The 72089-nt window shown below is 39.0% G+C and overlaps 4 protein-coding genes and 1 pseudogene across 5 annotated transcripts; 2 read left to right on the forward strand and 3 right to left on the reverse strand.

The window, feature by feature from the left end:
• The first annotated feature begins 4074 nt into the window (after nucleotides 1–4074).
• On the forward strand, nucleotides 4075–5099 carry LOC142175792 (uncharacterized). The gene is made up of 3 exons (XM_075242788.1): nucleotides 4075–4372; nucleotides 4477–4589; nucleotides 4677–5099. The coding sequence occupies exons 1-3, from the start codon at nucleotides 4075–4077 to the stop codon at nucleotides 5097–5099; spliced, it is 834 nt and encodes a 277-aa protein (XP_075098889.1).
• A 155-nt stretch (nucleotides 5100–5254) lies between these two features.
• Nucleotides 5255–5617, forward strand: LOC142175793 (uncharacterized). The gene has a single exon (XM_075242789.1). It carries the CDS (start codon nucleotides 5255–5257, stop codon nucleotides 5615–5617), a length of 363 nt encoding a protein of 120 aa, XP_075098890.1.
• A 27719-nt stretch (nucleotides 5618–33336) lies between these two features.
• Nucleotides 33337–37109, reverse strand: LOC107797486 (protein MANNAN SYNTHESIS-RELATED 1-like). Of its 2 annotated transcripts, XM_075244501.1 has the most exons (7): nucleotides 36509–37109; nucleotides 36039–36147; nucleotides 35767–35837; nucleotides 34805–34890; nucleotides 33949–34528; nucleotides 33771–33808; nucleotides 33337–33718 (listed from the first exon to the last, which is right to left on the reverse strand). In XM_075244501.1, the coding sequence occupies exons 1-7, from the start codon at nucleotides 36608–36610 to the stop codon at nucleotides 33592–33594; spliced, it is 1113 nt and encodes a 370-aa protein (XP_075100602.1). In that variant the 5' UTR covers nucleotides 36611–37109; the 3' UTR covers nucleotides 33337–33591. The 2 variants fall into 2 exon arrangements, with proteins under 2 accessions (XP_075100602.1, XP_016475872.1); XM_016620386.2 differs by having other exon boundaries at nucleotides 33337–33808.
• Nucleotides 37110–40541: 3432 nt separating this feature from the next.
• On the reverse strand, nucleotides 40542–44369 carry LOC107797487 (uncharacterized). Its single transcript, XM_016620387.2, has 7 exons — nucleotides 43894–44369; nucleotides 43667–43729; nucleotides 42789–42925; nucleotides 42302–42339; nucleotides 42146–42191; nucleotides 41620–41784; nucleotides 40542–40935 (listed from the first exon to the last, which is right to left on the reverse strand). Exons 1-7 carry the CDS (start codon nucleotides 44337–44339, stop codon nucleotides 40757–40759), a joined length of 1074 nt encoding a protein of 357 aa, XP_016475873.1. The 5' UTR covers nucleotides 44340–44369; the 3' UTR covers nucleotides 40542–40756.
• A 3884-nt stretch (nucleotides 44370–48253) lies between these two features.
• On the reverse strand, nucleotides 48254–52550 carry LOC107797483 (glutamate receptor 2.9-like; annotated as a pseudogene).
• Nucleotides 52551–72089: the final 19539 nt, after the last annotated feature.

Genomic DNA, 72089 nt, shown 5'->3' on the forward strand with positions numbered 1-72089 from the left:
AATAAGGGTGTAATTGTGATAGATAAAGGATGACGTTTGGGCCTTCGATTGAGTAATTATCTGACGAAGAAAAGAAAGGGATCCCATGAATTGGACAGGATTAAAATACCCATGTAAGGTGAATCACATTGGGATGCTATGAGATACCGTTATGAAAGAATGGTATCGCCCTAGGTGGATCAGTTTAATCATTTCAGATGTTCCCCGATGAAACGTGAACTCTAGCGGCAGTGTTACATAAAAGGTTAAGTTATCAGAGGTAGATTATAGATCAATATTGAGGTGAATCAATAATGGATGGATAAAAGTTATAAAGTATGAGATGAGATTAGGCAGTCATTCTTAAGATGAACAGTAATGTGGAAGCAGTAAAGGACATAGATTTATACAAACTGGATAAGCAATAAAAGTAACCTGGAATTTGGTAGCAGATCTCAGTAACGAGAGATCGAGGTAAGAGTTATGGTATAGTATGACCTACTTAGATACAGTAAAGTCATACGGATGGATAACCAGGTCTATGAAATAAGATATAGTAATATTCATAAGTTCGACAAAATACCAAGCGAAGAACTTCAGTAATGGCTAAAAATCAAAGGAAAAAGGAAAGAAGAGACGCGTAAGCGCACTTACAAGGTTAGAGTCGTACAGGCTGCGTGATAGAAGGTAGCAACAATTACGAGATTGGAAGGATTAAAGGAGGGAAATGCCCTGGCCTTTGAAATTATTCACAGAACAGTTGCCTAGATGGCAAGGAGAGTACTAAAGTATTCGGAAGACATAAAAATGATAAGTGCACCAGTCAACATTCGAGGATGAATGTTCCAAAGGGGGAAATAATGTTACACCCCATATTTTCGTACGTGAAAGTAAGCCATAAGTAAATTGATGAAAGCTCGAAAATGAGATATTACATCTCGCATTTTTCGTACGTTAAAGTTTCATCGTAAATTAATCGACGTAAGTTCGGGAATGAGAATGTTTTAAGATTATAAGCATTTTATGCTATTTCAAATAAGTATTGAGTAAATTCGTGAAGGTGAGAGGGTAAGCAAATCGAAAAAAATAAATTACGTCGAAGTTCGATATTTGGGGATAAGTTCTTACCAATTTCCCACAAGGAAACGTAAATTCTTGCAACCAAAAAGAATCCAACGAGAATTATTAGCAACGTAAAATTTTGCGATTTTAAGGGAGTACGGTGTAATCCTTCTCAAGAATATCACACGGATTTTTCCCTACTCCAGGTATGTTAAGGCTATCTTCTTCCTTCATTTTGGCATGATCTCGTAATTATACGAGTTTGATAATGAGGCATAAAGAGAAATTCATATTCCGGAATTTATGTATATTTTCTTAGTCTTGTAAGTTACAATATTCTCCTTATCGGGACTTCATATTCAATTGAGTATTTCCTTTTTCCAGTCAAGAGAGCAGAAAGTCTATATATACAGTATTACAGTATTTTCATTACCATCGAGCTATAATCGATGAGCAGGCCCCTATTGGGCAACCTCTGATCAGATGGTAAGTTATATACCGAGCCTACTGTGGTCGAGCGCCTATGAGCGAGCCCAGTTGGTTGAGATACAGAGCCTAGTATGGCCGAGCGCCTATGAGCGAGCCTACTACGGTAGAGCAGTTATATATATATACCGAGCCTTATAGGGCCGGACAAATATTTTACTTACTATATTGAGAGGGTTGAGTCACTATCAGCAGGTAAGCATATCTTCAGATTATCTTTGACTTCCAATTGCTTTCACTTATTATATTATTAGTTCAGTTTCAGCTTTCAGTATATTGCCTTACATACTCGGTACATTATTTCATACTGACGTCCCTTTTTCTGGGGGCGCTACATTTCATGCGTTCAGGTTGAGATAGACAGACGGGTAGACCTCCTCATTAAGTGTTGCCCGAGTTCAGCTTGATCGGTAAGATCCATGCCTTTCGGAGTTGCCGGGTCTAGAGCTTTATGTACACCTTGTGTATATTTGTATATATGTTATGAGTAGGTCGGGGAGCTGTTCCGATCACAGTATACCCACCAGTAGAGGCTTGTATATATATCCTGTCAGTTAGTGCAGTATGTTGGGCTGGTAGGCCTTTTATTTATATTTTGTTGGTTTGCCAGTTGTAGTAGTTATGACGGCCTTGTCGGCCCAGCTTTATATTGATATTTAGTCAGCATTCGCAGTTGTCTTGCAATGCGGCCCATGGCTAAAGTATGACATCACATGTTCAGAGTTCCTTAGTCACAAGTTGGTACGCAAGGTTAGGTGAGGCATCGGGTGCCGGTCCCTCCCCCCCTCCCTCCCAGGTTCGGGGCGTGACAGCTATACTTGTGCTATAGAGATTAGCTTTGCTCATTTAATTCTTGTATTTCGCATTTTGACTTGAGACTAGACATGCGTAGAGTGACAGACTCGTTATTGTAGAGACTTCACAAGTTTCATGATTAGTTACGAAACAATTGTACTCCTCTTATGAAATTGTGTCCGCGATTTATATATGTATGTTTCATTGAAAGATTTTTCGCTAAAGAAATTATAACTCACACGTTTATTCGTGAGTGGGGTCAAGTACCCGTTAAAGCTTCTTACTCTAATGGGATCGGGTTGTTCGCCTTGACAGGATTTATGTACCACACTCTCATGGGAGCGGGCCATTCGCCTCGGCAGGTTAATAGATGCATCTATGGTTTGTGCCGTTCGACCCTCGGTAGTGCACATATTATGTTGGGATCGGGTCGTACGCCTCGGCATTTCTATAAAAATATGCTCATGAAATCGTGCGTAACATTTGGCAAGAAGCCAGTGTACCTGTGAGTTCTTCCTAATTTGAAGTATAACGACCCATTTTGGTGAGGTCCACTATATATTTATATGTATGCTCCAGTTGAGGAGGAAATTTTCTAATTGAGAGCTTGAGCCTATTGTAAAGATAAGAATTGTACCACGTATTTATACTCATTTATTTTATTTATCTACTCTGCCTCATATTTGTTTACCTCTTTACTGTACCTGATATTATTGGACCACTAGTGAGTGTCGATGTCGACCCCTTATCACTACTCCTCCGGGGTTAGGCTAGATACTTACTTGGTACACGTTGATTTACGTACTCATACTACACTTGCTGCACATTTTTGTGTAGGTAATTTTATGTCCGGTGGTCCTTTGGGCGCAGAGGCGCGGATGATGCGGGGACTTACCGTGAGCTACATTTCATGTTACGATCCGCAGCCAGCAGAGTCTCCTTCAGAGTTATCTATTTTCTCCTGTCCAATTTTCATTCTGGACAGATGTTGTATTTTATTTTACTTCCTAGTAAATACTCATGCACTTGTGACACCTGATTTTGGGGATGATTATTGGTTGTTCCGTATTATTGTTGTGAAGATATTATCATTTACTCTATAAAATTTTATCTCTTACTATTTAAGTGAAGGAAATTTACGATTTCAAATATACTAAAATGAGTAATTAAGTTAAACTTTTATTGTTGGCTTGCCTGACAGTGGTGTTAGGCGCCATCACGACCTTTAATGGATTTTGGGTCGTGACAAAGATACACTCATTAGTGTAATAAAGCACTACGCAATACGAGAAAAATGTCAATTTATAGTGGATAGATCATCTACAACAAGGTATGATCTCTACGTATCAGATTGCACTTCTCTGTAATTTTATGTATACTGCTTGTATAAACAATATATAATATTTGTATAATGAGATTGCATATGTATACTGCTTGTTCATTTGAGACACAAGTGTAAAAATCTGAAGAAGTGCATTATCATAACACTATATTTTACATAGGTATTGTCTTACATGCGTGGATAAAAGTTACAAATGGAGTCTTAGATCTTCAAGTCTACATAAATCAAATGTCTTCAAGGTTAGACGGTTCAATGTTCACACTTGCCCAGAGACGAGTAGACTTTTTTCACAACGCCATGCTACTTCATCAGCCATTGCAAAAATGATTTGCAACAAATATGTCAATCCAAAAATAACATACACTCCGGCAGACATCATGAACGACATGAAACAATAATATGGGATTAATATGAGTTATGTAAAAGCTTATAGAACAAAAGAAAAGGAGTTTGAACTGCTAAGAGGGATACCACGCGAATCATATAGTAAACTGCCGGGTCACTTGTATATGATAAATATGATAAATCCTGGTTCTGTCACAATGTTACATAAATCAGAGGATGGGCGCTTCATGTATATTTTTGTCGCACTAAATGCATCAATCATAGGATGGAAATACTGCTACCCTATTGTAGTGGTTGACGGGACATTCCTTAAATCATCACACAGGGGGAGAATGTTAACAGCTAGCACACAAGATGCGGCAGGTGAATATGTCGTAGTCTCGTATAATAATTATATACGGTATAGATAATTGTTATTCGTGTATAACAAAAATAACATGTGGATGCTTTCTTATTTGCTTAACCAGGTAAAAGTTTTTCACTAGCATATGTTGTTGTCGATTCTGAAAATGATGCTTCCTGGGAATGGTTTTTTGAAATGTTTAGACAGGCTTTTGGAGAAAGGGAAAGGATATGCATCGTATCCGATCATCATGCAAGCATATTGAGGGGTGCTTTGATTGTGTATCCGGAGGTATCTCACTATGTATACATCTTCCATCTTTAGAATAACATAAAGAAGCAGTTCAAGAAGAGCCATGACCGGCTGAGGAAAATATTTTTTGCAATGGCCTGGGCATACAAAATTGAAGATTTTAATCGCCTCATGCAAGATATGGACAACATTGATAAGAGGGTAAGGGGTTACCTGTTCCAAGTTGGTTATGAAAAGCGGTCCATAGTGAATTCCACTGTTAATAGATCCATGGTAATGACTTCAAATATTGTCGAGTCACTCAATGCAAAAAATAGAGAGGCAAGAGAGCTACCAATCATGAATTTGGTAGATTACATGATGAATTTGGTAGATTACATGATGAATTTGGTTATGGAATGGAATAATACAAATAGAATTACTGCAATGAGTACATTTACTGGCCTAGAAAAAAAATATAACGAAGTACTGAAGGAAAATAGCAGTTTATCGTAGAAGATGACGGTAAATATTCCTTTATCATGTCTTACTTCATACGCCTAAATAATATACTTTGACAAAAGTGTATTAATACTTGTCGTATCCCTGTTTTACGAATGATATCTATTTAAATTTAGGTGAGGCCTTCAACCGATTATGTATATATAGTAATGGATGTTGAACAAAGGCGAAACATAGTCTGCATGCAAAAAAGGGAATGCTCGTGCAAACGATTTCAAGTGGATGAGATTCTTTGTCCACGTGCTATGGCAGTATTGGACTATACACACATAGAAGCACCCAAATATTATTCTTCCTATTATACCAAGGAATACTTCAAGAAGACATATGAAGTGTCAGTTAATCCACTTCCAGATGAAACTACATGGGACCTTCCAACAGAGGTGTTAGATAATGTGGTCCTACCACTGATAGTGAAGGGCAAATCAGGAAGACCGATGAAGTCGCGACGCAAGGAACTTTATGAATATTTATATACTGAAACAGTTACATGTGCACTGTGTGGAAAATAAGGACACAACAAAAGAACATGTAGGAATGCTCGAGACAACTAGTAGATGTTGCTACAATGATTTAGTATTTTGTAACTCTTTTCCTTGTGAATGTTACAATTAGAATATTGGAAAAATAATGAGATTGCAATCAGATTCTCTCTGATGTATGAATAAAAATACTACTTTTTGTCGTAATGAAAGTATTGGTAGAAGTTTTATTCCAAATACTATTATGGATGTCACTATATAGATGTTAATATACAAAATATATACAAAAAAAGACTGTCACTATAAACTATACAAAATAGACTGTCACTATACAATTTATATACCAGACTGTCACTATACAAAAAATATACAAAATAGAATTTGTATATTTATACAAAAAAAAAAAGACTGTCACTATTATATATACAATTTACATACAATAGACTATTATGGATGCCACTAAATAGATGTCAATATACAAAATATATATAAAAAGACTGTCACTATACAAAACCTATACAAAATAGACTGTCACTATATAATTTATATACAATAGACTGTCACTATACAAAATATATACAAAATAAACTGTGACTATACAAAATATATATAAAGTAGATATCACTATACAAAAAATATACAAAATAGAATTTGTATATTTATACAAAAAAAATAAAAAATAGATCGTCACTATTGTATATACAATTTACATACAATAGACTGTGCTATATAAAAAATATACAAAATAGATGTCACTATACACAATATATACAAAAACGATTGTGACTATACAAACAGATGTCACTATACAAAATATATACAAAAACAAACTGTTACTATACAAAATATATATAAAAGACTGTTACTATACAAAAATTATACAAAAAAGACTATTACTATACAAAAATTATATAAAATAGACTCTCGCTATACAATTTATATACAGTTTAGTTGCCCCCAAAACTTCCTATAACAACTTAGAAACACCAGCTAAATTTGCAAAACCTGTAGAAACAGATTAAAACTGTATAAATTACAAAACTAAAATTGTAGAAAAGTCAAAACTACAAAAAATATGAAACTTTCAAAATTTCACTATTAACCGAAAACAAACAAGTTGCAATTAAAAGTAATATTCAACATTAGCATATCAAACATATTGTTCAAAAATATCCCAAAAAAAAACATAAAACGTGATATAGGTATGCAACTGTATCTAATTATAAGACAATATCAGAACCAAACTACTTCATCTTAAAACTACATGTCAATTTTCCGCTAAACTATCCCAAACTGCTTCATCTTGCCCTTCAACTTGCCATTTTTTCTTGATATCCTTCAAAGTCTCGTCATCGCCAACGGCATGTGTCTTGCCCTTTTTCTTGTTATCCTTCAAAGCCTTGTCATCATCAATGGCATGCGACTTGCCCTTTTACTTGTTATCCTTTTCTGTCATATCCTTCAATTTACCAGTAGACTCGTCATCACTAATAGCATGTGCTCTTTGTTTCTTCAATCCATAATCTCATAGCAATATATTATATAGGTTCCGTATCCCATCAATATCAATAGTTTTAGGAATATTGTTTCCTTGAATGATGTACTAAGCAAATGCAGCAGCATAAATAACGCAGTCACTACATACAAGGTCGCACATAAACATTGAATAAGTTAGTATAATATCCAAATAGGAACTCATATATAAAAATGAATTAAGAATCAGAAATATAATTTACGTGTTATCTTGCGTTGGCAACTCATCAACGACATGAATCTCAAAAGGATCAATGGCGGGAATTCCCATATGATTCTCCTTTGTGTCCCAAAAACCAATACGATAAAGGAAATATGGGAACAACACTGAATATGGCTCAACTAATCTCTGCACTGCACTATTTTGTCGCACGCCACTCATGGAATCGTATATATAAATGCGCAGATCTTTGAATGACAGTCTCGCCAATATCCTGTGCCACTTATCAGATAGATTTATAGGGAAAAGGACTTCATCAACAGTACACCAAGGAACACTACATCTTAAAAAATATCCAAGTATATAATCAGCAATTGGATTTGTGTCAGTAATCAAATTCATGTCTCTGTTTTTCTCCAAAATCTCCTTGTACAAATTCGAAATCAAGCAGTTAAATCAACAGTCGGTAGTTGTGAATCTTACTGGAACATCAACACCGTACTTCTCTTTCTTTCTCAAATAGTAAAAAATAACATCAATATGCTGAAATATGAAGAATAAACACACATAGTCAGAAAATTACATTATGAGAAAACTACAATGTATATTTTATGTATAAACCGATTATATATTTTATAGAAGATACTGCAAATATACATAAAATATACTCTCCAAGTTGATACTATATTTTCTATTGCCATTATTGTTCTAGTCCTTTCTTCTGCCTACTATCCAAGGGTTGCCGAGTCCCATTTTTCATTTTATTACAGATATAATCTATATGTAATTATAACATGGATAAAAGAAAAGAAATGGCATTTATGCTAACGAATTAACATCAATATGCTGAAAATATGAAGAACCATGATAATGTTGACTTACTGAATCACACAGGGGTAGGTCGGGATATGCAAATGTGAAGAACCATTTTTTTTCTCCAATATCATCAACTCCAAATTCAAAGATTTTATTTAGCTTATTTCTAATCTCTCTATAAACACCGACCGCCCCTGATGAATCACGATAAAGAGATATGGTTCATAACACGAAAAATAAACAAGGAAAAAAAAAGAAAAAGAAAAAACTGAAACATAAAACTTACGGTGCATTAGTCCTTAAGCATCTATTAATGAAAGTGTTCCACTTACACAATATTCTGAAATCAACAGGATTGTCAACATTTTCCCAAAAAAGGATATTTTATAGTGAAGATGGACTTATTTGGCTTATTTTTCAAGATGGGCTTCTTTGACTTAGTTGGCTTATTTTGAACAACTTGGATGGTGCCACCAGAGTCAAATGAGTTCCTGAATGGTGACTTCATGACCCCTGCTGGTTTGCTTTCTCTAGGGATCAATTCAGGTGTGTCATGATCAACAACAACTATACGATCTTCCTGCATATTAGCAACATTTTTCTCCACTCCTAAACAATCACCATGTACAATATTTTGATCGAAATACTTTTGGGTGATTGTAGTTATTTGAGCCTCAGCATCACTAGTCCACCCATTGTCCTCACCAAGTTCCTCACAACTATTTTTACCAACAATTTGCACAGAATCCTCCACCAAACCCCCTATATTAGCAGTATTTTTCTTAACTTCTGCAATATTAACTATATTATCACCATCAACATCATTTTTGTCACAAAACTTCTAGGTGATTGCAGTGATTTCAGGCTCGGCATCCTCAATCCTGGCTTCGTCATCACCAACTCCTTCACTACTTTTACTAGCTTCTATAGAATCCTTCACCACACCCTACATAACATCAACAGTTTGCTCTAGACTTACCTCAGTGGCAACTTTTTTCTTTAAAACTTCCTCGCTGCCAATATGTTTCTCTATAACTTTCTCACTACAAAAATTATTCTATGCAACTTCCTTATCGCCAAAATAATCATTATGAATATCACCAGTATCATGATGGCCATGACTATCATGATGGTCATCATCTTTTCTATCACCCTGTTTAGGAAAAATATACAAAAAGTTATAAAGCTTATAATAACAGGGAAAAATAACAAATAAACATATCCATGAGAATACCTTTGAAGCACCACGTTCACCTAAAGCTTTAAATATCTTTTCAAATGAAGAAATCATTAACTGCTCCAAAGACGAAACTGTAATGATACAACCGGTTGTTTTGAGTATTACAATCCTGTTTCCGCATTTACTGCTCAATTTGTGCTTTACAGTTCTTATGTGACTCGCCGGGATGATTGGTTCGGGTCCGGTGAAGTTTTGGAATGAATTGGAACACGTAGTTCTAAGGTTTAAAGCGTAAGTTAAAATATTGACCGGATGTCGACTTATGTATAAACGACCACAGAATAGAGTTTTAATGATTTCAATAGCTCCATATAGTGATTTTGGACTTAAGAGCGTGTCCGAAAAATTATTTGGAAGCCCGTAGCTAAATTAGGCTTGAAATGGCTAAAATAAAAATTTAAGTTTGGAAATTTGACCGGGGAGTTGACTTTTTTGATATCGGGGCCGGAATCCGATTCTGAAAATTGGAATACCTCCATTATGTCATTTATGAGTTGTGTGCATAATTTGAGTACAATCGGACTTGATTTGATAGGTTTCGGCATTGAATGTAGAATTTGAAATTTGTTAGTTTTGAATAGGCTTGAATTGGGGTGCAATTCGTATTTTAGTGTTGTTCAATATAATTTGAGGCATCGACTAAGTTTGTGTCATATTATGGGACTTGTTAGTATACTTGGTTGGGGTCCCATGGGCTCAGATGAGTTTTGGAAGAGTTTTTGGAAGAGTTTGGTGTTTTGAGCTAAGCATGTAATGACCCAAAGGTCCATTTTTAGTTCTAGATATCAAAATTTAATTTCAAGACTTCCGGGATTTTGATAATGAATTATAGGAGTGATCTGGAAAGTCGGTCTAATTTCATCAAGTCGCGATTAGATTTTTAGCGCGAAACATGAGTTAATTGTTTAACAAACGAAATTGGTATCGCATTGAGCAAATAAGATTCGAATTGAGTTTCGATTGAACGACTAGGTTCATATTATTATTTGTGAGTCATAGGAACAAGAATCGTCGAATTTCGAGTTCGTATGATGGAGTTAGAGCCTTTTTAGTGAAACGAATAACTGCTGGTGCAAGCAAGTTCTGGTGTGGACTTTTAGTGACGGGAAATGGACTTTTAGTGACGAAAAATGGACTTTTAATGACGGATGGGCAGAAACTTAAGGACCAAAAATGGTCATTTCCTTCATTTCGTTTTGGATTTTTGGAGCACGGTTCTTGGGCGATTTTGAGGATTTCTTCATGACTTCGACTTGAGTAAGTGTCCTATATCCAAAAGTGATTATATTTCATAAATCCATGGTTATATTTAATATTTATTTCGGATTTAAATGGAAGAAATCAAGATTTTTGCAAAATGTTTCAAGAACAAAAATTTTAGATTTGGAGGTCGAGTTGTTATCGGAATTTGATAAAATTAGTATGGTTGGACTCGTAATTGAATGAGTTGTCGTATTTTGTGAGTTTTGTCAAATTCTGAGATGTGGTCCCCATGGGCGATTTTTGAGTTAAATTTCGGATTTTGTTTGAAAATTAGTATTTTCATATAGAATTAATTCCTATAATTAGTACTGACTGAATTGAATTAATTATGGCTAGATTTGAGGCGTTCGGAGGCCGATTCGCGAGGCAAAGGCATAGCAGAATAAAGAATTACAAAGTTCGAGGTAAGTAACAGTTCTAAATTTGGTTCTGAGTGTATAAAACCCCGGATTATGTGTTATATGATCGGTTTTGGAGGTGACGGACGTGTGGGCGTGCACCGTAGGAATTGTGACTTGGTCAAATTCCATGAAACTGTGTATTTGAATAATCTGTGGTTATCTGTACATTCTCCATCTAGTAGAGAAATTAAAACACAAATCATGTTTAGATTATGTGTTGGCACTGTAGGGACCCACAAAGGTCGTGCACATGTTGAATTATATGCTAAATTGTTGTTTTGTACTCAGTCATAGTTTACTTGTTGATTTTATCTCAGTCTCTATTGTTCATTATTGATGCATCATATTGTTGTTGTTTGGGCTGATTTGCATGATCATTGAGAGCCCGAGAGACTGGAGAGATTTATGATTGAGTGAGGCCGAGGGCCTGATTGTGAGATATTATATTATAGCACTTGAGTTGTCTGTGCATCACGTGAATTGTCTGTGCAGATCCATATATTATACTATAGCACGTGAGTTATCCGTGCGGATAGTTGTCCGTGCGAATCCATATATTATACAATAGCACGTGAGTTGTCCGTGCAGCACGTGAGTTGCCCGTGCGGATCCAGATATTTTATATAGCACGTGAGTTGTCCATGCAGATCCAGATATTGATACTATAGCACGTAAGTTTTTCGTGCAGCACGTGATTTTTTCGTGCGAATTATAGCGCTTGGATTGTAGGAGCCCCTCCAGAGTCTGTACACACCCCCAGTGAGCGCAGGTACCTACTGGAGTACGAGTGTTGAGTGCTGAGTGCTGAGTGAATAGAATTGTTAAGTGACTGTGGTCCTGAGAGGATGCGTTTGATTTCATTACTGTTGCACTTCAGCTATCATATATCACTGTTTTGGAAATTTCTGAGAGATATTATATTATGTTTTTGTTGAGCTTGACATGAAATTACAGTTTTGACCTTAAATGTTGAACTTGAAAGCATGCCTATCTTATTATGTTGAAAATTACTATAATTGGACTCAGCTGTGAAGCTCGTCACTACTTTCAGTTCTTTATTTAGTATTGTTACTTGCTGAGTTGGTTATACTCATACTACACCCTGCACTTCGTATGCAGATCCAGGTGTTCCCGGACACAGTGGGTGCTGATTCTTTCGCACAGTTGATTTTCTAGAGATTTAAGGTAGTTGTTGTGTTTTGCAGACCTTGTCTCTCCTTCCCTATCTCCTTGTTTACTGTATTTGGTCTCAGACTATTATAGGCCGTATTTTCCAGGCTCGTATTCATATTAGATGCTCATGTACTCAGTGACACCGAATTTTGGGAGTGTTTATATTTGTACTTGTGAGATTTCTTCCATTGAATTTAATTATTGTGTTTTCAAATTTAAAAGATATGTGGTTTATTGAGATTTCCAGCTTGCCTAATTTTGAGATAGGCACCATCACGACGGGTGCAATTTTGGGTCGTGACAAGTTGGTATCAGAGCTCTAGGTTACATAGGCCTCACGAGTCATGAGCAGGTTTAGTAGAGTTCTGTACTTATCTTCGAAAGGTTGTCAAACCCTTAGGGAATATTTCACTTTCTTGTATTCTATCATGCGGAATTGATTCAGCTTGAAATATAACTCTTTGAATTCCTTCCACGCATTTGTGTGTGCATGTGAGCGCTCGGTATTAGTTGTGCATCACCAGCTTGTGATTCCATGAACGAGATTCATGATATGTATTCTGTGTTTTGGTGATGGGCCAGTCTGGAGGACTTGAGGCCAGGGTTAGACCGCAGCTTAGGCTCAGTAGTTTCAGTTGTGTAAACTTATACATTTGGACTCATATGTCCGGAAGTGTCCCTATGAGTGGAATTTATGGCTCGATGAGCGGTTGAATAGCTATATGATGAGTATGATGTGACTACATAATGTGTTCAGATGGTTTGATGGTGCCAAGAATAGTTTGATTGAGATGTAAAAAGGGGCATTGGGTGCTTGATTTCCGTTTTGATGTGACGTACGGTCTTGAGTTATGAGTGTGTTGAAGGATCTGTCATGCAGTTTAATTGTGGAGCGAAGTAGATTTTTCATGTCGTGTTGATGAGTTCAAACCCAGAAAGATTAAGTGATTGCGTAGTAATTATGGCTGCAAAAGGGTATAACAAGATACCAATTTGAGGCTAAGCATGTGGGTTATCTCTAGCGGAGTAACCTACGTAGGTGTGTTCCTTATAATGTTGAGTGAAGAGTTTCTTTTCTACCAGTAGAGTGTATGTGTTGATATTTGAATTTGAATCTGGTTGAGAAAGTTGACTTGACTGTCACGAGAATGAAGGCGAGCTTAGCAGATAAATTGAGGTATTTTATGGTTTGTGTTACCCGAGCTTGTGAAGAATTTTCGTTGAACTGACTGCAGTATTATGGCAGTAATAGAGTATGGATACTGTTGAGTTATGGAATGTTTTGTTCTATGGCTTTGAGCCAAGTGGGGGAGCCTGCTATTGACGATTTAATTTCATGGTTATGTGTTGTACTGGTTTCGGTTTGAGGCATACATGTGAATCAGTTATGACTTGCAGAGATTGAGATCGAGGATGACTCGAGTAAAGAAATTCCTGGATACGGGTTATATTGCACTTTATGAGCATATGAAAATCATGGGATGATTGTTGTTATTGTTGGATATAGTACGCATGGAGTATGAATTGATTGGTGATGTTAAGGCAATGTTACCTCTTTGAGTGTTGTTAAGCTAAGGGAGCATGTGTCTTTCGGCCCATTTGGGCAGTGCAATTTAGATTTGAGCAGAGTGGATGACTGTCTAGAAGGTTCTAATGAGTTCGAGATTTATATATAGAAATCGAGAATTTTTTCGGATTTGTGTATGGATAGAATATGAGATTTACATTTGATGGTGCTGGGACTTGCAGTAATTCTGTATGACTATGGATTCTACATTCCAGTATAAGAAAGGTAAAAGAACAATTTTAAATTCACATAAGGTATTTTCAGAGTGCGCGTTTCAGTTGTGGTACTTATGGGGGTGCTTAAGAAGAATCCAATGGCTCGTGGGCCTTAGGGCGGTGTGGTTTTATGTTAGGATGTCTTGTAGTGAGCTTTGGGTAAGGATAGTAGTGTTCTGACAAGGAGAAATGTTAACTTGAGAGTAATTCAGAAGAAACTCGGGGAAAATAGGACAAATGGGTAACATGCTGGATCAGTATGGTAATGGTATGCTCGGTTCTTTTGGTTCTTATGATGAGGTGGGGATTTACGAGTGTTTTGTGGCAATACTCTCGGATTTGTTAACCTGCGTGGCTTGGTCGAGTTAGAGGAATCCAGTTCTGATAGCTTGGTTATGTGCAAATGGATTTCAAAGTATTCTTGATGGTTTCTACCATGGTTTGAGCCGGATATCTTTTACCGGTTTGGAGGACATGTTGTGTATTGTGATTTCCTCTTGGAAGGAAGCAAGAGAAAGGTTTCTAACTAACCGGGTATGTAATTTGCTGGTGACTCAGAGTTCATAATGAGATTCTTGTTCTTGTCACATGATGACATGATAGATGTGGTATGTTATGTGGGATTAAGATTTACATGTACAAGGTGGCAGTTCGGTCACTAAGGGAAGGTCATGAAGTTTGGACAGAATGGTCAGTTTCAGATATTTGAATGAATGTTGTAACTATTCGGTAATCCTGAGAAAGGTGTGCATTTCAGAAGGGGCATAGTGTTTTGACTTACAGATGTTCATCGGTATTGCGGTACTCACCTGGTTGATAGATTGTTGATATTCTAATTATTGCTGTGTGGCACAGAAATATTTTTTTTGGAAGAATTCCTCGTGGGATGATCGTGCATGAAAGATGTGTTAGTCATTCGAATGCTGGAGTTAGGATCAGTTACGGTGATTCATGTGTTCTATGAATTTGGAGACTGGGAGTTCTCAGAAGCATATTGTTTTAGGGTTACGGCCTGTTTGATGTGAGTGTTTTATTTAAACTCAATGGAGGCACTAGTTGCGTTAATTATTTGTGATATCTACGCGTTATGAGTGCGCATATATGTATGGTTTGAGCCCATGTGCGGGCGTCGGAGCAAGTATTCATACTTGGAAGAACTCCTAGGTTGTGATAAACCTAGAGTTGACTGTTAAGCATAAAGTTATAGCGTTTCTCGTATTTGTACCTTTGTTGAGAACTATATGGACTACACTTGAGGTTACAAAGAGGCTAATTCCCTGAATAAATTGGGTAGTTACTATTTCTGCGTTAACTTGCTGATTTGAGTGGTGATAGCACACTTTGCAGCTGCCTACTCAATAACGTGTTATTTATACTAGTTCAGGAGCATGAGAATCAAAATTCATTTATCATATACATGTGTACTTATTTGATTGCTCCGGTATCATATGCTTGGACTGGAGGCATGTGACCATGCCCGGCGGATTATATTATTGGCACGTGAGTTATCCGTGCGAGTGATGTTAATGTGAGCTCTAGAAGAGCTGGTTACTGTTATTAAATTCGTGTGTCTTGGTTCTACAATATATAATGATCTTATAGCATTGCAGTTGTGGTGGTTCTCGTTGGACTCACAATACGGCTCTCTACTTTGAGATATCTTCCATTTTGGGTACAAGGTTGCGTGGTTGTGTGTAACGACCCGGCCGATCGTTTCGAGTGTTATAGCCCCATTTTCCCCATTTTTACTTATTTTTGTGTTATTCATCTATATTATGTTATATCGGGTTAGTTGGTTCGGGACCAGAGTGGTTTCAGAGTGATTTGAGACACTTAGTCTCTTAAGTAGAAACTTAAGTTGAAAAAGTCAATCGGATGTTGACCTATGTGTAAACAATCTTGGATTGAATTCTGATGGTTCTGTTAGCTCCGTTAGGTGATTTTGGACTTAGGAGTGCGTCCGGAATGTGATTTGGAGGTCCGTGGTAGAATTAGGCTTGAATTAGCGAAATTGGAAATTTGGCGATTTTGGTCGGTAGTGGAAAATTCGATATCGGGATCGGAATGGATTTTTGGAAGTTGGAATAGGTTCATAGTGTCATTTTGTGACATGTGTGCAAACTTTGAGGTCATTCGGATGTGGTTTGGTTGGTTTCGGCATCGGTTGCCGAATTTGGAAATTTAGAAGTTCTTAGGCTTGAATCCGAGGGTAATTTGGTATTTGGATGTTGTTTTGAGTGATTCAAAGGTTCAACTAAGTTTGTATGTTGATATATGACTTGTTGGTATTTTTGGTTGAGGTCCCGAGGGCCTTGGGGTGATTCCGGGTGGTTAACGGATTTGTCAAAGTTGGAATTTGTAGCTGGAGCTGCTGCTGCTGTTATTTCCGCACCTGTGGAAGGAAGAGTCTCAGGTGCGAGGCCGCTGGTGTGCGTGGGGAGTGCGCAGGTGCGGGAAATGCTGGGCTAGGCAGTTTGCTCATGTGCGAGTTGGAGGTCGCATCTGCAAGCCCGCAGGTGCGAAACCTGGGGCGCAGATGCGGAAAGGGAAATGTTGGGCAGGCTTCGCAGAAGCGGAGGAAACGCGCGTATGCGCCTTCTCAGGTGCAACGAGTTTGCCGCAGATGCGGAGTCTGGGCGAATAAGTGAGTTGCGCAGGTGCGGATCCTTGGACCGCAGGTGCGGTCGCGCGGGTGCGAGAAAAGGGTCCGTAGGTGCGAGATGCCTGGACAGAAGGTATATAGGAACACTTCGCGAATGTTTGGGGATTCTTCACAATTTCTATTCGGATTTGGAGCTTTTTGGAGTGTTTTGAAGGGGGAATCAAGGGGGTTTTCATTGAGGTAAGTTACTTGAGCCTAATACTCGTATATATGGTTATTTTTCTATTGTTTAATCATTGTAATTATTGAAAATGAGGGGTTAGGGCTTGAAATTTTTGGAGAGTAATTTAAGGATTTGAAGGACCAAACGATGTCGGATTTTGATGAATTTGGTATGGTTAGACTCGTGAGTGAATGAGCTTTCTAATTTTGTGAATTTTTTCGGATTTAGAGACGTGGACTCGGGGGCCGGGTTTGAGCCAATTTCGGATTTTGGTCTAATTTTATAGCTTTTCTTATGGAATTCATTCCATTAATGTATATTGATGGTATTGTACTAATTGTGAATAGATTTGGAGCATTTGGAGGCTGAGTCCAGAGGCAAGAGCATTGCGGGGTAGAGATTTGATTGGTTTGAGGTGAGTAGCGATTGTAAATCTAGTCCTGAGGGTACGAAACCCCGGATTTTGTATCATTCTACTATTTGTAGTGACGCACATGCTAGGTGACGGGCGTGTGGGCGTGCACTATTGGAGATTGTGACTTGGTCCATCCTATAGCAACTGTAAAGTTGCATACTTTGTTGAAACCATATGATACTTATATGTTTTAGAAAGAATTTCTGTAAATTGGGCTGAATGCCATGTTTGGGCCTTGCGCCAGTACTGTTTGGACCCTTAGGGGATTTCTCTTACTATCATCTTATTATTTTCAATTGAAAATTTATACTCAGTCATGTTTATACTTGTTTACCGCATAACTCAGTTTTATGACTCTATTTTGATACATATAAATGTTTTGGGCCGAATGCCTTGTTTTACTGAAATGCCCGAGTGGCTTGAGAGGTTTATGACTGAGTGAGGCCGAGGGCCTGATTTGTGAGGATATTTATGGGATCGGGCTGCATGCTGTAGCATATTGATATCGGTCGAGGGCCTGATTGTAAGGATGAGTGTGGATCGGGGCTGCCCGCCTGCAGCATACTTTATTATTATAGCACGTGAGTTGTCCATGCAACACGTGAGTTGTCCATGCAGATTATAGCGCTTGGGCTGAAGGAGCCCCTTCGGAGTCTGTACACACCCCCAGTGAGCGCAGGTACCTACTGAGTGCTAGTACCGAGTGCTGAGTGACTGGGAGGCATGAGTGATTATGAGGTATGACCGAGTGGCAAGAGTGATTGTGAGGTATGCCTGAGTGGCACGAGTGACTATGAGGTTTGCCCGAGGGGCTGTATATGAGTGATATTTTTCCTAAGGGGCTGTTTATGATTTCATCATTTTTTCTCACCTTTGCATTGAGCCTTTGTTTGAAAAACTGTTGGAAAAATATCTTTAAATGATTTTTACTGGAACCGGGTTTAAACGAGATGATTTGATTCAAACACTGATTTTTAAAGCATGTTGTACTTTACTGAGATTTCATGATATGAACGTTATATGCTTTATTGCTCGTCACTACTGCTCAGTCTTTATTTATTGTTGTTACTTACTGAGTTGGCGTACTCACGTTACTCCCTGCACCTTGTGTGCAGATTCAGGTGTAGCTGGACACAGTAGCGGTTATTGAGTGTTCTGGTTGCAGCTTTTCTTGGAGAGAGCAAGGTAGTTGTTTGGCGATCGCAGCCCCTACTCTTCTCCCTCTTATCTTCCTCTAGTTGTATTTAGCTATTTTTCAGGCTGAGTTAGCCTTGATATTGTTAGACAGATTGTAGTAGATGCTCATGACTAGTGACACCCCGATGTCGGGCTTTTCCTTCCGCACTTTTATTTTAATTTGAACTCCTTTACGAAGGTTTTTATGGTAAATAACATTGAAATTATCTTTTAAACGAAAATATCAGTTTATTTTGGAAATGAGTCGGCTTGCCTAGTTCCACGATAGGCGCCATCACGATAAGGGTTAGTTTTGGGTCATGACAGATTGGTATCAGAGCCTAGGTTACATAGGTCTCACGAGTCATGAGCGAGTTTAGTAGAGTCTTGCGGAGCGGTACGGAGACGTCTGTACTTATCTTCGAGAAGCTGCAGAACCATTAGGAAAATCCACATTCTTGAATTCTTGTCATGCGAATCTGTTGATTCTAGTAACTAAACATCTGTTGTTTCATTCTCTCACAGATGGTGAGGACTCGTGCTACCGATCAGGAGGACCAGCCATCAGTACCACCAGTCAGGGCTGCGAGAGGCAGAGGCTGCAGTAGAGGTCGTGGTAAGGGCAGAGGTGCAGCCTATACAACCGATGGGGCAGTACCTGCAGATCCACCTGTTGTCCCAGATGAGGACCAGGTTCCAGTTGTTGATGCACCAGCTCAGGCACTACCTGTGCCTATTGTGATTCCAGGCCTTCAGGAGGTCCTAGCTCGAATTCTGACAGCGTGTACTAGCCTTGCTCAGGCGGTCTCTATTTTGACGGCCGCAACCACTTCTCAGGCCAGGGGAGGCACTCAGACTCCCGTCGCTCGTACACCCGAGCAGGTTATTCAGGGACTTCAGACACCGGAGGCACCACCAGCCCAGCCGGTTGTAGTTGCTCAGGATTATGTGGTTCCTGCTATGCCTGAGGATAATCATCGTAAGTTGAAGAGGTTTGGGAAACTCCAACCACCACCTTTCAGTGGTACAGAGAGAGAGAGGATGCTCGGGACTTTTTGGACAGGTGTCAAAGGATACTCTGTACTGCTGGTATTCTGGAGACTTGTGGGGTCTCATTCACTACCTTTCAGTTTTCTGGGGCTGCACTCAGATGGTGGGAGACTTACGAGAGGCGTAGGCCTGTTGGCGCAGCACCCCTTACTTGGCAGCAGTTCTCTGTGATCTTTTTGGAGACGTTCGTGCCTCGATCCTGCAGAGAGGAGCTGTGTAGACAGTTTGAGCGGCTTCGCCAGGGTGATATGTCTGTGACACAGTATGACATGTGGTTCTCCGAGTTGGCCCGTCATGCTATCTGGTTGGTTCCCACAGACAGGGAGAGGATCATGTGATTTATTGATGGTCTCATTTATCAGCTACAGTTGCTCATGACCAGAGAGAGGGTTTCGGGTGCTACTTTAGATGAGGTGGTCGACATTGCTTGACAGATTGAGATGGTTCGCGGTCAGGAGAGGGTTGAGAGGGAGGCCAAGAGGCCTCGTGGTCAGGGTGGATTCAGCGGTGCTCCTTTTGGGGGTCAGTTCCAGCACAGTAGAGGTTGTCATTTCAGGCAGGCTTAGTCAGTTCCGCCATTTCAACGGGGAGCATCATCTGGCCATGGTTCTCACAGTTCTCATCAGAGCAACTCATCACTTAGTGCCCTTCCAGTTCAGAGTTTGTCCCGTGCTCCACCTGTTCAGGGCTCTTCTATGCCAGGTTCTTCTACCAGTCGTCCCGGTGCTAGGGTTCCTTTCAGTTTCTGCCGCCAGCACTAGGGAGTTATTTTGAGTGTGGGGAACTTGGGAATATGTGGAGGCAGTGTCCTCGTTGTCATGGAGGTTTATCTCAGCAGAGGAGTCAGCCTCCGACTACAGCACTAGTTACCTCACCCCCGCCCAGTCAGCTCGGGGTGGAGGTCAGTCAGCTAGGGGTTGCCCTAGAGGGGGAGGCAGATCAAGGGGTGGTCAGGCCAGTTTTTATGCTCTCCCGGCCAGACCAAATGTTATTGCTTCAGATGCTATGATTATAGGTATTGTCTCAGTTTGCCACAGAGATGCCTCAGTATTATTTGACCCTGGTTCCACGTATTTATATATTTTCTCATATTTCGCCCATTTTCTGGATATACCCCATGAGTTTTTAGTTTTATATGTACATGTATCTACTCCTGTAGGCGATACTATTATTGTGAACCGCGTATATCGGTCATGTGTGGTGACTATTGAGGGTCTAGAGACCCGAGTGGATCTATTGTTGCTCAGTATGGTTGACTTTGATATGATATTGGGTATGGATTGATTATCTCCATGCCATGCTGTTCTAGATTGTCATGCTAAGACTGTGACGTTGACTATGCCAGGAATTCCGAGAGTTGAGTGGAGCGGTTCTGTAGATTATGTACCAAGTAGGATGATTTCATATTTGAAGTTTCAGCGCATGGTTGAGAAGGGTTGCCTATCTTATTTGGCTTTTGTGAGGGATGTTAGTGCAGAGACTCCTGTCATTGATTTTGTTCCGGTGGTACGTGATTTTCCGGATGTGTTTCATGCAGACCTGCCAGGCATGCCGCCTGACAAGGATATTGACTTTGGTATTGATTTGGTGCCAGGCACTCAACCCATTTCTATTCCACCATATCGTATGGAACCGGCGGAGTTGAAAGAATTGAAAGAACAGCTTCAGGAACTCCTTGATAAGGGGTTTATTCGGCCTAGTGTGTCACCTTGGGGTGCACCCGTTCTATTTGTGAAGAAGAAGGATGGTTCCATGAGAATGTGTATTGATTACAGGCAGTTGAACAAGGTCACAGTCAAGAACAAGTATCCTTTGCCTCGTATTGATGATTTATTCGACCAGCTTCAGGGAGCGAGGGTGTTCTCCAAGATTGATTTGTGGTCCGGTTATCACCAGCTAAAGATTTGGGATTCAGATATTCTTAAGACAACTTTCAGGACCCGATATGGCCATTATGAGTTCTTGGTGATGTCTTTTGGGCTGACCAATGCCCCAACAGCGTTCATGCATTTGATGAATAATGTATTCCAGCCCTATTTGGACTCATTCGTCGTTGTATTCATTGATGACATCCTGGTGTACTCTCGTAGCCAGGAGGAGCACGCTCAGCATTTGAAGATTGTATTACAGAGATTGAGGGAGGAGAAGCTTTATGCGAAGTTCTACAAATGTGTGAGTTTTGGCTCAGCTCAGTAGCATTCTTGGGACACGTGGTGTCCAGCGAGGGTATTCAGGTGGATCCGAAGAAGATAGAGGCAGTGCAGAGTTGGCCTAGACCGTCCTCAGCCACGAAGATTAGGAGCTTTCTTAGTTTGGTTGGTTACTATCGTCGCTTTGTGGAGGGATTTTCATCTATTGCATCGCCCTTGACCAAATTGACCCAAAAGGGTTCTCCATTCAGGTGGTCGGATGAGTGTGAGGAGAGCTTTCAGAAGCCCAAGACTGCTTTGACCACAACTCCAGTGTTAGTTCTACCATCTGCTTTAAGTTCTTACACCATGTATTGTGATGCCTCGAGGATAGGCATTGGTTGTGTTTTGATGCAGGAGGGTAGGGTGATTGCCTATGCCTCGCGCTAGTTGAAGACCCATGAGAAGAACTATCATGTCCATGATCTTGAGTCAGCCATTGTTCACGCCTTGAAGATTTGGCATCATTATTTGTACGAGGTTCGTTGTGAGATCTATATTGATCATCGAAGTCTGCAGTATCTATTAAAGTAGAAGGATCTTAATTTGCGTCAGCGAAGATGGTTGGAGCTTCTTAAGGACTATGATATCACTATTTTGTACCATCCGGGGAAGGCCAATGTGGTGGCCGATGCTTTGAGTCGCCGGGCAGAGAGTTTGGGGAGTTTAGCATATCTTCCAGCAGCAAAGAGACCTTTGCCATTGGATTTTCAGGCCTTAGCGGGCCAGCTTGTCAAATTGGATATTTTGGAGCCTAGTCGGGTATTGGCTTGTGTGGTCTCCAGGTACTCTCTTTATGACCGTATCAGGGAGCGTCAGTATGATGAACCCCACTTGCTCGTTCTTCAGGACAGGGTTCGGAGAGGTGATGCTAGGGATGTGACTATTGGTGATGATGGCGTGCTGAGAATGCAGGGCCGAATATGTGTGCCTAATGTAGATGGGCTTCGAGAGTTGATTCTTGAGGAGGCCCACAGCTCGCGGTATTCCATCCATCCGGGTTCTGCGAAGATGTACCAGGATTTGAGGCAGCACTATTAGTGGAGGCGGATGAAGAAGGATATAGTTGGGTTTGTGGCTCGGTGTCTCAACTGTCAGCAGGTTAAGTATGAGCATCAGACACCGGGTGGCTTGCTTCAGAGATTAGAGATCCCAGAGTGGAATTGGGAGCGGATCACCATAGACTTTGTAGTTGGGCTCCCACGGACTTCGAGGAAGTTCGACGCTATTTGGGTTATTGTGGATTGGCTGACCAAGTCCGCACACTTCATTCCAGTTGGTACTACTTACTCTTTAGAGCGGTTAGCAGAGATTTACATCCGAGAGATCGTTCGCCTGCATGGTGTCCCAGTTTCCATCATTTCAGGTAGGGGTACTCAGTTCACATTGTAGTTTTGGAGGGCCGTGCAACGAGAGTTGGGTACTCAGGTTGAGTTAAGCACAGCCTTTCACCCTCAGACGGACAGGCAGTCCGAGCGCACTATTCAGATATTGGAGGACATGTTGTGTGCTTGTATCATTGACTTTGGGGGTTCATGGGACCAGTTTCTGCCACTCGCAGAGCTTGCATATAACAACAGTTATCAGTCGAGTATTCAGATGGCTCCGTACGAGGCTTTATATGGGAGGAGGTATAGATCTCCGGTTAGATGGTTTGAGCCGGATGAGGCTAGGCTCTTAGGTACAGACTTGGTCCATGACGCATTAGATAAGGTGAAATTAATTCAGGAGCGGCTTCGCACAGCGCAGTCTAGGCAGAAGAGCTACGCGGATAGGAAGGTCCGTGATGTGTCTTTTATGGTTGGGGAGAAGGCTTTGCTGAAGGTATCACCCATGAAGGGTGTTATGAGTTTTGGGAAGAGGGGCAAGTTGAGCCCCCGGTTCATTAGTCCTTTTGAGGTGCTTCAGAGAATAGGGGAGGTGGCTTATAAGCTTGCCTTTCCACCCAGCTTGTCGAGTGTGCATCTAGTGTTTCATGTTTCCATGCTCCGGAAGTATATTGGAGATCCGTCCCATGTTTTGGATTTTAGCACGGTTCAGTTGGAGGGTGATATGACTTATGATGTGGAGCCGGTGGTTATTTTGGATCGGCAGGTTTGAAGGTTGAGGTCAAAGGATATAGCTTCAGTGAAGGTGCAATGGAGAGGTTAGCCTGTTGAGGAGGCCACCTGGGAGACCGAGCGGGAGATGCGGAGTAGATATCCATGCCCATTCGAAACTCCAGATATGTTTCTAGACCCGTTCGAGGACGAACGAATATTTAAGAGGGGAAGGATGTAACAACCCGGCCGGTCGCTTCGAGAGTTATAACCCCATTTTCCCCATTTCTACTTCTTTTTGTGTTATTCAACTATATTATGTTATATCGGGTTAGTTGGTTCGGGACCGGAGTGGTTTCAGAGTGAATTGAGACACTTAGTCTCTTCAGTAGAAACTTAAGTTGGAAAAGTCAATCGGATGTTGACATATATGTAAACAATCTCGTATTTGAATTCTGATGGTTCTGTTAGCTCCGTTAGGTGATTTTGGATTTAGGAGTGCGTCCGGAATGTGATTTGGAGGTCCGTGGTAGAATTAGGCTTGAATTGGTAAAATTGGAAATTTGGCGATTTCGGTCGGTAGTGGAAAATTTGATATCGGGATTGGAATGGATTTCTGGAAGTTGGAGTAGGTTCGTAGTGTCATTTTGTGACGTGTGTGCAAAATTTGAGGTCATTCGGATGTGGTTTGGTTGGTTTCGGCATCGGTTGCCGAATTTGGAAATTTAGAAGTTCTTAGGCTTGAATCCGAGGGTAATTTGGTGTTTGGATGTTGTTTTGAGTGATTCGAAGGTTCGACTAAGTTTGTATGTTGATATATGACTTGTTGGTATTTTTGATTGAGGTCCTGAGGGCCTTGGGGTGATTCCGGGTGGTTAACGGATTTGTCGAAGTTGGAATTTGCAGCTGGAGCTGCTGCTTCTGCTATTTCCCCACCTGCGAAAGGAAGAGTCGCAGGTGCGAGGCTGCTGGTGCACGTGGGGAGTGCGCAGGTGCTGGAAATGCTGGGCTAGGCAGGTTGCACAGGTGCGAGTTGGAGGTCGCATCTGCGAGCCCGCAGGTGCGAAACCTGTGGCGCAGATGCGGAAAGGGGAATGTTGGGCAGGCTTCGCAGAAGCGGAGGAAACGCGCAGATGCGCCTTTGCAGGTGCGACGAGTTTGCCGCAGATGTGGAGTCTGGGCGGATAAGTGAGTTGCGCAGGAGCGGCTCCTTGGACCGCAGGTGCGGTCGCGCGGGTGCGAGAAAAGGGTCAGCAGGTGCGAGATGCCTGGACAGAAGGTATATAGGAACACTTCGCGAATGTTTGGGCATTCTTCACAATTTCTATTCGGATTTGGAGCTTTTTGGAGAGTTTTGAAGAGGGAATCAAGGGGGTTTTCATTGAGGTAAGTTACTTGAGCCTAATACTCGTATATATGGTGATTTTCCCGTTGTTTAATCATTGTAATTATTGAAAATGAGGGGTTAGGGCTTGGAAATTTTGGAGAGTAATTTAAGGATTTGAAGAACCAAACGATGTCGGATTTTGATGAATTTGGTATGGTTAGACTCGTGAGTGAATGAGCTTTTTAGTTTTGTGATTTTTGTCAGATTTTGAGATGTGGACCAGGGGGCCGGGTTTGAGCCAATTTCGGGTTTTGGTCTAATTTTGAAGCTTTTTCCATTAGCATATATTGATGGTATTGTACTGAATGTGAATAGATTTGGAGCATTTGGAGGCCGAGTCCAGAGGCAAGAGCATTGCGGGGTAGAGATTTGACCAGTTTGAGGTAAGTAACGATTGTAATCTAGTCCTGAGGGTACGATACCCCGAATTTTGTATCATTTTATATTTTTAGTGACGCACATGCTAGGTGACGGGCATGTGGGCGTTCACTGTCCCGTAGCAACTGTAAAGTTGCATACTTTGTTGAAACTATATAATACTTATATGTTTTAGAAAGAATTTCTGTAAATTGGGTTGAATGCCATGTTTGGGCCTTGCGCCAGTACTGTTTGGACCCTCAGGGGCTTTCTCTTACTATCCTCTCATTGTTTTCGATTGAAAATTTATACTCAGTCATGTTTATACTTGTTTACCGCATAACTTAGTTTTATGACTCTATTTTGATGCATATAAATATTTTGGGCCGAATGCCCTGTTTTACTGAAATGCCCGAGTAGCTTGAGAGTTTTATGACTGAGTGAGGCCGAGGGCCTGATTTGTGAGGATATTTATGGGATCAAGCTGCACGCCGCAGCATGTTGATATCGGCTGAGGGCCTGATTGTGAGGATGAGTGTAGATTGGGGCTGCCCGCCTGCAGCATACTTTATTATTATAGCACGTGAGTTGTCCATGCAGCACATGAGTTGTCCGTGCAGATTATAGCGCTTGGGCTGAAGGAGCCCCTCCGGAGTCTGTACACACCCCCAGTGAGCGCAGGTACCTACTAAGTGCGAGTGCCGAGTGCTGAGTGACTGGGAGGCATGAGTGATTGTAAGGTATGCCCGAGTGGCAAGAGTGATTGTGAGGTATGCCTGAGTGGCACGAGTGACTGTGAGGTTTGCCCGAGGTGTTGTATATGAGTGATGTTTTTCCCAAGGGGTTGTTTATGATTTCATCATTTTTGCTCACCTTTGCATTGAGCTTTTTTTTGAAAAACTATTGGAAAAATATCTTTAAATGATTTTTACTGGAACCTGGTTTAAACGAGATGATTTGATTCAAACACTGATTTTTAAAGCATGTTGTACTTTACTGAGATTTCATGATATGAACGTTATATGCTTTATTGCTCGTCACTACTGCTCAGTCTTTATTTATTGTTGTTACTTACTGAGTTGGCGTACTCACGTTACTCCCTACACCTTGTATGCAGATTCAGTGTAGCTGGACATGGTAGCGGTTATTGAGTGTTCTGGTTGCAGATTTTCTAGGAGATAGCAAGGTAGCTGTTTGGCGATCACAGCCCCTGCTCTTCTCCCTCTTATCTTCCTCTAGTTGTATTTAGCTATTTTTCTGGCTGATTTAGCCTTGATATTGTTAGACATATTGTAGTAGATGCTCATGACTAGTGACACCCCGATGTCGGGCTTTTTCTTCCGCACTTTTATTTTGATTTGAACTCTTTTGCGAAGGTTTTTATGGTAAATAACATTGAAATTATCTTTAAAATGAAAATATCGGTTTGTTTTGAAAATGAGTCGGCTTGCCTAGTTCCACGATAGGCGCCATCACAATAGGGGTTACTTTTGGGTCTTGACATTGTGGCTTGAGTTGCATTGGTATGGCATGTCAGTGGGATAGTTGTGTTTAATAATATATGGTTATTGGACCTATAAAGGGTACTATCAGATTTTATTAAGGTATATTGGGAGAATAATATTGAAAGTCATCTTAGAATGTGATTATGATTCTGGTTGGGGCGAGAGAGCTCTATGACTTGTTGATCTGATGAGTGGTTATGAGATTCCGTGTGTTTCTTTCATTATCAGCAGTGTACGAAGGTTTTGGAATGAAGTTTTGTTTGGTATGGGGTTTAATACTAGTACCGGTTAGTTTTGAGTAGTTACTGTGATCCTAAATGGTGCTGCGAGTATGCGAGTTGTGTAGTATGTTATGTGACTATATTTGGGGTTATGGTTATGTCTTGATATTGCTTGTTCAGACTTATACAGTGTGTAGATGTGAGATTCGTGTCTTGAAAAGAATTTTGGATGTTGGAAATTTGGGTTCTAAGTTTTAAGGAGTAAAGTTAAAGTAAAGATATTCAATTATGTTGTATTGTCGGGCCTATATGGAATAGGGTGCCATGGGATCACCCCCGGGTATGTGCGTGGTAAGATGGAATAGTGATGTGATGGCTTGGAAACAACTCTTGGCACGTTTGAGGACGAACGTATGTTTAAGTGGGGGAAAATGTAACGACCCGGCCGGTCATATTGAATATTACAACCCCGTTTCTACATCTACTGCTCAATTTGTGCTTTGCAATTATTATGTCACTTGCCGGAGTGATTGGTTCGGGTCCGGTAATATTTTGGAATGAATTGGAACACTTAGTTCCTAGGTTTAAAGCGTAGGTTAAAATAGTGGTCGGATGTCGACTTATATGTAAACGACTCCGGAATAGAGTTTTGATGATTCCAATAGCTCCATATGGTGATTTTGGACTTCGGAGTGTGTCCGGAAAATTATTTGGAAGCCCGTAGCTAAATTAGACTTGAAATGGCTAAAATAGAAATTTAAGTTTGGAAGTTTGACCGGGGAGTTGACTTTTTGATATCGGGGAGGAATCCGATATAAAAATTAGAATACCTCCATTATGTCATTTATGATTTGTGTGCAAAATTTGAGGTCAATCGGACTTGATTTGATAGGTTTCGGCATTGAATGTAGAATTTGAAATTTGTTAGTTCTGAATAGGCTTGAATTGGGGTGCGATTTGTGTTTTAGTGTTGTTCAATATAATTTGAGGCATCTACTAACTTTGTGTAATATTATGGGACTTGTTAGTATACTTGGTTGGGGTCCCATGGGCTCGGATGAGTTTTGAAAGAGTTTTTGGAAGAGTTTGGTGTTTTGAGCATAAGCATGTAATGATCCAAAGATCCATTTTTAGTTCTAGAGATTGAAACTCGATTTCGAGACTTCCGGGATTTTGATAATGAATTATAGGAGTGATCTGGAAAGTTTAGTCTAATTTCATCAAGTCGCGATTGGGTTTTTAGCGTGAAATATGAGTTAATTGTTTAACAAGCGAAATTGGTATCACATTAAGCAAATGAGCTCTGAATTGAGTTTCGATTGAACGACTAGCTTCGTATTATTATTTGTGACTCATAGGAATAAGAATCTTCGAATTCCGAGTTCGTATGATGGAGTTAGAGCTTTTTAGTGAAAAGAATAACTGGTGGTGCAAGCAAGTTCTGGTGTGGACTTTTAGTGAAGGAAAATGGACTTTTAGTGACGGATGGGCAGAAACTTAAGGACCAAAAATGGTCATTTTCTTCATTTCGTTTTGTATTTTTGGAGCACGGTTCTTGGGCGATTTTGAGGATTTCTTCATGACTTTGACTTGGGTAAATGTCCTATACCCAAAAGTGATTATATTTCATAAATCCATGGTTATATTCATCATTTATTTCGGATTTAAATGGAAGAAATCATGATTTTTGCAAAACATTTCAAGAACGAAAATTTTAGATTTGGAGGTTGAGTTGTTATCGGAATTTGATAAAATTGGTATGGTTAGACTCGTAATTGAATGGGTTATCGTATTTTGTGAGTTTCGTCGGATTTCGAGATGTGAGCCCCACGGGAGATTTTTGAGTTAAATTTCGGATTTTGTTGGAAAATTAGTATTTTCATATAGAATTAATTCCTATAATTAGTATTGACTGAATTGAATTAACTGTGGCTAGATTTGACGAGTTCGGAGGCCGATTCGCGAGGCAAAGGCATAGCAGAATAAAGAATTACAAAGTTCGAGGTAAGTAACAGTTCTAAATTTGGTCCTGAGGGTATGAAACCCCGGATTATGTGTTATATGATCGGTTTTGGTACGCACATGCTAGGTGACAGGCGTGTGGGCGTGCACCGTAGGAATTATGACTTGGTCAAATTCCATGGAACTGTGTAGTTGAATAATCTGTGGTTATTTGTACATTCTCCATGTAGTAGAGAAATTGAAACAAAAATCATGTTTAGATTATGTGTTGGCACTGTAGGGACCCACAGAGGTCGTGCACATGTTGAATTATCTGCTAAATTGTTGTTTTGTTCTCAGTCACAGTTTACTTGTTGATTTTATCTCAGTCTCTATTGTTCATTATTGATGCATCATATTATTGTTGTTTGGGCTGATTTGCATGATCATTGAGAGCCCGAGAGACCGGAGAGATTTATGACTGAGTGAGGCCGAGGGCCTAATTGTGAGATATTTTATTATAGCACTTGAGTTGTTCGTGCATCACGTGAGTTGTCCGTGTGGATCCATATATTATACTATAGCACGTGAGTTATCCGTGCAGCACGTGAGTTGTCCATGTGGCACGTGAGTTGTCCGTGCGGATCCATATATTATACTATAGAACGTGAGTTGTCCGTGCAACACGTGAGTTGTCCGTGTAGATCCAGATATTATACTATAGCATGTGAGTTATCCGTGCAACATGTGAGTTATCCGTGCAGATCCAGATATTGATACTATAGCACGTGAGTTGTCCGTGCAGCACATGAGTTATTCGTGCAGCACGTGAGTTGTCCGTGCGGATTATAGCGATTGGGCTGTAGGAGCCCCTCCGGAGTCTGTACACACTCTCAGTGAGTGCGGGTACCTACTGAGTGCGAGTGTTGAGTGAATGGAATGGCTAAGTGACTGTGGTCCTGAGAGGATGCAATTGATTTCATTACTGTTGAACTTCAGCTGTCATATATCACTGTTTTGGAAATTTCTGAGAGATATTATCTTATATTTCAGTTGAACTTCACATGAAATTACTGCTTTGGCCTTAAATGTTGAACTTAAAAGCATGCCTATCTTATTATGTTGTAAATTACAGTAATTGGACTCAGCTGTGAAGCTCGTCACTACTTTCAGTTTTTTATTTAGTATTGTTACTTGCTAAGTTGGTTGCACTCATACTACACCATGCACTTCTTATGCAGATCCAGGTATTCCTGGATACAGTGGGTGCTGATTCTTTCGCACGGTTAATTTTTCGGAGATTTAGAGGTAGCTGTCGTGTTTCGCAGACCTTGTCTCTCCTTCCCTATCTCTTTGTTTACTGTATTTGGTCTCAAACTATAATAGGTCGTATTTTCCAGGCTCGTATTCATATTAGATGCTCAAGTACTCAGTGACACCGGATTTTGGGAGTGTTTATATTTGTACATGTGAGATTTCTTCCGCTGAATTTAATTATTGTATTTTCAAATTTAAAAGATATGTGATTTATTGATATTGTCGGCTTGCCTAGTATTGAGATAGGCGCCATCATGACGGGTAAGATTTTGGGTCGTGACAGAAACCTTGTCGTTTACCTATAAAAGAAAATGACATTGTTGATTTCACTTCTCAGAAGTTTCAGCTCATTCTTGCTTGAACTCAAGTTACTGGGCTGTGGATCTGCATTCGCATTATTTATAGGTTGTGATTTCAGCTTATTTTTGGGGTGCTTCTTAGCATTGTTTTTAGGTCGAGTGTTGAAATCATCGGCATCATCTCTTGGATTAACTGCAGCTACGACTCCAGATTCGATATACATCTCATTTTTATCTTCATACACCGGGACAAAATCATGCAATTCAAGCCTTGTTCGTTCAACATTTGTTCGGGCAATGTTACCAAACACCAACTACAAATAAAATAAAACTTAGCAATCATGAAATTTTAAAAAAATAAAAGACAACCAATATATTACTTGTAAAAACTACACATCATACAGTTAATTGATATTATGTATATTAAAGGTATTAAATATGTATCATAAAATGTATAGTTTATGTTTCAAAAATGTATAATTTATGTATCAGAAATATATAATTTATGTATCAGAAGAAATTCATATGTATTGCTATAAAATGTTGTAAACTAAATAAAAATATTTTTTAACTGCTCCCGACTTAAAAGAAATTTTCTTTCCTCAACCTCTTGAAGGTCACCTTCTTCTTTACAGTCCAATTTAGTATGTGTGGCACAAGATCTCCAATCCGGTAAGCGAGGTTTTTGAGAGTATATGGGCAGCATTCATAAAACCAACACTGGAATGCCAAAGGCAAACCACCATATCGGTACATCTTTCTCCTACTACGAACCTTATCTTTTATTGACTCCAACGTAGCATTGAAAATCATTTTTCCCCAAGGGAAAGTCTCAAAATCACCAGATTCAACCAACAGAAAATCATTCTTTTTTATGAAATCATCATTCGTAATAGAAAATAGGAAACTGTGAATGAAATACAATACTGCAGTCTTTAATGCGTCCTCATCATATTTTTACATCTTTTTTAAGAAACAATCAGTTAACAATTTCTTAGACACTTTTGACATGCTTGGAAAGTACAATTCCATCAACCGACTCGACTGGACAGATTCATAATCTTTATTGGAATCACCATTACACTTTAAACCTGTGATAATACAAAACTCCGCAAGTCAAAAGTGCAACTTGGTGCTATTCACTTTAATCCATAACTCGTCATCTTTAGGTAACACCACTTCCCTACGCAATAGTAAATGGATAAGTTGGTTTTGTATTTAAAAAATTCGGGCAAATCCACAAAATAACCAAAACATGTTCTTCTAAACATCTCAATATGTTGATCATCCAAAGTATCTTTTAAATGTTTCACAATACTATAGTTTGTATGCACACTGATACGAGTACTCTAATGATCACCCAAAGGAACATATTAATCCCAAAGTTGCAGACAATACAAAAATATAAATATATATAAGTTTCATAACAACCACAAATATGCACATTACAAAATTAAGTATACACTATGTGGATATACGATAAACTTTATATACAAATTGCACATTACTTATTGACTTGATACAAATTGTATATATTATAAAAAAAAATGATACATTTTATATACAAATCTGGAACATAACTGCTATATTGGATAAATTTTCTACATACTAAAATAAACTAAGCGCACACAAGTCAGATTTATATTATTAGAAATACCTTCAAATCAAATGAGCTGGAACATTTTTGATCAACGTAAACTTTTCTCTTTTTTGATGGAACATCATCCCATCCCTTTTAGCCTTCCTTTTAGAACCTTTACCCTTATCCTTCACAACATCCTTTCCCACCATTTTAATCTTTCTTTTTGAACTTGTGTCTTTTTTCAACAACTACACGCTGAGTAGTTTGTGACCTCGTTACTCTATCGCTGGGAGTCCCGATATGTGAACGTGTCCTTCTATCAACATGGGTACTTTGCATTCCTTCAATAGGGGTATCTTTCATTGCTTCAACAGATTTAGGGGTTGCATGCCCCAAATCGCACCCAAATTCAGGTAAATCTTCAAAATCGTCATCATTATTCCTACTAAAACTAGGGTTATATTTCAGTAATTTACTAGCTAATTTCATAGAATTTGGAGATGCCCTAAACTTTCTATTTTTCTTCAAAGACTTCTTTTCCTCCATTATAGACTCGATTATGAACAAAAATTGGAAAACCTACTGAAATTTTGACTTACATTGAGAGCGAGACTAAAAATGGAGAAGCTGTGTTAGAGAGAACCGAGTACAAAGAAGGGAACCAAGTACAATAGGAAAAAATGTGAGTGAGTTAAAAGCGTGGGTGGGTCAGTGTATTATAGATTGGGCTATGAAATGTAATATATTTGGGTTGGAGGAACATTTCGGGTCCATAGAGGAAATTATAAACTATTAAAATTTTGAAGTGCTGTACATGGTAGTTTTTCCAAAACTTAACAAAGTTGAGAAAAATGAGCCTGGTATTCTTTTTATAATAACTGGAAACTGTAGTACTGGAGAAGACCGAAGATTTGAGATAGGCATTGGAGCTTGTCCATAGTACATGACGCCTATTGAGGGTCATAGTCTATCTAACTGCAATATATAGAAGCGAATACTCCATTGATTGGAATGGAGTTGACAGCAATCATAACAAAACTTGACGCGCCACGAGTCTTGTTCGAAACAACTATACTGAACATGTAAAACATCTGTTCTACAAATTGTAAATTCAACAACATTCGACTGTTTGGGGCCTGACCTTTTCCACCAAGACCTCTACTAATGGTTTGGCCTAATTCTATTAACCAAATCTGCGTGTCTTACAAATAAACGCGCAATGAATAAAGCCAATATCAACATCTGCATTCTCAACCTTTCTTAACAGCGAGCTAGCAGAAACATGAATAGGAGAAGTGGTTCTTTTTTGTGACATAATGAGATATGTAATCTGTTAAAGCAGCAGAAGAGCCAGGAATATCAGCTGGAACAAGTATCTGTGTCTTTCCAGAAGCGATTCTCTTACCAGCCACATTGGCATAAAAGAGGCCTGAGATGGCTGGTACGAAAACATCACTCTCAGAACACATGTAAAAGTCGATTACTTTCTCCAGTTCAGTAGACTCTGAGTCAAGAAATTTTGCCTTTTTGTCAATGGGCATTATGCTTTCCTGCAGTTGTATTTTCGTCGTAGTAAGAAAAAAAAAATATTGAACGAAAACACTTACCATAATCTAAAGTCTATGAGAGTGAGGCAAAATATAAAGAAGTAAACCGTGAAACAGTAAATACAATAGGAAAGAAACCGGACCTTTGTATACGTTTTAGGAAAGAGATTCTTCAATGCATCAAGGCTGCTATCCCACCTTGATTGAGTCAGATATAGAGTCGTATCCGTGTTGAAACCAACTTTTCTCAAGAACACACCTATCTCCTCTGGACCATAGCAGCTCTTTGATTTAAGAGCACTGTTTCCTTGGCAACTCTTTCTCTCCAGTATATCAACCCTCAGATCCACTGCAATGAACTGTCCTTTTGACTTTGCGCTCAAAGTTCTTAAGCGCTCCACCATGGACTCAACTACTTCATTAACTTCTGGTTGAAGCTCTAGAGTTTCAAACATCGCCATACATGCAATTGACTCGATATTGCTCTTCTCTTTCATTTTTTTCATGTTTACCGAAGGAAAGTATGTTGTCAGCCTTATGTTCCCCTTAGATTTGAAAACTGGCTCAATATTTTCAGCAACATAATCTTCAGAAACTCTATTTGGAACCTTCACCACAGCAAGATTTCTTGCTGAGACTTCAGTAGGCTGAGTTGATGCTACTTTGACAACCCCATCGAGGCTTCTCACAAAGTGTTCAACATCATAGATGTCATCAAAGTTCCTGAATGTCACAAAAACCCTTTATGAATCTTCAAACTTTGGGTAACTATAAAGTGTGGACCTGGATGATACGAGAACTAGAAAACGATGAAATTCACAGGTGACCCAGCAATACTGAAAGCCTTAGGTTTCGACAGAGCTTTTCAAAGAATACATTAAGCAACCTCGAATGTTAAAAGAAATACGCAATAAATTCCTTAATTAATTCTCATTTGAAACAAGCACTAGAACATTGCAAGACTGAGAAGATAGGGGAAACAGCATTGAGAACACCGACCTCTTATCCCCAGGTTTGCTTCCTCTGATGTCTGGGATTACAAGAATTGCACGCAGATATCTTGCTACTATCACTGCATCAGCAATCTGCATATGCCAGTTGCCACACAGAACAGACAATAGAAGAGAAGGCAAACATAGACACAACTCAGTTTAAGCCTTAACTCATCCTGTAAACATTATAAGAATCTGCACTTTGCTGACAGCATAAACAAGGTGAAATAAATGATGTAATATAAGAAAATGCCAGATTAATGTTTGATTCCTCCATGTTAATAGAGCAATAACCATGAAACAAACAATACAACAATAATCAAGTAGCGGCTTAGAGTTCAATTCCTATCCCATCCAACCCTTATCCACTGCACGGTTGGCATAACCAGATGTTATTGAAGAGAGAAACTGTAGTCACTATGATAAACCACACTCAACCAAGAAGAATAAACAACAAATATGGATAAAAGACACCCATCAAAGTAACTATGCTGCTTAGCACTCCTACACAGCAGAAACAACTGTAATTCACATGACCCGATGGAAATATTTGTATGTTCTGAAAGCTGGAGTGTAGGCCATGCATATGATTATTATGATGAATGTGACCATATCAGAAGCAAACAGACCAACTGAAAATTTAGGTTAGACAAGTAATCTCAGACGATTATAAAAACCCATGAGTAAAGACAAAAAAAAGGGACTCAAGTGTAAAAAAAAAAAAAAGGAAAGAAAATGGATGTTCCATGTGATTTTGTCCACTTTAACAGCTAGTTAAACATTAGTAAATCCTGTATAGCCAATAACATCAAAAGCAAATTTGTAGGTACCATATGCAGCAAACAAATGCTTGTCTATAAGATAGAACCTAGTGTTTGCAATTATTTCATTAAGTAAATTACTGATAGCAATCCACCTACATACTGCTGTTTAATATGAAAAACTCAAGATGTTACGCTAGTAAGATACCTGAGAAACATGATATTCAGGACCATTAGTGAGTGAAAAGGTAACAAACCCTTGTGATTGGTCAGCTTCTTCTGTTAGAAAACATCATAGAATAAGCTATATAAGAAATTACAACAACAACAAACCCACTATATTCCCACAAGTGTGGTCTGGGAGGATAGTGCATATGCAGAAAATTAAGATAATATTAGAGAGGCTGTTTCCAATAGAAGAAAATTAAGGTAATATTAAAAGATAAAACTTTAATAACTCAAGGTTATTAAATCACTCACGGAGAACTGGTTTAGTCCAACAAGGCTTTAGGGATTCGCCGTCCTGTTTCCAAGGGCCATTTCCAATACTCTGCTTACTGATACTATGGATAGATGTATCAGAGTCCACCTTAATCGAAACAAAAAGGATCAAACCAAATCAAAAAATTAAACAAAGAATATCACATAATTGAATGTTGACATTATGGACACTAGTTTATCTGTTCGCATTTTTATTTTTGGCATAATCTAATAGGATCTTACGAGATAAACATTTTTAGCTAAGGCTAAGCCAAAAACAAACTGTAAAGTCTTCTTAGTAATGGCCGTGAAAGTTTGCTGCAACTGCCAAAGCTAGAAGCTGATGAAAGATTTATGTTGATAGAAAAAACTAGAATATATTATGATATATGGTTGAGCGTCTTAAAACAAGTTGATTACAGCAAATTAAATCAAAATTTACAGTAGTAAGAAAGTGGTAAAGAAATTACAGGAAGGGAATCAAAGTGGTCATTCTTGATCATGTTGCCAAGCATTACGAACATAGTTACTGTAAGTACACCAGCCACCATTTGTCTCGGATCCACCCCCATTTCTCACTAGATCCACAATCCTCTACGCAATTCGAATGGTTAAAGGCAAACCCAACAGCCAATTTTTTCACACACTCTGTTCACTAATGAACTAAAAATGCAAGAACTGGAAAGTAGGCTGTCACTACTCTAAGGCAAGGTAAAAGGAGAGTGAGGAGCTGCGGTTGCTTCGAACTTGGAGCAGCTACTTACAGTGGAATTTGATGAGGATTACGGGGTTTTTTATGTATATAAATGAATGCTTTACAAGCAAAATATCCGGCGGGACAAAGTCACTAATTTTGGTAATAAAGTAGAATTAGCAGCAATTGTATAACTTGGACTAATTAGGGCCGAGTCCGGAATTAATAAGTCAGTACAGGGACAGAGTGGCTCTTACACAAATTTATTTTTAAAATTTTATGCCACCGACACTTCTTTTAAAAACGATTCAGCGCCTAAACCCAACGCCTTTATCGTCCCCAAAATTTCCTTTTTCTTTTTCTTTTTGTGTTTTTTCACAAAATTTTGAGCATATATTATGTAAATGGAAAAAAAGAAAATCAGTACGGTCACGATTTATTGAGGACTTCGACCCCAAAATGGGCCCCATCTGATCATAAAATGTATAATCCTGCAATTTCGGCTATCCTACTATTCTGTTATTGCCTTTCTTGGACAGGTAATTTTGTTAAGCTTTTAAATACTTTAATTAAAATAGCTGTGATTTTTAGTAGGCGTTTGGACATAAAAATTATAATTTTTGAAAAAGAGTAGTATTTGGAATTTAGCTAAAAAATAGTATTTAAAATTTGAAATTATGTTTGGACATGTATTTCACTTGAAAAAATATTCTAATTTTGTGCGGGGAAAAAAGTTTTTTCCGAAAAAATTGAAAAAGTGGTCAAAACCATCTCTTGATTTTTGAAAAATTCATTTTCAAAAATTCTCCAAAAATTTGCACAATTTTAGGGACAAACATATTTTTTAATAAAATTCCGGGAAAAGAAAAAAATCTATGGACAAATGGATCCTATAGTATTTTTATTTTATTTTTAAGTATGTTCACTTTATTTTGTAGATTAATAAAGATATTTAAATTTATATAAATATTAGATCCATTTGCTCTAGTAATTTAAGATTCACAATTACTGTAAATTTCTACACACCATTATTACTTAAACTTACTAAGTTTAATTAATACAAATTTTTTCTCAATTTATTTAAATATTAACACCATGCATGATAAAAAGATATGTAAGATATGGGTCCACAAATGTATGAGATAAAAGAAAATCTCACACAACTAATGCCAGTTATGTGAGGCGCACCGTAAAATCACTCCACACAACACTTCATCATTTTGGTGTCATCGGAACATGCCTCCACCCTTTAACCTCTTAACAAAAAAACAATTGAAGGTTCAGCTGGATCACTAGGTGTTTGGTATTCCTATTAAATATCTGTGGATCTTGATTATTCATGTTAGAAAATCCCACATTCCTAGCAAAAGTGATTTTTGATTATTACTTTAATTTTACGTTTAAAGTCATCGTTACGTAACTACGAAAAATATTACTTTATAGAACGATCGATTTGGTGCGGTTGCGTCATTTTTTTATTTTTTTCTCTCATCTTGCCTTCTTTTATTATTAAATAGGCCTATTTTATCCTTTATCCTATTTTTTATATAATAATATTACCTCGTACTTTTCTTTTTCTTTATAATATTACAAATTTATTCTTCATATTGTTGGTGCATGACATTATGAAACGACGACAAACAGTACAATCTATCCAAATATTATATATATTAAAATAATATAATACAATAAAATATTATATAATATATTATGAAACGATACCTAAGAAACATCGGAACAAGCCGTAAGACTTAACCTGAGACGCTAAGAATTAATGTAAATGCAGAATGGATAATGACATTTGGTCTTGCCTGCCGTTGCCTTTCGGCCTTTTTGGGATATGACTTTTTTCGTCTTTCGGTTTGGTGCGTGCACTCTACTCTACCTTCACTGCCATAACTATTGCTTTTTGATTGATTAATTACACAAGTTTCTTTTACTCACTCTTTCTTTTTTCATTTTAGTCTATAATGTGTGGGGGGGAAATCTTCTAGTTATAGCACATAATTATATGATATTTGTTCTTCTAATTATGGTAAAAATCTTTCTTAAAAAGGTTACTTGAAGCCTTTTCCTTATCTTAACCTTACCCGTTCAATTATTTTTCCAAAATCAATAAAATCCACCTCAAATTACCAATACTAGTAGATTCAACTATAATTCTTGTTATATACTCCTTTGATTCTACTCCACGGTATCTTTCCTTCTTACTTTTTCTTCTCTTTAAAACGTTTGCGAGTTTTTTCGTTGTATTTCCTATATTAAAACTACTGGGACTATGGGTGTTCATCGGTCGGTACGTTACGATATTTCGATATTTTCGATTTGGTATTTTTGATATTCAATTTCTTAAAATACTATATCAATACCATACCTAATTATGTTGACTTGCATACTAATTGTAATATTCTTAATTAAAGTACTGATAAATACAAATCTGAAAATGTTCTAGTCTCACGTGACTATTGACAAAATCTTTATCCAAAACCATCAAGTATCAACTAGAGTTGTTTATCAGACGAATTAGGCGAATATTTACGCTTAACGGATTGGCTTATAGGTTATCGACTTGTAAATGTACTAATCCGCTAGCCATCCGATAAGATATTGGGCAGATTGATATCGAGTTAGCGATTAACAGACATTTATCGAACAGTTTATCGGCTAAATCAAATAGACAATAAAAACTACATAAGTAAGCAAGACAGTAAACAATAGATAGATGATCCAATCACAATCACACTCTATTAGGCTGATGAAGCTCTCATTGTTAATAGCAATTTCTTCTTCTTTAATTCTTTTACAATAAGCAAGCTAAAATACAAAATAGGGATTCTTAATCAATCATAGAAGTTCAGTTAACATAAATTCAGGATATCAAGAACTATCAAGATCTGCCTAGTCCTACCCCAAAACAAGTTATGATGACGTTGAAGCTTAGGCTGCTAAAAAGGTGTTTCATTGTAAGTCTGACCGGTGTCGTTATTTCCTAAGAATTGTTAGAGAGAAATAGAGAATGTTTGCTGCTAAAATTTAGGTAAATAAAAAATTAGGTTTTCAAATAGTGGAAAGGATACTTTATATTCATAGAGGTAAAATTTTAAATATAATAATTTTTAATGGGTTACGATTTATCCGATAAGAAAATTGAGTAATTCGCCCCGAACCGATAAACCATTAATTATAAAACTTCAATCCATTCACCAACTGTTAGTCCGATAACCCGATACCAATAAGCCACTTTTACGGTTCGATTTTAAACAATCCTAGTATCAACCAGGAGAAAAAAGGTACATAAAGGAATAACTTGATCTTTGGAAATATCTTATTACTTGCTTAGAGTTATTTGTTGAACTTAAAGAATACAATAAAGATTAGTGCAACTGATGCAACAAAAATAAACGAGTAATGAAGTGAGAAACACCTTGAAATCATAGAAACATTACGTAGCCGACCTCAACATGTAAGCCAAAGAAAAGTATTGTGTAACTTATAGTATTTTATAATCAATAATATCTGTAATGCATAACTTAGTATATATTTCAGTATGGAATCAGTATTTCGGTAAAAAAATTAAATATCAAATACCATACCTAATACCAAATTTTTAAAAAATATAAACCAAATACCATATCAAATACCGAAATATCGAATACCAAATACCAAAATTTTCGGTTTTGGTACGGTATTTCGGTATTTACCATATTATGCATAGCCCTAAGATATTTTTAGAAAGAATAGATACAATTTCATAAATAAAACTTAAACAAAGTACTAGTGTCCTTAAAAGTTGGAACAACAAGAAAAAGAGCTTAGAAGGAACGACATGTACACTTGAAAATTACAGCCCGAAAGTTGGTCAGCGACAGGCAGATCTAGAAATTAAATTTTTTGAATTCAACCTTTAGAATTTTATGTTAGGTGTCGGAACTATTGAGTTCAGTTGAACCTATTGTACAAAGCTGCACCTTCTGGTCACAGAAACAACAGAGAATAAAGAGTTGACACAAAAAACAGTGCATAACTAGCTTGATTGTGGCTGAGAAGATAAATACTCTTTCACCATCAAGATTTCACCGCATAGCTTCTTAGGCACCTGTTGCAACGCTTTTCCTTCTTGCCAGGCTTGCCCTACCATCACTCCTGGCCCCACATGGCGTACGTATATGACAATCTCATCGTTAAAGGGCCATGGATGCTCAGCTGAGATGTTAAAACACCTTAATTAGGTAAGTAATTCAACTGCACTAAAAGAAACAACAAAGAAAACTCGCCTACACTATATCATTGCCAAGGAAGAGGATCCATGACGTGGTATTTCTTTACTAGCAATGTTTATAATATCAACCTAATCGAGGAATAAATCTACCAGCATTGCCCCAGTCCTCCCCCACTCCCCCCCTCCCCCAACCCAAACCTTTTATTTTCCATGGAAATTGGAAGAGAAACAGAAGAACTAGAAGATTTGGCAGCTGAGAGTCAGATATGACTTCGAAAGCAAGAAAAGCATTTAAAGGTGTCTAAAGGTTGACCTAAGCAGAAACTTCATGCATAACATTTTTATTTGTACAATTCGTGCCATACAGAACATAGTGGGCTCTCATAGGGTCCATAAAATTTTCCATGTGAACCGGCTAGAGAAGGTTTTGAGCTAGTCAACTTGGCAATAGAAAGGAAAATAGAAATTCAAACAACTATAAGACTCACTACCAAAACTGGTATTTCAAGACATGTAAAGCAACAATTGTTCAAGAGTGGTTAGGGTAGATAGGTCACTGAAGTGTAAGAAATTAACCACAAAGCACAAATTGCATATGGGCAATGCGAGATTTGCACAAGAAGCTCTCTATCCCTGTTTAACAAGATATCTGATGCAATAACTCTCACCTGGCTTAGGGAAACCATGAGGAAAATCTGGGAGATCCAAGAGTCCATCTTTGAATTCATATGCTAAATCACAAGGCTGTTCTGTTGACATCACTTCTTTGAGTTCACTAACAGTAAAGTACAGAGGATAAAATGAATTTGAGAGCCCAGAGAAAACTGATTCGCCTGCATAATGTGGATGATTGGTTAGGAAAATGTAGACAAGCAATCGATTGAGCAGTAAGCATATCATAAGTTAATCAGTGGTAAGTGTGGAACCTAATAAGCTGCTTAACATAAGTTGCCTGATTCTTAAATATTGTTCCTGACCATTATCAGACATACATCATATATCTGAGATTGTTGTCTTTGTAATAATAATAAAGCAACATTTCCAAGCTAGCATAATACTCATTTATAAATAGACAAGTAACAAACTGCAACAGGATTGAAACAAACAACTATCTTCTTTACATTTTAAAAAAAAAAAAAAAAGATTGACATAATGTGTTGGCATATAGCTGAAGATAGCTCTTAATGAACTTACTAATGAGTCGCCCGTATGCCCTCCCATCACCGGTGCGAAATACAACCTGGAATAAAAATTAGTTAAAGTCTTAAAGAACTCGCGTATTAGCACCAAATTACCAGAGTTGAATGCCTCTGAAAATCGGTCCAAAAGACACCAGTTAAGGGGAATAACCTTTTTGAAGAAGTTTAACCAGGCAATCTGCAGTGGCCCTGTTCATATTTGCAGTATCTTAAATCATTATCTGAATATTGAATTGAAAACAACAGAAACACTGGTATGTTACTAACGGATAGAAAACATGTCACGTAAGAAAAGTAGGACAGGCTGCACTAAGGACCTAAAGATCATATGGCACAACCATCAAACTCTCCCTCCGTGACTACCCTACCTCACCCACAATCAAACATGCGTACAGATGGGTATGAATTAACATCAAACTCCTTCTGAGTACAGGTGACTTTAAAATCCAGTATCATCTAAATTTCTCGTCTAATTTTCTTGAAACTTCAGATGGTAAGGGCAAAATAGAATAAAGATCAGATCACCAATGTTGGCTAAACTTGGACAATTTTTTTTATCATAGTCCAGTACTATTAGAAGCATAAATCAGAAAAGAGAACAATTTGGATCATGAAATGACAAAATCAAGATGAGTAACCTCCACTCGTCCGGCACTTCCAAAATTCAGCAACTGTTTCAGTATCTCCGATTGCTAGCAAGCTAGATGCACTTTTCTGTACCAGCTTTGAATTATTGTACCGTGTGCCAGCAATCTCCCAAGCTTGTGATATCAACCTGCTTGAAGTTCAACTAAAAATATGAGAAAATTGTAACACTATCAATTGTGTGATATGTTATGTTGCATAAGCTAAGCGCACATAGGATGTGCTATTTTTAAAAGAGGCACAAATTGCTTAAAGCTGGAGATGCAATTATATGTGACGAACATAGCAAGCTTTCTTGGAGGGAAAGGGGGAGATAATCATGCTTTGTCTTATACCCATAGATTCTCCCCTCACCTTAAGCAATTATACCATGAGACTCCGCAAGATAATAAAATTCACACAAGCAAGTTTATGTCACAAATTTGTAATAGATCATAGATAACAAAGCAAAAGGACGGCCTGAGGGTTTTAGATAGCTGATGATTAGGGGGAGAACTATCTTAAGATGTCTAACAACCACGAATACATAAAAGCCCAGCACTTCCTCCAATTTCAACAGTTAAAATATACTTCCTATACTCAAGTGTTCATAAAATAAAGTTTAACTTGTTTGAAGATTTCAAATTCATTTTAAATAATTCAAATTTAGCGTGAAGGTAATTTTGCTAACGACACTGATTTCGCACCTATGAATTTAACATTATCATCTGGTCTTACCAATATAGTAGGAATAGTCATAAAGTCAAATTATCCTATTAAACTCCATGCTCACTCAAACACATCATAAATGGTCATATAGGGAGCATTCTCTGCTTCATGAAGCACAACTCATAATAGCAAGAGAAGAAAGCAGATCAAGTAACAGACAAACCTTGGGTTAAGCAAGGATAATAGCCTGTGCCGCCTTTCGTCGGGAATATCCCCAATTTTCTTCCTAACCACAACAACACATAATAATGAGAAATGCTGAGAGTAAAGAAATTCGTGACCAAAGTTAACTTTACTCTTTCTATAAATAATTGTTTAGGCCTTTTTTGGGGAATTGAACTGTAATGCATCAAAATTAACTAATGAAGCAAGTCAGTAATAGAGATATACCAAAGATAAGAAGCGGGATTATAAGAAGAAGGGTCTAAAGGAATAAGCTCTTTGGGAGGGTCAAGGAATGTGACAACATCCTGTTCGTCCAAGTAGACTATCTTGCCATTCGATAAAACTTGGTAAGGTTTTTCATCCCACGGTGAGGATGAGCTGGAGAATGAAGATGACGACGACGAAGATGTCGAACTTGCTCGTACAACAGTGTGGTTTGCCGGACGCGATATTGACATAGACCTCAAACCGCTGGACGGAAGTGCTGAGCTGAACTTTGTGGATTTGAAATTGAAATTGAAGGCTAGCTGTCGATCCCCCGAAATGATTATTTTGGTGGAGAAGCAAATTGATCGCCGGACCACGAGGTTATGGGCGCACGCCCTCTCCGGGGCAGCTGCTGCCTGAGGATACTGCATTGTGAAGGCACAAGGTGCAGCCGTGAAAACCATTGCATTGGAGTAATTTTTAGAGTTGAAGAAAAATCGAGTAATTATTTTTAGTATATCAAGAAAATTAAATTACATTTTTAACTTGGAGTTTTTTAATCAAGGGTTGAAACTTAACTATTTTAGAAGATAATTAGCTCCGGTTTGGTCATAAATTTGGGAGTTTTTTTATTTATTTTATTTTTAAATATCTGTTTGTTTATAAATTTTAATCTTTTTTTTTTTTTTTTTTTACAGATTTTGAAAAAAATTTCAAATCCCAACAACTCTAAAGTAGTTTTCGCACTTTTCTACTCACAAAAGTTCAAATTTTTTTCAAGTAAAATGCTTGTCCAAGTACAATTTCAACTTTCAAAAAATATTTTTCGTCACATCTTTAAAAACTCATTTTCTCAAGTTTCAACCAAATCTATATCCAAACGCTAGCTTAAAATAAGTTTAAAATCATAAGTTTCAAAAAAAAAAAATTCTTAAATTTGTGTCAACTCAAATTACCTTTAAATTTTTGTGTCAATTCAAAATACCTCATATAAATTTGCAAAGCAACAAAATTTACACTTATATATTGCATGTAGCCTCCTGAGCCGAAAGTTTATTCGAAACAACCTCTCTATCCTCACAAGTAGGGGTGGCAAATAGGCGGGTCGGATATGAGACGGGTCAAAACGGATAATGAAAAAACAGATAAATTACCCAACCTGACCCATATTTAGTACAGATAAAAAACGGGTTAACCGACGAATAATATGGGTAACCATATTATCCATGGCTTTTTGAATATGATCAATTTTGGGAGAATTCATACTCTCCAAACTTAAGAAATCCCCAATTTGAGGCTTTACAAATGTAAAAGTTAAACTCATTAATTATTCAATGTTAATCCATTGGTTATTCACTTTTTAAATGGATAATATGGTTCATATCCATATTTGATCCGTTTTTAATGGGTAGTTAATTATTTTCTTTGAACCATTTTGTCACCCCTGCTCGTAAGGTAAGGTAAGGTATATATACACATTATATTTCCCATATTGCTCAGACCGTACAGTATATGATAATATTGAGCATGTTGTTATGTTGTTGTTGTAGTATATTGCCTGTAGCCTAAGCTTTGTTAGGGTAAGGGTGTACTTAAACAAAAATTAACGACGAGGATAAATAAAGAAAGTATCACATTAGTTGGTTATATATTGAATTGATCTATTTAGCGGAGTACTCATTTCATCTGTGACTACAAAAAACAGCGAGAGAGAAAGAGAGTGCGATTCAGAAAGAGAACGTGAGAGCAGCAGAGAAATGGCTTCAAACGCAGCGGCGCCGTTTTGGAGGTCGGCGGGGATGACTTACATAACATACTCAAACCTATGCGCTAACCTGGTTAGGAACTGCCTTAAAGAGCCTTACAAGTCCGAAGCCCTGACCCGTGAGAAGGTCCACTACTCCGTCTCCAAATGGGTCGATGGCAAGCCTCAGAAACCCAGTAAGCAATCTCTCTGTTTTTTTTTTTTTACTTTTTCCCTTTCAATTAAGAAGCTTAAAGTTCAGATCTTTGGTTTCCTTATTTGTGTATCAATTCGTATTAATGTTTCAGTAATTCCTCTTTTTTATCACCGGGCATTTAGTGGTAGGATTTGTGAATGGATTAAAATTCGCAAATTGGCTATCTTCGGTCTCTTTTGTGTGATTAGTAGGTGGCATTTCTGAATCTAGGGTTTTCTGTTCATATTGCAGAATGCAATGAGATTATTGTTAATATTATTAATTCTGTTAGATTTTTGTAAGAGTTGTTCTCTTAACCGTTCTATTAATTATAAAAGGAGAATTCCTAGCTAGAATCAGTAGAAAATGGCCATCGTTTTTCAGCTCCTAGACACGAAATGTTCTTATTAAGCTCTTTGGCTTGATGAGAGAGATAACCAACCAGTTGAAACTAAAATTAGTGTAATAGTTTATCCACTCCAGTTTCTTTATTTGGTGGAGTGTGAAATCTTTGCTCTTCTGACTTGCATGTGGATATCATATCCACTTAAACCTCGAACGGTTGATAATTAACTTGGCAGACTCAGGGGTGGATGTAGGGTAATCAATACGTGATCATCTCAACCCAATAGCTTTAGCTTAGATCTTGTATAGTGCTAGAAAATTTACTAAATTAATACAAATAATAGATTTTGAACCTAGTAAATCAAATGGCCTTTGGTAGCTTTTTAAGCCATAAAGTTCAAATCATAGATCCACTTCCGCAGATTTTGCGATGCTGAGACTCACTTATTTGAATATTCAGATGGTGCTGTTTGCCTCTCTAAAAAGCTTAGTCTGAAATCAGTCAACTCATTTACTTCCTTCAAATATTCCCCAAATTGTGGTTGTCTAGAGTCGATCATTTGCTTAATATTGTCCATCTGGTTGCCTACTAATTCTCTGCTCTTTCTTGTTTATTCCCCCTAAAGATATTCTTTTCTCACTTCTAATCACTGCTGTAGAGTGTGCATTGGGATATCGTTTCACCCACTTCATCATATACCTATACATTTATATTCTCAACATGTCAAGATGAAATGCTTAAATTATGCAATTTATATCATCTTTTCTCCCCTTTTTCAAAAAGTGTTTCTTCTCTTGTTCTCTTTTCATAGTACAAGGTCTAACTGAAATTATGGAAGTTGGACTCATTAAGAGAAAGAAAAAGAATCAGAGGATCATTATGATGACACCACGTGCGACTGGCGACTGCTGATTGTTGTTAATGTATATGGTTGATGTATAGATGCTTCTATTTGTGTTTATACATGCTCTTTAATTGGAGTGACTCTCCTCGCATGTTAAAATTTCTAAAACAAATGAATTATGGTAAATAGGAATTTATCTTTTTGTCTCCTTTTGTTTCTTTAAGAAATGTCATGTCTGCATTGTCATGTGTTGTATGCACTTCTGAAAATATTAATTCCATATTTCTGCATACGTTTCTTTTTTATGTTTTAGATGAGGGTATGGGGCATGGAGGATGGGTTATATGGCCTGTATATATGTTATTTGCTCTCTTCTCTTAATGCCATTGCAAGCTGTGCTTTCCGCTTACTGATAAACATTTTTGCTGGTTTTTAAACAGCCATCCGCTCAGATTCTCCCGAAGAATGAGACCAACTGAACAAGGTTGGATCTCGGGCTTTATTTCTTCTCTCAAATGAATTTTGTACTTTCCTGGCATTACATACGGTGCTCGTCTGCTGGAGCTTGCATAAAAACATTTATATGCTAATAATATAGCCGATAGACCTTGATACTTGTTGGATAGAATTGAGATAATGTTTATTTTTAGAACCTGCTTCTGTTGTCAAGAAACTTATTTCCGTTTTTCTAACGAAACTTGTCCAATGGCCATGGGGTTGTCATAATGCATCAACCCCAATGTTCACCTGTGTAATATAAGTCATTGAGCCTTTGAAGATTGTTGCGGAACATAACCGAAAGTAACCGCCAGGGTCAGCGAAGCAGCGTTTCTCCGTCTTCAAAAAGGGTGAGAAGGAAGAAGAGGGTAGAGTAGAATTGTTGTATGCTTTATTTCCTACGAGCTTGAACTAAATATCTAAAACTAATGAAATAATACCAATACGACTTACATTATATAATACTTTTCAAAAATAAATCTTCTAATTTTGAATGCTAACACCACCATAAAAATCATGGTTGGAAGTTTGAACTCTTTTCCTTCATTACTCCAGTACAATACTTTGGAAATAAGTTTGATGCTTGATGGATTATGTTGATGCACGACCATAACAGATTGCATATAACTTCAAACCAGCCATTCTAGGCTGGCTAAGTGTGGTGAGTTAGCAAACCTAATATTTATCTTTTCATGAACCACTTGGAGTTGAATTATTTAAGACATTCAAAGTAAATAGCTGTTACTCTTCCTCTAAATCTTGCTTTTATCCGCATAAAATCTTGCCAAGAGCGCAAAAATATCTTCTTAAATCTTGCTTATCCATCTAAAATCTCGATACAAATATTATGGCCAGGAGTGCCAAAATGATAGTGCAATTTGGTTGAGTTTTTCTCAAGCTAGTTCATCACTATGTGATCTCTCTTAGGCTGTTACATAATTTTAGTGGCAGTTATATGTATCATCTCTCTTCATTCTCCTCTGTAATGGTTTCTTCAAGTGTAGTTCCAGGTTCTGTTGTAGAGAACCCTTCATCTGGAGGCAATGCAATTCTGGTTTCTGGGCTTTGCGATGGAAAGTTGGGCAATATTTCAGGGGAAGCTGCACTTGCTGTGAATGGTGTAGTCTTTTGGCTTTCATTGCCTTCACCCGGCTTTTCTGACTTAGAGTTAGGTTTCTCTTTCTCGTCATCAAAGACTTTTGCTATAGCAGTAAGCTTTTGCCATATAGAATCATCAGTGGCTAAGATTTCCCTGTTCTGATAAAGAAAGACGAGGAAGAATATGAGAAGAGCGGAACTTGCTGATAAACCAGCTATGAGGAAAAGGCCCTTAAAACTATCTAGCTTGAGGCTATCAGATGTTATAGGCATTCCATCCTTCTCTGGACAATCTGTTTCATTCCCAGACCAGTTCTGTATTGTGTTATTCATAACCCCTCCCTTCTTAAGGCTGCTCTTGAGACGTCAGGTACCAATGGAGATCCTTTTGGAAACGCCTGCATGAAATTGTGGAGAAAAGAGTGGAATACAGGAATAGATAAAGTAAACTACCATTGGTAGTATAACTTCAGTTATGGAACCTTTCCAATTAAATGATGCAGAGAAAATCTTACGAATCCGAAGCCAGCAGTCTTGTAAGTCGAACCAACCATAATATACTTCCAGCAGTACTTGTTGAGGAAGAGACTGAGATAAGGTAGTTCATCAACAATTGCACCAACACCTCCATTATTACTTCCTCTCGAGAGGGCATCATTATACTCTTCCAATTTGCTATAGCTTCTAAGCTTGGCGCTATCAAATCTCATGTGCTTCAAGATATCTTTGACAAAGGAACCTTCTTGGTACCCAACATATTCTCCATTCTTGATGAGATCATTGGGGTCTGTTATAGTAGGTTGTAGCTGTTGCACCGTTAACATAGATGTTAAGCTGGCTGTATAACTTGATGTCAGCACAAGAACCACGAAAACCCACACAATCACCACAAATCTTGTCAAGTTGCTTGTTACCCTCTCTCCTGCAACCAGCCATATGATCTGTTAAGAAACAAGGAGAATATAAAGCTTTCATATGTAACTTGCTTTGAGTTAGAGACTTACTGTGAGCAAAAACGAGAGTTGAGAAGGAAAACCAGAATATCATCCCAACTTGCTTGCCTTTGGGTCCTCGAAACTCTTTGTTTACACGGTGTTCGAGTACCCAAACCACCAAACCAATGAAGACGAAAAATGCTCCAATTGTTATCCAAAGTTTGCTCTGTAGAGGTTTCAAGAAAATCCACGCATTCTTCCTCTCATCATCCCTTACTGGCACAACTGCAGAAATAGCCGACTCCGTAAAAGGTATGAAATCTACATACTCGGATCGGTTAGCTAAAATGGTCACATCACCTATAACTGCATCATATTCCTGGTTAAAGCAAACAATGATTATGGCATTAATTACGGTTGGTCACAAAAGCAGAAAGTAGATAAGAAGGTCCCAAATAGTAGCATGTGAGCAAGATATTCAACCAAAGAGGTTACTACGAACCGGGAGTATATATTACCTTAAAAATGAACTTGTAAACAGGATCATCATAGTCTGGAAGAGTGTGGGTATCTGGTATTCGAAATGGAATAAGTTCGTAAGGGAGAGCATATGGCAAAGTTTGGATGACTTCGCCGAAGACATCTGCAAAGAAACCAGTTGAATCTATTTCCACTTTAATGAATTGCTCCAACCCTCCTTTGACAGGAATTCCAACCCTTAACTTCTTACCACTTGTGGCAATCTCCCAGCCTCTTGGAACAATAGTAGAATCACCGGGCCAAATGATGGTCCCTAGTTGCTTATTATTACTCTTATTAGATGTTTTACCATTCATCCTCAGTTTATAGGAAATTCCATCCTTCTCTGTCCAGAAACCAACGCTTCTCTCTCCTTTTCCAATTATATTCACAATCTGATATGGGAATGGCTGCAATTCTCGATCAATGATACGGAAATCACCACTTAGTCCGGTTTTTAGCGTTGTGTTTTGCATAAAGTTGATGAGCAGAGATCCCAATTCTGAGGTTCCAAGTGCCTCTAAGTCCGTTAAGTTCTCTCTAGTGTCTGGTTTCTTGAATTCTGGGATGGCAGTGGTGCCCACTTTCTCTACTGCTTTTTCTAAGATGGTAATGCTATCATAGGCCCATAGCCCGAAAACATTGAGTTCTACTTGGTCCATGTTTGGATACTCTTGACGAAATCTCTTTTTCCATCTCTTGGTGAAATTGTTAAGCTCATTTGATCTTGGAACATAAGGCTTTATACCAAGAAGACCTTGCATTGATGATTCAATCACTGAAGGATCTACCGAGTCCAGAAGACTCGTTAGCACATCCGTTATGATCCATGCATATCCACTGCTCATCATCCCGGCTTCTTTGGCCTTGAGGAAAAGGCGCGAGGCAAGAAAAGGTCGCAAGTGTACAACAAAGACCCTGGTCTGCATTGTATTCAACTTGTATAGCTCCTTGAGGATTTGATCATCATTGGCTGAAGGAGAAATAACACATCTATAGGAGACTAAGGTGCTGATTTCCAGTAAGGCATCAGTCAAATGTGGAACTATCCCGGTCCCATAGAGGCTATCTTCGTGGATGACTACAGCCTCCCTCCATTCAAAGCTCTTAATAATTGTTGCAATGGCCTTGTTCTGGCTGGAAGAAGGAAGTGCTGCTCTGATGAAGTAGGGATTTTCCTTGACTGTAAGTAAAGGACTTGCTGCTGGAGAAATGATAGGGATTTTTGCTCTTTTCCCTATGTCAATTACAAAATCAGTTTGTGTGGACATTTGTGGCCCAAAGATGGCATGTACTTTGACATCCTTTAGCAAGTATATGGCTGCACACACACAATTAGACTGTAAGATATTGTCTGAACATCCCTTTCAAAATAGGAAAACCAGTGAAAATAAGAGTATCTTAGGCCCCCAAAAAAAAAAAAAAAAAAACAAAGATACCTTTTTTTGTGGAAACTACTTAATCTTTGCATCCCCACTATACTCTTATTAACATAACTTGTCGGGACCTCACCTCCACACAATTAAAATGAGAAAACATGAGAAACTCTCACCACCACTCATTTAAAAGGATACTTTCGAATTTCGATACTTTACGTATTTAGTAAGTTATCTTAAATTTCGTGCCTAATCAAAGATCATCATATAAATTGGGATGAAGTGAGTACTAACTACCAAAGTATGTCATGAACAAAGCGAGTAGAGATGAGCTAGTTTGATAGAAGTAAATCATAGAGCTGAATTTACCAGCGGATGCTGCTTCAACGTCATCTTTCTTGGAATCCCTGAAGTGAGGGACTATCCGAATGGCACTGCGATTAGCGGCATGGTAATCTTCAAGAGCTAGCAAGATACATGTGTGCATTACTTTTGCCACATTTGTTTCCATATCAAGAATTATGCCTACATCCACCTGCTTTACAACACTAGTTTCATCTTTACCACTTATTGGCATTATGTATCGGCAAAAGCTAATGATGGAGACAAATTGAACAAAAAAAATTAGGAAGTGGCATCGTGAATTTTGCATTTTGAAAACTCGGTTAGTCCGAGAGTTGGGAAAGCAGTTGTGCTTGTGCAAGCAACCACCTTTCAAAGCTAAAGCTCTATCAAAGATGTGTTTAAGCTCTCTCAAATGGGTGGGCTTCAGTATCACGAAACTTCTTACTCTTCGACCAGTAAATTCCTTAACTACTATAATTAGACCAAAACCCAATAATTGTAGAAAGAAAAGTCAAATATAAGTTGAAAGAAGGAAAAGTTGAAGATATTTCGTTTGGTTATTGAGAGAGAGGACTTTCAGAGCTAGTAAGCTTCCTCGTTTGACCAAATCAAAACTAACTGAACATAGTGACTAAATTCATTTGGTTGAACTTTGTCTGGTACTTATTCCCCAATCACACCTACTTGTGTATCCATAGTTTGTCTAAGGCAGAGGGAGCTGATAAATTTAGTATGGTGAAAGTTCCGAGCAAGCTCAATTACAAATCCTAAGACGACGACATATAAGGCTGCTACTACTACTATATACTACTATAATGTTAATCTTAGTTTACGCGGTTTCAGTTTAGTCTTGGTCAGTAGTAGCTTGCTATCACGCCAAAACAACCAGACACACTTATGACCCACCACCCTGATCGGTAGGGATGGCAAATGGGGCAGGGCGGGGCAAAGTCTTAATGAGGCAGGGCGTGTCAAAACAAATTTTCAGAAAACTAATACCTATGTTGCACGTTAATAATGACACGTGTTGATTTAAATATTTATTTATATGAAGGAATAATAAAATTTAATTAATGAGAGAAATTTTTTGTATAATATTACAACAATCATCTAAATGCCGAAAAATATTATTACATTAGAATAATATTTAAAATAAAAGGATATCATCAAAACTTACACAAATGATCAATTTTGTCATGCTAGTTAGATAATTATATATTATAGTTTAAAAGTATATATTGTGATGGTATCTTAACGAACATTTCTTTGTGGACAATATTTTTTTTTGTTTATGTTTCCTCCTAATTCGTTGGTTGCTCTGCCTTAATCAGAACTCTTGTTGTCGATCTTGATATCACTCTTGAAAGTGCAACATACAGTTGTTCGTGCAAGAAAATATATTGCGGTAAATATAATCCAATACACTACTAAAAATCACATGTTTACCGACGTCAATTAACGACGGACGTCTCTCGGTAACAAGGCTTTACCGACGGAAGTCCGTCGGTAAGTGGTTGGTAGGTAAATCCTTCTTCGGTAAAATAAACTGACAGAATCCGTCAGTAATTACCAAAGGATATCCGTCGGTATATTATAAAATAATATAATATTAATAATATCAATACCGACGGATGTCCGTCGGTAAATTAAAAATAATAATTTAATAATACCGACGGACACCATCGGTAAGTTTAGAATTTTAATTTAGTAATCTAAAATATGAATAAATTCATATTCCGATGGATATCCGTCGGTATTTTCAACAAAATTTAAAAATTTGGTTCAAGACTACCGACGGACTCCCTCACTAATTAAGAATGCTGGATGGAAAATGAATAATTATTCTGACGGACTTTGTCAGTAAGTCCCTCGGTAAATCTGGTACGTTTTTGCCAGGGAGTGCCTATTTTTTGTTGCACCACCTGCCAGCCAGAATATTACAATAGACTTGCCAGCCAGAACATTATAATAGAAACAAAAATGCAACCACAACTAAACTCAGCTTAACAACGACAAAACTTTATAAACTATCCAAACATCCAAATTATCCCATCAAACATCAAAACTATCCAACCAAACTTCAAAATGTAACATTCAAAGTTAACATCCAACCAAACATAAAATCACTCCTCGTCTTCGGATTCCCCCTCATCTTCTTCATCATTTATATTATTTCCATCACTTTCATCCTCTTTATGAATGTGCCTTTTTGGCGGAGAGCGGGGCAGACCGATTAAGTGGTTCACTTGAGCCTTGAGGGAGTCGATGTCATTCCTAAGTGCGTCTCTAATCTTCTCTTCATGCTTTCTTTTTTCTCGTTCATCCACATAGTTCCTAGAAAGTTGGTGAATTGTTCGCCGCATCTCCTCAAGGTCCTCATTTTGCACGATGGCGGATGTCCCAATACCTTGTAATCTAAAAAAGAGAAATGGAAAAAATACACGAAGAGTTAGAATTGAATAATTCAGCACCTAACTTCATAAACTTCAACTAGGGAACATCGACTACCATACATACCATAAAGTAGAAACTTCGGTTAAGTTTTGAGCAGCATATTACTTTCACTAGATATAGGGATACTCTTAGTATGGTAGAGAACATCTTCAACTACTTAAAACTAACTAGTTCAATTAATTCTTATGATATGGAGGGAGTTGATTTTGTAACAGGCAAGTTGATAAATTTGAAATTGCTCTAACAAAACGTAACTATTAACACTAGAAAAACTAAAGTTGTCTAACTTTTCCCGTAAAGAGTGATCAGCATTGTCAACAAATTGTAAGTGAAAGTTGTCCAACCATTTGATTCCTAGTGATGCTAAATTTCTACTATGACTTGGAGCCGAATGTTATAAATTAATTTGGTGACCAAGCAAACTCAAGGTCAAAAGAGTGCACCAATAACTCCCTCTTAAACACCTTTAGCTTTTCAGCCTCTCTGACCACAAGAAGAATCTATATCTCTTGTCGTCTTTCTTATACCTCTAAAAATCCAATTTGTCCTTACTAATAACAGACTGGAGGCTACAGATCTTATGAAAATGCAACTTTTAATCAGTTATGTGCAGATATTGAGTGACATCACGATAGTACAATAAATTTAAATTCTTAACTGAGGTCTTATCATTGTTATACAAAGTATATCTGTGATGACCCAAAAGGTCATCTTATATTTTAGAACTCGCATCTGCGCTCTTAAGCCTTAAAAATCTCATTTTACCCTCCTCGATTTGCGTGCACAGTTCGGGCAGATTTTCGGAAAGCTTTTATGTTGAAAACTAATGAAAATAAGAATTTTTGCCTTAAAAGTTGATTTTAGTTTACTTCGGTCAATATTTTTAATAAACGAGTCCGGATCCGTGCTTTGATGGTCCCGGTAGATTCGTATCGAAATATGGGACCTAGGCGTATGCCCGAAATCGAATTTGGAGGTCCTTAGCTTGAGTTATGAATTTTTGATAAAAATTAAAAGTTTGAAAATTATTTGTTTTTAAGAATTGATTGATATTTGGCATTGTTAGTATCGGGTCCGTATTTTAGTCCGAAGCTCGTTATAGGTTCATTATGATATTTAAGACATGTCTGTGAAATTTGGTGAGAAACGGAGCTGATTTGACATGATTCAGACGTCCAGTTGAGAAACTAGAAATCTTAAAGTGTTCTTGAGAATTTTATTTGAATTGGTGCTAAATTTAGAGTTCTAGGTGTTATTTTGGCGATTTGATCGCGCGAGTAGGTCCGTATGATATTTTTAAACTTGTGTGCATGTTTGGTTTGGAGCCCCGAGGGCTCGGGTGAGTTTCGGATAGGTCACGTGATGTTTTGGACTTTAGAAATCTGGTTTTTCTGCAGAATCTGTGTTCTGGCATGTCCTTCTTCGCGTTCGCGAAGGTACTCTCGCAAACGCGAAGAGTAAACTGGGCAGCTGAGGATTTCTTCTACGCGAACGCGAAGTCTTGGTCGCGAAGCAATGGGGGCGTTACCCTTCGCGAACGCGTAGCGTTAGGCACTGGGGAGGGGGAGTTAGCCTTTTCTTCATCGCGAACACGAGCAATGTCTCGCGAACGCCAAGACCAGGGAAGGGTAGCCTACGCGAACGCGAGCACTGCCTCGCGAACGCGAAGGCTTGGCAGCCCATACACTTCGCGAACGCGACAGTGCTCTCGCAAACGCGATGAACACTGTCGCCCATCACTTAAAAGAATCCAAAACGGGATTTTTACCAAAAAACTCATTTTTCTCAAAAACCAAACGGTGATGGGCGATTTTTCAAGAGTCATTCCTTTTCCAAATTGTTGGTAAGTGATTCTAAATCATTTTCTTTTAATTACCCATTACATTTCATGAATTTTCAACCTAAAATCTAGAGTTTTCATGGTAGAATTAAGGGTTACAGTATAATATAGGGATTTCGGGAATTTGGGGATTTAGACCTCAATTTGAGGTCGGATTCCAATACTAATTACATATTCGGGCCGGGAGGGTGAATGGGCAAAAACTTTTTGGTCCGAACCTCGGGTTTTGACCAAGCGGGCCTGGGGTCAATTTTTCGACTTTTGGAGGAAAAATTGGAAAATTTAAGTTATGAAACATGATTGATTCCTTTAGAAATATTTGATATTATTGAGTCATTTTTAATAGATACGGGTGGTTTGGAGGTGAATTACAAAGGAAAAGTTGTGATTGAGAATTAAGTGGCCTTCAGAGCGAGGTAAGTGTTGTGTCTAACCCTGACTTGAGGGAATTAGGAACCTTAGATTATTTGCTAAGTGAAATTTATGTGAGCGGCGTATATGTGAGGTGACGAGTACCTATGCGCCGCCAATTTACCTGTTTTTCCATGTTTCTCTGTTTTTCTGATATTGTCTCATTCCTATGCCAAATTGCTACGTGTTATACTAGGGTTGTTCAAATTATCGTTCTTATCATGTTTATGAATTTTTCTGGTGATAATTGAGTTTTTATTTCAAGTTGAGATTGATATTATGGAACCAAATGTTGAAGTAAGGTTTGTACTTGTTATTCTATCTCCGTGTTGTTATTTACGCATTGCATTATGGTAATGGAGAGTGTTAATGCACGAAGGGTGATGCCGTGCCATATTATGAGTGTTAATGCACGAAGGGTAATGCTGTGCCATATTGTGAGTGTTAATGGACTAAGGGTGATTCCGTGCCATGATATGAGAGTAAAAGCACGAAGGGTGATGCCGTGTCGTTTCTATAAATTTTATGGTGAGATCGAGAGTAAAAGTACAAAGGGTGATGCCGTACATTTTTCCTTACTGTATTCACTATTCCTGTTGATTCATGGTATATTCACTGCTCCGGTGATTATTCTGTTGTAGTTCTTTATCTTGTATTTCCCTCAGTATGTTTCCCCTCCCGACATTTCCTATTTAGTTGTTCATTCCTGTTATTTGCATATACACTGTTAAATTATACATGTGCGTTGTCCGGAGACTCAAGATAGATCTGTCGGCGTTCTTAGACCTTGAAGTCCTCGTCTATATTTTTATGTCCTATTGTTTTCTTTCATTTAGACAGTTATATTTCTTTCAGACTATTACTTGTAGTAAAATTCTAGAATGCTCGTGAATTGTGACTCCAAATTCGGGTGGTAGTAATTAGTACAGTTTTTGATATTACGCACTTATTATATTTCATTTTAGTCAATTATTATTATTATTTACTGAATGGAAATAAGGAATTGGTTTAATGATTCTCTGACGTTGGCTTGCCTGGCAAGTGAAATGTTAGGCGCCATCACGGTCCCGTCGATGGAAAATTTTGGGTCGTGACAGTTGGTATCAGAGCCCTAGGTTGCCTAGGTCTCACGATTCACGAGCAAGCTTAGTAGAGTCTGGAGGATCGGTACGGAGACGTCTGTGCTTATCTTCCAGAGGCTATGAAGTTTAGGAACAAGTTTCACTTATATTCTTCTCTATTGTGCGATTTTGCTTTCTCAATACTGATTGAACTCTTCTACTCTTATTCTCTCGCAGATGGCGAGAACACGTACCGCTTCCTCAGCTGAGCAGCAGCCAGAGCCTCCAGTGATAGCTCCTAGGTGGGGCAGAGGCCGAGGCCGTGCCAGAGGCCGAGGCAGGGGCAGGGCTCAACCTAGGTCCCGAGAAGCAGCCCCAGCAGTGGAGCCTCAGATAGAGATTGGCGAGGAGGTTCCAGCCCAGACTGTTCCTGTCGGACCAGCTCAAGTTCCAGAGGAGTTCATTGCTACCCAGTACTTCAGGACGCTTTGGTCCATTTGGTGGGCCTTATGGAGAGTGTTGCCCAGAATGGCGCATTTCCCATGGCACCAGTAGTCTCTCAGGCTGGAGAAGGAGCCCGGAGTCCTACCACTCCCACTCCGGAGCAGATAGCTCCACAGTATCAGGCTCCAGCAGCTTAGCCAATCGGATTAGTTCAGCCGGTTATTACGGCACAGGTCAGAGATGGGCTAGCTATGTCTTCTGAGGCTTTATGGAGATTGGACAGGTTTACCAAGCTCTTTCCTATTCACTTTAGTGGTGCTTCTTCAGAGGACCCCCAGGAGTATCTTGACAGCTGTCACGAGGTTCTACGGAACATGGGTATAGTGGAGACCAATGGGGTCGATTTTGCTGCATTTCAGATGACTGGTTCCACCAAGAAATGGTGGAGAGATTACTTGTTGACCAGACCAGTTGGGTCGCCTGCTCTTACTTGGGACCAGTTCTCTCAACTCTTCATAGAGAATTTTCTGCCTATCACATTGAGAGAGGAGCGTCGCCGTCAGTTTGAGCGTCTCCAGTAGGGTAGTATGACGGTTACTCAGTATGAGACCCATTTTGTGGATTTGGCCCGTCATGCTATTCTTCTGCTTCTCACCGAGAGAGAGAGGGTGATGAGGTTTATTGATGGACTTGCTCAGCCTATCAGATTGCAGATGGCTAAGGAGACTGGGAGTGAGATTTCTTTTCAGGCGGCTGCTAATATCGCTAGATGAGTCGAGATGGTTCTTACTCAAGGAGTTCAGGGGTATGACAAGAGGCCTCGTCATTTCGGTGAGTTCAGCGGTGCCTCATCTAGAGGCAGGAGTACTTTTGGTAGAGGCCATCCTCCCAGGCCGTTTCATTCAACGCTCCAGGCATCCCACGGTGCCTCAGGTGGTCGTGGCCCTCAGATGCATTATTTCGACCAGCTAGCCTATAGTGCACCACCAGCTCCTATTAGTGCACCTCCACTCCAGAGTTATCAAGGTGCTTATTCAGTTTCAAGGTCAGCAGTCACAGCAGCCGAGGTTATGTTATACTTGTGGTGATCCGAGGCACATTGCTAGATTTTGCCCTCGGGCAACGGGCAGCTCACAACATCAGAGTTCTCGTGCCATTTTTCTGGCACCAGTTGCTGCACCACCTGCTCAGCCAGCCAGAGGCAGGGGTCAGGCAGCCAGAGGTAGGGGCCATACAGTTAGAGGTGGAGGTCAGGCCGTTAGAGGTGGAGACCAGCCAGCTAGAGGCCGTCCTAGGGACGCAGTTCAGGGTGATAGGGGCCAACCCCGGTGTTATGCTTTCCCAGCCAGGCTTGAGGCTGAGTCATCTGACGCTGTTATTACAAGTACTGTTTCAGTTTGCAGTAGAGATGCTTCAGTTCTATTTGATCTGGGATCTACTTACTCCTATGTGTCATCCTATTTTGCTTCCTATTTGATTGTGCCCCGTGATTCTTTGAGTGCTCATGTGTATGTGTCCACACCAGTGGGAGATGCTATTATTGTAGATCGTGTTTATCGTTCATGTGTGGTCACCATTGGGAGTCTTGAGACTCGTGTAGATCTTCTACTTCTCGACATGGTTGATTTTGATGTCATACTGGGTATGGATTGGCTGTCACCTTATCATGCTATATTAGATTGTCACGCCTAGACGGTGACCATAGCCTTGTAGGGGTTGCCTCGATTAGAGTGGAGAGGGAATCTTGGCCATTCTGCCAGCAGGGTTATCTCTTATGTGAAGGCTCGACATATGGTCGAGAAGGGGTGTCTAGCTTATTTGGCTTATGTCCACGATTTTAGTGCGGAGGTTCCTTCCATAGATTCAGTGCCGGTTGTTCGTGAGTTTCCAGAGGTGTTTCCTGCAGACCTGCTGGGGATGCCACCCGATAGGGATATTGATTTCTGCATTGACTTAGCTCTGGGCACTCAGCCTATTTCCATTTCGCCATATCGCATGGCCCCGCCAGAGTTGAAAGAATTGAAGGAGCAGTTGCAAGATTTGCTTGATAAGTGCTTCATTAGACGTAGTGTCTCGCCCTGGGGTGCACCTGTGTTATTTATGAAGAAGAAATATGGATCGATGAGGATGTGTATAGATTATCGGCAGTTGAACAAAGTCACCATCAAGAATAAATATCCATTGCCGAGGATTGATGATTTATTTGATCAGCTTCAGGGTGCCAAGGTGTTTTTAAAGATTGATTTAAGATCTAGCTACCATCACTTGAGGATTAGGGCATCCGATGTTCCTAAGATAGCTTTTCAGACTCGGTATGGGCATTATGAGTTTCTAGTGATGTCATTTGGGCTGACAAATGCCCCAGCAGCATTCATGGATTTGATGAACCGGGTGTTCAATCCCTACTTGGATTCCTTTGTGGTTGTGTTTTTTGATGATATCTTGATCTACTCCCACAGTCGAGAGGAGCATGAGCAACATCTTTGGATCGTTCTTCAAACTCTGAAAGACATCCAGTTATATTCTAAGTTCTCAAAATGCGAGTTTTGGTTGAGTTCAGTTGCTTTCTTGGGTCACGTTGTATCAGCAGAGGGTATTCAGGTGGATCCTAAGAAGATTGAGGCAGTCCAGAATTGGCCTAGACCCACATCAGCTACAGAGATCCGTAGTTTACTGGGTTTGGCGGGCTATTACCGTCTATTTGTGGAGGGGTTTTCTTCCATAGCAGCCCCATTGACCAGATTGACCCAGAAGGGTGCCCCGTTCAGGTGGTCAGACGAGTGTGAAGCGAGCTTTCAGAAGCTCAAGACAGCTTTGACTACGACACGGGTATTGGTGTTACCCACATGTTCAGAATCTTATACAGTATATTGTGACGCATCTCGTATTGGTTTGGGTGCGGTATTGATGTAGGGTGGCAAGGTTATTGCATATGCTTCACGGCAACTAAAGGTTCACGAGAAGAATTACCTTGTTCATGATCTAGAGCTGGCAGCCATTGTTCACGCGCTGAAGATTTGGAGGCACTATATTTACGGTATGCCATGTGAGGTATTCACTGATCATCGGAGCTTGCAGTATTTGTTCAAGCAAAAGGAACTCAATTTGAGGCAGAGAAGGTGGCTGGAGCTATTAAAAGACTATGATATCACCATATTGAATCATCCCGATAAGGCCAATGTGGTGGCCGATGCTTTGAGTAGAAAGTCAGTCAGTACGGGTAGCCTTGCATATATTCCAGTTGGTGAGAGACCGCTTGCATTGGATGTTCAGGCCTTGGCCAACCAGTTCGTGAGGTTAGATGTTTTTGAGCCCAGCCGTGTTCTAGCTTGTACAATCGCTCGGCTTCCTTGTTTGAGCGCATCAGAGATCGACAGGATGACGATCCTCATTTACTTGTCTTTAGAGACACAGTGCGGCACGGTGGTGCCAAGGAGGTTACTGTTGGAGATGACAAAGTTTTGAGGATGCAGGGTCGTATTTGTGTGCCTAATGTGGATGGACTTCGTGAGTTGATCCTTGAGGAGTCCCACAGTTCCCGGTATTCTATTCATCCGAGCGCCGCCAAGATATATCAGGACTTGAGGCAGCATTATTGGTGGAGGCGAATGAAGAAGGACATAGTTGCCTATGTAGCTTGGTGCCTAAATTGCCAGCAGGTAAAGTGTGAGCATTAGAGACCTGGCGGTTTACTTCAGAGGTTAGATATTCCTGAGTGGAAGTGGGAGCGTATCACTATGGACTTTGTGGTTGGACTCCCACGAACTCAGAGGAAGTTCGATGCAGTTTGGGTCATTGTGGATAGGGTGACTAAGTCAGCGCATTTCATTCCTGTGGCAGTTACCCATTCCTCGGAGCGGTTGGCAGAGATTTATATTCGTGAGATCGTCCGTCTTCACGGTGTGCCCGTGTCTATTATTTCTGATCGAGGTACGCAGTTTACCTCGCACTTTTGGAGGGCAGTTCAGCGTGAGTTGGGTACGCGGGTTGAGTTGAGCACAACATTTCATCCTCATACGGACGGGCAGTCCGAGCGTACTATTCAGATCTTGGAGGATATGCTCTGCACCTGTGTTATTGACTTTGGAGGTTCTTGGGATCAATTTTTGCCGTTAGCGGAGTTTGCCTACAATAACAGCTACCAGTCAAGCATTCAGATGGCTCCCTGTGAGGCATTATATGGTAGACGGTGTAGGTCGCCAATTGGGTGGTTCGAGCCCCGGGAGGCTCGGTTATTGGGTACAGATTTAGTTCAGGAGGCCTTGGACAAGGTCAAGATTATACATGATCGACTTCGTATAGCTCGGTCCAGGCAAAAGAGTTATGCTAACTGTAAAGTTCGTGATATTGCATTCATGGTTGGAGAAAGAATATTGCTTCGGGTATCGCCCATGAAGGGTGTTATGAGATTTTGGAAGAAGGAAAAGTTGAGCCCTAGGTATATCGGGCCATTTAAGATCCTCGAGAGAATGGGGTAGGTAGCTTATCGACTTGCATTGCCTCCAGGGTTATCCTCAGTTCATCCAACATTCCATGTGTCTATGCTCCGAAAATATCATGGTGACCCGTCCCACGTGTTAGATTTCAGCTCTGTCCAGTTGGACAAGGATTTGACTTACGAGGAGGAGCCGGTGGCCATTCTAGACCGGCAGGTTTGTCAGTTGAGGTCAAAGAGTTACCCTTCAGTTCGAGTGCAGTGGAGAGGTCAGCCTATTGAGGCAGCTACTTGGGAGTCCGAGTCCGATATGCGGAGTAGATATCCCTACCTTTTCACCAGCCCAAGTATTTTTCTATGTCCGTTCGATGACGAACGGTTGTTTTAGAGGTGGAGAATGAGATGACCCAAAAAGTCATCTTATATTTTAGAACTCGAATCTGCGCTCTTAAGCTTTAAAATCTCATTTTTACCCTCCTCGATTTGCGTGCGCAGTATGGGCAGGTTTCCAGAAAGATTTTATGTTGAAAACTAATGAAAATAAGAATTTTTGCCTTAAAAGTTGATTTTAGTTGACTTGGTAAACATTTTTGGTAAACGGGCACGGCTCCGTATTTTAACGGTCCCGGTAGGTCTGTATCGAATTATGGGACCTGGGCGTATGCCCGGAATCAAATTTGGAGGTCCCTAACTTGAGTTATGATTTTTTGATAAAAATTAAAAGTTTGGAAATTATTTGTTTTTAAGAATTGATTGATATTTGGCATTGTTAGTATCGGGTCCGTATTTTGGTTCGGAGCCCAGTATAGGTTTATTATGATATTTAAGACATGTCTGTGAAATTTGGTGAGAAACGGAGCTGATTTGACGTGATTCAAACGTCCAGTTGAGAAAATAGAAATTTTAAAGTGTCTTGAGAATTTCATTTGAATTGGTGCTAAATTTAGAGTTCTAGGTGTTATTTTGGCGATTTGATCGCGCGAGCAGGTCCGTATGGTATTTTTAGACTTGTGTGCATGTTTGGTTTGGAGCCCCGAGGGCTCGGGTGAGTTTCGGATAGGTCACGTGATGTTTTGGACTTTGAAAATCTGGTTTTTCTGCAGAATCTGTGTTCTGGCATGTCCTTCTTCGCGTTCGCGAAGGTACTCTCGCGAACGCGAAGAGTAAATTGGGCAGCTGAGGATTTCTTCTTCGCGAACGCGAAGGCTTGGTCGCGATGCAATGGGGGCGTTACCCTTCGCGAACGTGTAGCATTAGGCACTGGGGAGGGGGAGTTAGCCTTTTCTTCATCGCGAACACGAGCAATGTCTCGCGAACGCGAAGACCAGGGAAGGGTAGCCTACGCGAACGCGAGCATTGCCTCGCGAACGCGAAGGCTTGGCAGCCCATACAGTTCGCGAACGCGATAGTGCTCCCGCGAACGCGATGAACACTGTCGCCCATCACTTAACAAAATCCAAAACGGGATTTTTACCAAAAAACTCATTTTTCTCAAAAAACCAAACGGTGAGGGGCGATTTTTCAAGAGTCATTCCTTCCCCAAATTATTGGTAAGTGATTCTAAACCATTTTCTTTTTATTACCCATTACATTTCATGAATTTTTAACCTAAAATCTAGAGTTTTCATGGTAGAATTAGGGGTTATGGTAGAATATAGGGATTTCGGGAATTTGGGAATTTAGACCTCAAATTGAGGTCGGATTCTAAAACTAATTACATATTCGGGCTCGTGGGTGAATGGGTAAAAAGATTTTTGTCCGAACCTCGGGTTTTGACCAAGCGGGCCCGGGGTCGATTCTTCGACTTTTGGAGGAAAAATTGGAAAATTTAATTTATGCAACATGATTGATTCCTTTAGCAATATTTGATATTATTAAGTCATTTTTTAATAGATATGGGTGATTTGGGGGTAGGGCTGCTTATCGGGCGGATTGGGCGGTTATTTGCTCTTAACGGTTTGGCTTATCGGTTATCGGCTTTTAAATATATTAATCCGCTGGCCACCCGATAAGATATCGAGCGGATTGGTATCGGTTTAGCTCTTATCGGGCGGTTTATCGGATTGTTTGCTGACTGCTGTGACTCAAAATAAAATTTCTATGCTCAACAGACTACATTCCAGTCTATAGAATATGGCACCTAAGAAAAGAGCTAAATAGAAGAAATATAGAGCTACATTCCAGCTTATTTCCCAGTAGAATCATCTCTGGGGATGAGCCTATTAACAACTTCTAACTATTATAAGAAATAGAAGAGAACACCGGGTATAACACATGACATCAAAATTATCTAATAGTAACTAACTGGAATAGTAAATTATAACTAAATATCTAATAGTAAATTAGTAATAGATAGAGTACTAGAAGTGGAAGAAGGGTATATATATATATATATATATATATATATATATTCTTAACGGGTTAACGGATTATCCGTTAAGAAAATTGAATAATCCGCCCCCAAACCGATAAGCCGTTAATAAAAAAATTTTAATCCGTTCCCCGTCCGTTAAACCGTTAAACCGATACCAATAAGCCATTAAGCTTCGGTTTCGGTTCGGTTTTCGGTTTTGGTTCGATTTTGAACACCCCTATTTGGAGGTGAATTCCAAAGGAAAAACTGTGATTGAGAATTAAGTGGCCTTCGGAGCGAGGTAAGTGTTGTGTCTAACTCTGACTTGAGGGAATTAGGAACTTTAGATTATTTGCTAAGTGAAATTCATGTGAGCGGCGTATATGTGAGGTGACGAGTACCTATGTACCGCCAATTTACCTGTTTTTCCATGTTTCTCTATTTTTCTGATATTGTCTCATTCCTATGCCAAATTGCTACATGTTATACTAGTGTTGTTCAAATTATCGTTCTTATCATGTTTACGGAATTTTCTGGTAATAATTGAGTTTTTATTTCAAGTTGAGATTGATATTATGGAACCAAATATTGAAGTAAGGTTTGTACTTGTTATTCTATCTCCCTGTTGTTATTTACGCATTGCATTATAGTAATGGAGAGTGTTAATGCATGAAGGGTGATGTCGTGCCATATTATGAGTGTTAATGCATGAAGGGTGATGCCGTGCCATATTGTGAGTGTTAATGCACGAAGGGTGATGCCGTGCCATGATATGAGAGTAAAAGTACGAAGGGTGATGCCGTGCCGTTTCTATAAATTTTATGGTGATATCGAGTGTAAAAGCACGAAGGGTGATGCCGTGCATTTTTCTTTACTGTATTCACTATTCCTGTTGATTCATGGTATATTGACTCCTCCGGTGATTATTCTGTTGTAGTTCTTTATCTTATATTCACCTCAGTATGTTTCCCCTCCCGACATTTCCTGTTTAGTTGTTCATTCCTGTTATTTGCGTATACACTGTTAAATTGTACAAGTTAATTTGTAGGTGTCTTGCCTTAGCCTCGTCACTACTTCGTCGAGGTTAGGCTCGACACTTACGAGTACATGGGGTCGGTTGTACTGAGGTTTTACTCTGTACTTTCTGTGCAGATTTTGATACCGACTCAAGTTGATTGAGATTTGCTATTGGTCCATTGTCCGGAGACTCAAGGTAGATCTGTCGGCGTTCACAGACCTTGAAGTCCCTGTCTATCTTTTTATGTCCTACTGTTTTCTTTCATTCAGACAGTTATATTTCTTTCAGACTATTACTTATAGTAAAATTCTAGAATACTCGTGAATTGTGACTCCAGATCCGGGTGGTAGTAATTAGTACAGTGTTTGATATTCCGCACTTATTATATTTCATTTTAGTCAATTATTGTTATTTACTGAATGGAAATAAGGAATTGGTTTAATGATTCTCTGACGTTGGCTTGCCTGGCAAGTGAAATGTTAGGCGCTATCACGGTCTCGTCGGTAGGAAATTTCGGGTCGTGACAATATCTCTAAGGGTTCTCATAGAAGACTTAAAACATTTAGCTGGAAAGGATAGCCTATAAAGTAGTATTTGCAAACCTTAGAGTTTCTTAACAAAAAAAAGAGCTTATTAACCAAAAAGTATATATCTTGAAGTCCACACGCGAGGCGATAAAAATTGCGCTCGGAGGAAAAGCCGTATACTCTACCCTTATACACCCCAAGCTTCTTTCCCGACTTTGCTTTTTGTGTGGGTCTTCTTCCAAACTTCACCACGTTTCACGGGTCTCTTAAGAGCAGCTTTCTGCAAATGAAACAAAACGAGTTAATAAATTCAAGTAATGTTAGAAAAAATCAAGAATGAGATCTTTAAATAATTACCAATCTCCTCTTAGCAGATTTCACAATAGCATCATTAAATAGAGGAAAATTTGAAGATCTAGAAAACAAAACAAACCCCACTAAGAATGGCTATAATTGAGACACACGTGTGGAAAAATTGAGCTCAAACAACATTGTTTTTGTCATCAAAATTACATCTTTGACTTACATTTAACACATAAAAAGTCAGATCTACTGAAAACAACTACAATACTTGAACAATACGATGCAATATTTGCAATTTACGGTTTGACAGGAAATAGTATAATTTAAATAGAGGTGCAAACTTATATAAAATTCTATTCCATGTGTTCTATTTAAAGAAATTTTTCCTTAACTATCATTTTAAGTGTTATTTCAATATCTTAAGCTATTAATTATTGTAATATACATAGACATAGTACTTTTTTTTGGCTTCAGTATAGTACTTTCATACTATATTATTTTAGAATGTGTAAAGTTTATTTTAAAAAATTAAAGAATCTATATCCAAATTCACATAGAAAATTAAATAATCTAACCCTCATACTATGAATTTCGTTAATACGATTCGAAGAGAGTAACAAATAGAAATAATTTTTTATAATGGAACGACTGGAAAAGATTAATTAGATATTGCATTCATTGATGTTACAATATGTTGCAACTTGCTAGCACATGGAATGGACCCTATGAGCTCAGCATCTTAGAAGTTTCATCTGCTTCTTCAACTGCTTGTATAAATTGCCTTCTCAAACTCTTTGGGAGAACCAAAACAAATCCTACTACAATTATCAGAAGTGCAGAATCTAAACAAATCCTACTACAATTATCATAAGTGCAAAATTTTATATAAGTTTGCATCACTGCCTAAAACAGAAGTGCAGAATCTAAATATAACCAAAATGTACTTATTTTCACAACTATGCACTTTATATAGTAAAACATTTGCTTCATATATGTTCTCAAACATTAGTGAAACGCTGGTAATCTTTGCCAATAACAGCCCCCGAAACACAGCTAACAAAAAGAAGAGGTTATTAACAAAAAAGTATATACCTTGTAGTCCACACTCGAGGCGATGATAGTTGCGCTCGGAGGAAAGGCCGTATGCTCTACCCTTATACACTCATCCAACCATGTTCAACCAATATGGGAGAGTTTCTTCCTCCGATGGCATAATTGGCTGGCCTTGCTCATTGGTTGGCTGACTCCTAACGAGCTCTTCCAAAGGAACAACTATCACAGAATTTCCATATTCTAGACCAAGAACCAGAAAAAAGCAGAGTGGAAAACCATCTACCTATAAAGGGTCTTTTAGTAAGCATTTTGATTTTAAAAAAAAACTAAGCTTCACTAAACACTAAAATGATTCCTTAAAGAGTATGGTAGCCTGATGTTTTATCTTCTTAATTGCATACATTCTTATTGTATGTAATGACTGGTCACTTTATGTTGAACCTTATCAGGCAAAAGAATTCACGATAAATTGTAGCAACATGAGTTGGTAATTATTCTTGTCCCAGAATGGAAAAACAAAAGCAGTTAACAGTACTACCAAATTGTAACGACCCGGCCGATCGTTTCGGGAGTTATAGCCCCGTTTTCCCCATTTCTGTTTCCTTTATGCTCTTAAGCTATAATATAATATACCGGGTTAGTTGTTTCGGGTGCGGAGTGGTTTCGGAGTGGAATGAGACACTTAGTCTCTAAAATAAAAATTTAAGTTGGAAGTTTGACCAGGGAATTGACTTTTTGATATCAGGGCCGGAATCCGATTCTAAAAATTGAAATACCTCCATTATGTCATTTATGACTTAGGTGCAAAATGTGAGGTCAATCAGACTTGATTTGCTAAGTTTCGGAATCGAATGTAGAATATTCCGACGTCGTTTCTTCGAGAATAAGTGGTATCACATTAAGCAAATGAGTTCCAAATTAATATTTGATTGAAGAATTAGATCCGTATTGAAATTTCTGAGCAATACCAAAAAGAATCATCGAATTCGGACATCGTATGAGAGAGTTATGCCCATTTCCGTATCGAAAAAGATTTTCGATCGCCGCGAGCGCCCAGGGTAGCATGGGGCGCTAGCCCTGGCGCTGGGATATTTAAGGGTACTGGAAATTGCGCCACAGGCAGCGCCCCACGCTACCTGTGACGCTCGAAAACGTCAGAGGCTCTATAAACGGGTCTTTTGGCCATTTTTGACATAAAAATAGTTGGGGAGCTCGGTTTGAGCGATTTTCAGAGGCGAACTTCACAAATTGGACTGGGGGTAAATGATCTTAACTTGATTTGGTCCGTTATTCATGAATCTAACATTATTTTCAGCACTTATTTCATGATTTGGGGGATTAGAATAGAAATGTTTCAAAAATTGATTTGAGGGTTTGAAGGCCGAATCGGACTCGGAATTTAAAAATTTTTGTATAGTTGGACTCGTGGTTGAATGAGCGTTTATATTTTATAACTTTTGTTGGGTTCCGAGACGTGGGCTCCACTGTTAATTTTTGAGTTAATTTCGGATTTATTTGTGAAATTTGGCATTTTCATATGGAATTGATTCCTATAGCTCGTATTGATTGTATCGAATTATTTTGACCCATATTCGAGGCGTTTGGAGACCAATTCACGAAGAAAGGACATTGCAGAATAAGAATTTCGTGGTTTGAGGTAAGTAACGATTGTAAATCTAGTCCTGAGGGTATGAAACCCCAAATTTCGTATCATTCTACTATTTTGAAGTGACGCACATGCTAGGTGACGGGCGTGTGGGCGTGCACTATTGGGGATTTGTGACTTGGTCCGTCCCGTAGCAACTGTAAAGTTGCATACTTTGTTAAAACCATTGATACTTATATGTTTTAGAAAGATTTTCTATAAATTGGGCCGAATGCCATGTTTGGGCCTTGCGCCAATGCGGTTTGGATCCTTAGGGGCTGTTTCTTACCATCCTCTCACTGTTTTTGGATTGAAAATTTTATACTCAGTCATGGTTACACTTATTTACCGCATAACTCAGTTTTATGACTCTATTTTGATGCATATAAATGTTTTGGGCCGAATGCCCTATTTTACTGAAATGCCCGAGTGGCTTGATTTGTGAGAATGAGTGTGGATCGGTGCTGCCCGCCTGCAGCATACTTATGACTGAGTGAGGCTGAGGGCCTGATTTGTGAGGATGAGTGTGGATTGGGGCTGTCCGCCTGCAGCATACTTTATTATTATCGCACGTGAGTTGTCCGTGCAGATTATAGCGCTTGGGTTGAAGGAGCCCCTCCGGAGTCTGTACACACCCCCAATGAGCGCAGGTACCTAATGAGTGCGAGTGCCGAGTGCTGAGTGAATGGGAGGCATGAGTGATTGTGAGGTATGCCCGAGTGGCAAGAGTGATTGTGAGGTATGCCCGAGTGGCAAGAGTGATTGTGAGGTATGCTCGAGTGGCACGAGTGACTGTGAGGTTTGCCCGAGGGGCTATATATGAGTGATGTTTTTCCCGAGGGGATGTTTATGATTTCATCATTTTTTCTCACTTTTGGATTGAGCCTTCATTTGAAAAACTGTTGGAAAAATATCTTTAAATTATTTTTACTGGAACTGGGTTTAAACAAGATGTTTGATTCAAATCCTGATTTTAAAAGCATGTGGTATTTTACTGAGATTTCCTGATATGAATGTTATATGCTTTATTTCTCGCCACTACTGCTCAGTATTTATTTATTATTGTTACTTACTGAGTTGGCGTACTCACGTTACTCCCTGCACCTTGTGTGCAGATTCAGGTATAGCTGGACACGGTAGCGGTTATTGAGTGTTCTGGTTGCAGATTTTCTTACAAGGTAGCTGTTTGGCAATCGCAGCCCCTACTCTTCTCCCTCTTATCTTCCTCTAGTTGTATTTAGCTATTTTCCAGGCTGAGTTAGCCTTGATATTGTTAGACAGATTGTAGCAGATGCTCATGACTAGTGACACTCCGATGTCAGGCTTTTCTTTTCCGCACTTCTGATTTTCTTTGATTTGAACTCTTTAAATGGAGGTTTTATGTTAAATAACTTTGAAATTATCTTCAAAATTAAAATATCGGTTTGTTTTGGAAATGATTCGGCTTGCCTAGTTCCACGATAGGCGCCATCACGATAGGGGTTAGTTTTGGGTCGTGACAGATTGGTATCAGAGCCTAGGTTACATAGGTCTCACGAGTCATGTGCGGGTTTAGTAGAGTCTTGCGGATTGGTACGGAGACATCTGTACTTATCTTCGAGAGGCTGCAGAACCCTTAGGAAAATTTTACTTTCTTGTATTCTATCATGCAGAATTGATTCAGCTTGAAACATAACTCTTTAAATTCCTTCCACGCATTCATATGCGCACATAAGCGCTCGGTATCAGTTGTGCATCGCCGGCTTGTGATTCTATGAACGAGGTTCGAGGTGTGTATTATGTGTTTTGGTGATGGGCTAGTCTGGAGGACTTGAGTCCAGGTTTAAACCGTAGTTTTGTCTCGGTAGCTTCAGTTGTAACCTGTACATTTGGATTCATATGTCCGGTAATACCCCTATGAGTGGAATTCGTGGCTCGATGAACGGTGGAATGGATTTGTGATGAGTATGATGTAACTGCGGGATGTGTTAAGACGATTTGAATGTGACGAGAAGTGTTTCCTTGAAATGTAAAGGAAGGCCATTGGGGGCTTGAATTTTATTTTGATGTGACGTACAGTCTCGAGTGTGAATATTTTGAAGGATCTTTCACGTTGTTAAATTTTGGGAAAAATTAAATCCTCATGTCTTGTCAATGAGTTTGGACTCAAGAAGAGTAAGTGATTGTGTAGTAATTGTGATTGCGAATGGGTATTTTTGATGTTGATGGTTCGAGAAAGATAATCTTCGAAGAGACTTAGAGTCGGTAATATTTTATTGGTTCAGGTGCGACAGAGATACATTTCGATTTGATGCAGCAGTTGGGTAGCAAAGTACGAGGGAAGATATGACGGGAAGTGTTTCACGGTGGTTGAAGTACTAGCAGGTCAAGTAGGAGAAGTAAAGGTTGAGAAATTTCTTAAAAGAGATGATTTAACCGAAGTAAGAGTGGCAGATTGGCATATGAATTCAATGGTAGGGTAGTCGTGCACCTTAAGAAAGTGTAGAATGGTTTGGAATCGTGTTAGTATGTGAAACGGCCTGCAAACTCTATTTGGAGTGATGCTTAGTATACAAAGGAAAATTGAATATGGCAGAAAGGAGTGTGTTTGAAATGAATAGAGGCGTGAAGATCTGATTATCATGCCAGGTGCAATATGACTTGAGTTCAGAAGGTATTGTTGACGTACAATTGATGTCAATAGGGAAAGTGCAGACTTATACTATGGTGGGCGAGCATGAACTCAGGAGAATTTACGGATTTCATGGTCATTGCACTCAGTGCAGTGTC

Source organism: Nicotiana tabacum, chromosome 22, assembly GCF_000715075.1.
Source record: "Nicotiana tabacum cultivar K326 chromosome 22, ASM71507v2, whole genome shotgun sequence".
NCBI lineage: Eukaryota > Viridiplantae > Streptophyta > Magnoliopsida > Solanales > Solanaceae > Nicotiana > Nicotiana tabacum.

Bases quoted from the DNA above. Each gene is read 5' to 3' on its own strand.
- LOC142175792 (XM_075242788.1), top strand. From the start codon at position 4,075: ATGAGTTATGTAAAAGCTTATAGAACAAAAGAAAAGGAGTTTGAACTG. The intron at 4,373-4,476 runs GTGAATATGTCG...TTGCTTAACCAG, and splicing joins TAGCACACAAGATGCGGCAG to GTAAAAGTTTTTCACTAGCA. The intron at 4,590-4,676 runs GTATCCGATCAT...TTCCATCTTTAG, and splicing joins AAAGGGAAAGGATATGCATC to AATAACATAAAGAAGCAGTT.
- LOC142175793 (XM_075242789.1), top strand. From the start codon at position 5,255: ATGGATGTTGAACAAAGGCGAAACATAGTCTGCATGCAAAAAAGGGAA.
- LOC107797486 (XM_016620386.2), bottom strand. From the start codon at position 36,610: ATGGGGGTGGATCCGAGACAAATGGTGGCTGGTGTACTTACAGTAACT. The intron at 36,148-36,508 runs GTAATTTCTTTA...GTTTCGATTAAG, and splicing joins ACCACTTTGATTCCCTTCCT to GTGGACTCTGATACATCTAT. The intron at 33,809-33,948 runs GTCCGGTTTCTT...ATACAACTGCAG, and splicing joins TTCCTAAAACGTATACAAAG to GAAAGCATAATGCCCATTGA.
- LOC107797487 (XM_016620387.2), bottom strand. From the start codon at position 44,339: ATGGTTTTCACGGCTGCACCTTGTGCCTTCACAATGCAGTATCCTCAG. The intron at 42,340-42,788 runs GTTACTCATCTT...AAATATGAACAG, and splicing joins GAAGTGCCGGACGAGTGGAG to GGCCACTGCAGATTGCCTGG. The intron at 40,936-41,619 runs GTGAGAGTTATT...TTAACATCTCAG, and splicing joins TCATGGTTTCCCTAAGCCAG to CTGAGCATCCATGGCCCTTT.